At 42.5% G+C, this 72089-nt stretch overlaps 1 protein-coding gene across 10 annotated transcripts; it reads right to left on the bottom strand.

The window, feature by feature from the left end:
• Positions 1-12743: 12743 nt before the first annotated feature.
• Positions 12744-53160, bottom strand: LIN54 (lin-54 DREAM MuvB core complex component). 10 transcript variants are annotated; one of them, XM_075606144.1, is made up of 15 exons: positions 53008-53147; positions 43339-43412; positions 34994-35707; positions 30009-30129; positions 29459-29601; positions 26935-27084; positions 25518-25731; positions 23878-23954; positions 23441-23635; positions 22170-22261; positions 20217-20288; positions 19225-19327; positions 17439-17576; positions 16270-16472; positions 12744-13176 (listed from the first exon to the last, which is right to left on the bottom strand). In XM_075606144.1, exons 3-15 carry the CDS (start codon positions 35678-35680, stop codon positions 12975-12977), a joined length of 2397 nt encoding a protein of 798 aa, XP_075462259.1. In that variant the 5' UTR covers positions 35681-35707; positions 43339-43412; positions 53008-53147; the 3' UTR covers positions 12744-12974. The 10 variants fall into 10 exon arrangements, with proteins under 10 accessions (XP_075462259.1, XP_075462240.1, XP_075462269.1 ...); XM_075606125.1 differs by lacking the exon at positions 53008-53147 and adding an exon at positions 46743-47170; XM_075606154.1 differs by lacking the exon at positions 53008-53147 and adding an exon at positions 46783-47170.
• Positions 53161-72089: the final 18929 nt, after the last annotated feature.

Below are 72089 nucleotides of genomic sequence, written 5' to 3'. Positions count from 1 at the left end.
ATCGGTTAGTCTCTGTATTTGACTCAGTGTATCCTTATCAGGGTGCTGGGTCTGTAATAGGTGGTGATGGAGAGAGGACGGGCACCAGGAACTTTATAGTTATGAACAAGAATTCGTTTATTTACGTGTTAGAATCACAACTTCTCCAGCTGCATAACTGGAGAGGCAGTCTTGGAACATTTGCAGTATTAATCTATGTTAATAAACATGAGTTTTGGATTACGAGCATAGGACGATTTTCCGTACTGCGGTGTAATTTTTACAATTTTTTTTTTACATTTTCTACAGAACAGGAAATTTAGCATTGTTGGGCTGACGGGATTAACTGCGGTTTTCTGATCTTGCAAACTTCCGCCCTGCAGAAAGAAGAGTGTAACAACCCAACCTCCTAACGGTTAGCTGGAAGTCTACAAAGTGAACAGGTAATCTTATTGCTTACATACTACCTTAGTATGTAACATTAATCTCCCTGAACTATGATGAGCATGCCTTCTGAAGCATAGCACGTGTAGAAACTTCGAGGCTGTTTCTGAGTCGCCAATACACTTTTTGTGTTTGTTTGTTTTTTGTTTGCTCCTAGCTCTACATCGAAAGGTATTACCATAATGTCTCTACCGACTGCAGCTTGTATGCACTCTGAGCCGCACTGTGTAAGCCAACGAGGAGGGGACGAGTGATGAGGCTTCTGCCCTCTTAGTCAGGCTAAATCTCACGGCCTTGTACTCACAAGCTCCTGTACATAAAAATATATAGTGACAGAGCAATTGCCACTGCCTGCAACAATACAGTATTAGAGCGTGCACTTAATAGTACACCACAATTGTACTAATGGCTATTAGGGATACTAGGTATTGATATCTCTTTAAAACAAGTGAAGATCGGTATACCTCTTATGCTTTATTGATACCTGGATATATCTAGATTAATTAATACTACTTGACATAAGGACCCAGTATTTTATATTTAATAAAATTTCAACTTTTTGACTCAATTTTGCTACATTTCACCAGTACAATCTAAATGTCATCTATCTGTAATTTTTAGAAGTTTCTGGAGAACCTCTGGATTTTATTCTATATACAAAATGAAAAAACATTGAAGTTTTCTTCTATTTAGAACATTGTACTCTTAAGAGGGCACTTTATCCCTCCTAGATGTTTACTTTCTCAAAAGAATTACTTTTCTGACTCCGAACTCTAAATATCAACTTTAGGTACATGCACTGAGTGAAGTTGCAATAGCACAAGATTCTTAAAAGCAGCATTTTATAGTTGTAGATGTTTGTAATGCCTGACAGCAGATGTTTGTAATGCCTGACAAAATTGTATACCGTGTTACTGTTTTAGGTATAATCCTATATTGAATGTCAGATTTGATTGTAGAATTTATGGTTGCAGTTAACATGTCTTAAGATTCTCTGCTAACCTATTTGTGCTGGAACACGGTTTAAATGTAACAATGAAAGATTGAGTGGAAAGTCAGAAATCCTTTAGTGTGATAACAATCTGGTTTGTATGAACTGATTCCAAATATAATTTTTATTTCTGTACTATCCTGAAATTGCTGTGGACAGTTAGACTGAATAGTTATCCCCTATTTCAAAACATAATAATAAAAAAAAAATATTACGCATATATGGTCTAACACCATGCTTCCCCCCTCCCCCCCGTTTGATGCCTTGTAAGATACCGGTCATCTAAAAAAAGTTGGTATGTTAACGAAACTGTATGCATGAAAATAGACTTCATTAGAAACCAGCAAGTGTAGTAATCCTCCAGAAGAAAAGCTCAGCATTTCGGGAACTTCTAAAAAGATTGGGATTATTAAAAGCATACGGTAAGTATGCCTGGTTTGTTCAAGAAATATACATGCTTAAATGTAAGTCTTTATTTTATTTAGCGCCACGTCTTGCATTGTTGACGTTTCCTAGGTTCTATTAACTTGTTTTATGGAAGGTGAGTGACAAGTTTTCATGAAGACTTTCCATTAATGACCTTGTTAAAATGAAGAAAAAAATTTGGTGTGGCTTTCAACTAAGCCTTTGCCTTTTTTGTTTTGCAGATACTGTGAAGACCTGGAAAGATCTTTGGGAGATTGCCCTTTTATATGCATTCTCTGTTAATCACGCAGTAGGGTTATCCCTCTTCTTCTATTTTTTTTTTTTTTTTTTAAAGTTCCAGATCGTTCATCAAATTTAACAGTGATTGTCTAGGACATTTAGCCGCAACCAAATTGCCACCGGCACTCTGCTGCCATAACGACTAAGCGCAGTCCAACTGGCCATCACCGACTTCTGCATATCCTCTGCACCATGTCCTTAGCTCCTCTCTTGGCTGTCCAAGACGCTTTTTATACATTTCCTGTGCTGCTGGCGCGCTGGCTGTCCTTCCTCTCCGAGCAGCAGAGGTGCCTTGAGGCAGTGACGACGAGGTGACCAACTTGCCCTGCACTCAGCTATGACAGCGTAGCACTGGCGGTTTTGGTCGCAGCCAAAAGTCCCATTCAGTTGACTGAAGTCTTGATTTCCAAGAATGTGACACATTGCAACCTGTCCAGTTACTTGGGAATTCTTAATCATGTTAAGTTATTAAAATTTTGCCTCTATTATTTGAAGCCATTTGCGTATAATCAATATTAAGATATGTAGGATACAGAAGAGAAATATGTGAAAGTATTCAGAGTGAATTCATATGGGCCAATAGCAGCAGTTACAACTTTGCTCGGATTAGTTAAACAGTACGGTGGAGGGTTTTATTTTTTGGTCACTTACCAACCGTAATTTTCTTAGTCTCTGTTTACTTGGACTTTCCAATGCTTGGAGGGGATGAGGTGATGTACAATTAAAAGGGAAATTATTGTGAAGGGGAAAGTCTGCAGCTTTGTGAGTGAATGATGGTAATAGTACAAAAATTAAATTGTAAGGAAGCTTTATATGGATGTCTGGACTTGCCCCAACAAAATAAGCTTTAACTTTAGAATCCATTCTATTAATTCATGCTAACTTTGTAAACTACTGCCAAGAGGAAATGTTAATTCAATTAACGTAGATATTGTAAATTGTCTTACACATTGCGTCTATTGAGCAGATTGTAGCAACAATATACCATTTTGTAAATCTGTTGACGTAGAATTGAAAAACATGGGTTACCGGTTAAAGCAACTTCTTTAGCGCTAGGTTCTGTCCCATATAAAAGGAACATGTTTGTACAATCTGAGTGTACAGTAAATCTTAACTACAATATTTAGTGCAAGTGGTATAAAATAGATGTTTTTAATTGTGTATATATTTAGTTGATTCTCCTGTCAGTAGGTTCCTTTTACCCAGTCTTAAATATTTACTTACGTGAATGTGGGATGGTCAGGATGGCAAACGCACAGAGCCCCGTGCTACATCCAATGGCAAAAATACAGAGCTAGATAGAGGTCTCTTGAATAAAAGGGTAATTTAGTTTAACACTTTGGCCAAAGCATTGTAAGCCTGTGAGCCCCTCCAAAGCATGACCATAATTCACAGGTCCTAACACTGATGGTCAGGATGGCAGATGTTTTTGTAAATGGAAGCCGTTGCTTTAGACTTATTCGGTTTGTTAAAATGAACTTTCCCAAGTGCTTTAGTTGGTGTTGCTAGAACTTAATCTTAGTGTTGCTACCAACACACACCTCACATTACTGTATGTTTAATGGGAAATAGTCTGAAGCAAACAGATTATTTCCAGATAAAATAAATCTGTTTTATTTTGGGAGGAAATCTACAATACTGAAGTTCGATATTGTAGGAACACTACTAGAGAAATTAGGTCCAAATGTAATTTAAAACTAAAATATGACAAGCATAAATATGGGGTGTTAATGCTTGTAGAGTTATACTGTATGGCACGTAAATAGTACTAAAGTCTAATTCAAACACAATGTACAAAACAAATTTGGGCAGGTGCCTGGTCATGCTATCCCTAATTTGTGATAACCTCAAATATGTATTTGGTCATTAATGCATGAGGGTACAAGAAACCTGTCATCATTCATACAGAGTGCGAAGTGAACCAATGCAGTGACTTATTGCATAGCGGCTCAACTAACTTTCCTTAAAATCAGGCAAAACTACCATATTTTAGAAATATTAAAGCTTAGACCCCCCCACAGCTGCAGTGTTGGTGACAATTGTTGAAGCTGAACCAATGAATGTAATGTTTTTGTTCATTACATTTTACATTTGCATCTTCCTTTTGCATTAGGTCTGTTTTCAAATTAATTAAAAATCTGCAAGTACCCTTTCAGGCATTGTAACATATTGTGCCCATATATATCTTTATGTACATAGAGCCTCACCGCGGTAATACACTGCTGTTTCACCGCCGTCCCATCTCTACCCTTTCGGAGATCTGCCTATTCCAGGGTGGGTAATGCTATTTACCTGCTGGTTCACAGGATGCTGAGCTGTCTACCGGTGGTATGGTGAAAGACAGGACAGGCTTTTGGGGTGATTATTTAGTCTCTCTGTGGTTCAGTGCCTCCCATCTCCCGCAGGCTCCAGGGATGCTGGAGACAATCCCCAGAGGATAACTCTCTGATACTCCCCCTAATAGATTGTACTCAGGTGCAGGAGTATATTTTATAAACTGGAACAACTTTATTCTTTAACTTGCAGCATAGACACATACACTTGGCCTCCAGATGGTCCCTGAACTCAAATCCCCCAGAAGGGCCCCAATGGCCGGTCCTTGCTCTTCACGGGAGGTATAGTCACTCCCACTCCCCTAATGGAGCAGATGGAAGGTGGCCAGAGCCCTGCGCACTCTTCTGTGGGACAGTCAACTGACTAAATTTAAATATGCAGCCCCTTAAGTACCCTGGGGAGAGTCCAAGGTCTGAGCCCAGGATTGGGCAGAACACAGGCCTTACCCCCCCACCCCCTATCACTCAAGGGGGAAACCTGGATTGGGTCTAAGGCTGGTTCTATAGTGCGGGGGCGTGCTACGCCGTGAGGTCAGCCAGCCCTTCTATACAAGGGCCGCGCGTACGGCGAGTAGCCAAAAGATGGTGGGAAGGATGATTTTGCGCCGATACCGGCGCTCAAATGTGTGTGCGCACAAATTAAATAAAAAATATTTATTAAACTTTTTTTCTTTAATAAAAATATCTTATTTACGACTTTCTTCACTCACACAACCCACACACACACAGTACCTGTAGCTCCCGGCTCTAACAGGAAAAAGCATGCGGCACGCGCATTCGCACAGCCGCATGCAGTATAGAACGGGCCTAACACTGTCTGCACTGATATCAGGATTTACATGCTGGGCAGGGCAGATTAGTAGCCAAAACCAGACATGGCTTCACACGTGACAATATAACACAATGGGAATAAATGCTTCTGACATGATAGTAACAATAGGAAAGGTGGTCCCTGACCCAAAAGGTTTACAATCTAAGGCCACGATTATAGTGCCGGCGTGGAACTGTGACCTCAGTTGCATGCTGCACAGGAGGCGTGGTGTCATGTGAACAGCTGTTGCGCTGCAAGGACGATTCCAAATTTATTTTCTAAATTCGCGGTCAGGTGCACTATAAGCGCCTTCATTGGTCTCCATTAGTTTGTTCCAGCATCGCCATTATGATCGCAGTCTAAATAGTAATTAGGGAGAACTTAGACTGTAAGTGTGTTCTAGTAAATGCATCTGCAGGGGGTCAAGGTCAGTGCCTCCACAATGTATTTTAGAGAGTGGCACTACCCCCTGTGCTTTGTTAAATTCAAGGTTACCCTTCTACCCCTTCTTGTGAGAGCCCATGAACAAAGCCTCATTGTGAACTGCAAAGCTCTTCAAGGCTTAAGCAAGTGGAGATTCCTTTATGCTTTAAAGGAAAAATACACGGGCTGAGTGATTTATTTTAAGTAACCTGTACAGACAGGTGGACAGCATTATAGAACTTTAATTGACACCAAAGTGCTTATTCACAACTTTCTGGACCGACTAGCCCATTAGCGGACAAACTCCCATGGTCTTCAGTGGACTGTTTCATTCAATCAAGGCCAGACAGGCCACTTCAGCATATGTTAAAGAATCCCCCATGTGGTTTCAGTTTTTCCGCCTATAAACATCTGCAAAAAAAAAATGACAACACAAAGGTAAAGTCATCCAGGAAAAAAAAAAGGAATTTGGCACCCAGGGTTATCCCTTCCACTTTATATGAAAGAAATTATGCACCTTTTCTTAGATCTATAAAAAATATATATATATTTTTTACAAGCAGGTATCTCTGGATGGTCATAGCAGAAGAGGAAAATAAAAAGGTTTTAAGTCTACAGTTTAAATGGACAATTCCTTGTTGACCCACACTAAAGACCAGCACTCTACAAAGTCTTTAAGACTTTCAGGGAAGATTATTTGGTTTTGCTAATTCTCTAAAGAAATAGTATAAGATGTAGCAGGGAACAGAACTGGAGAGGGGCTGCACTCCAGTTCACATCGCTGTGGGGCTGGACATGACCATGTGATGACTAACACTAGTCGGATGTGGGCAGTATTCAGAAAGACTGAAGTCTCCATTTTACACTCAATTGCAATTCTCACATTGGCTTTTCCCCCCTAGTAGGCACACTTGAGGCTCCATTAAAAGCAGCAGTTCAAGCTGCTGTTTGTGGAGGGGGGGGGGGGGGTGGGGGAAACCTATTAAATATGGGCATCAATACAATCTGCACACTGACAAGTGATTAGCCAAGTTGCCGATCGACCGGTGAAGATTCGACTCGGGGGCTCACTAAATCAGTGCTACAGAAGAGGACCAAAGATGCAAAGTTGTGTGTGGAAGATCATGTGACCAGGCTGGCACTAGCTACAATTGGTGCACTGCTAGAAAGAGGGCAAAAGGTGTGCCAGAGCCTGTCTCAGAAGAGGAAGGGGATGTAACTTTGTATATGGTTGCTATAGAAATAATGCTTGTTACATTAAAAAAATTTTTTTAAATGCTACAAGTATTTTCTTAGTATAGAACTGATTTATATATTAAAAAAAAAAAAAAACTGCAGCTTTGTGAACCGGGGCTGGTCCTAAGAGGTACTGCATGTTATTTCCAGCTCAAAGTAAACCCAATGACTGTGGCATTAATAATGTTTAAGAGAGGTCACTGTTAAAGTGAAAAGTATTTAAAATACTTGTCTGACAATGTTTCCCTGGTAAATAAATAACTTTTTTTTTTTTAATATAAAAACAATCAACCTATGAGAAAACAGTTTGTTAAAACCTCACATTTGAGATCTTTCTTTCTAAAGTGTTTCTAAAGTGACCATAATCCGAGAAAGCAGAAGCAACTAGTAAACATAAATTCAGCTGACTGGGGGAAAAAGAAAAGCCCCTTACGTTTAATAAATTGTTAGTTTAACGCTTTGTGTACCACCGCCCCAATGCAGCCGTGATCGCGTCTCAGGAGCTATCGTAACATCTGATGCCAACAAAAGGAGAATCTTCCATCCTCATCGTGGTCAGCTTCCCCGGAGATCAAAATGTCCACAACATAGTAACATCATAAAGGGCCCTGGGTTACCAGGCACCATGATGTGGTAGCTACATTAAGGGTCACACTAAAAGGTCAAGGGTGGTGGAGCATATCGTAGGCCGAGCTCATAGTGTCGGAGTTGCTGTGCGCACATCAAGCACACTTCAGTAATTGGCTATAGCAGTTAGCCAAGTGCCTGCACGTGAAGAGGTGCATTGACGCAGCATTTTGAGGAGACAATACACTGTCTTCTCAGGTGACAGCCGCGTGATCGTGACACGTCCGCCACCCCAATCTCCTGCAGCCAAGTTCACAGATCGCTGGGGCTGCAGGAGTGCGCGCTCAGTCGTGCAGGTGGTATAAGCTCTGCCTAAGGAATACTATTCCATGGACATGTATAACATTCTTCATTCTTTTGGCCCGTGGTATGGGTCTACCCTGTAAAAACAGCGGAAGGGGCCCCATCACAAGTAAACGCATTTCTGATAAGACTTCCAATTTGGAGCTCCAATAGCATTGCTAGCCGTGGCATTAAAAGGATTAACAATTCCAGTTTTCTATACTGAGGTTTGCCACAGACCCAGATACTACCCATGAGTCAATATATTTGCTGGTTTGCTAAAGCTGGGAAAGATTTCCCTCTAATCCTTTGGGGATTGGTTAACACATAAAGACTAAAAGCTATTGGCTCTTTGTACCACAAGATCAGGGCCTCACAGGTCTTTTTTTTTTTTATTGGTGCCAAAACATTTAATAACCTCAAGTATGTGGTCCTCACTTTTTGGTTCACTTCTACAGCCCTCTAACCCCCACAACCAGTGAACCAATTTCTAAATACAGTACATTCTTAAAAGTACCTCAAAGGTCCCAACAAAATACACAAACACAAAATTACAGAATAGTATAAATGTTTAATTTTTTTTCTGTGATTTATCTGACACTGTACAATATAGAAAGTATTATCTTTGAATAGTCCTAGTAAATATAAATTCTGTCTGTTATTCTACTTTCAGATGTACACAGAACTAGAAAAAGACACCTTTATCACCCAAGTATCTTAAAAATGAAAATTAAGATTAATGCATACAGCCATACATCTTGTGCTGCAGTTTGATGCAACTGGCTAGGAAAAAAGATGGTGTATACTGCAGGAAAAAAAAGCAAGCTTAATACTTGAAGATTTTGTTTTAACCTTAGGGACGCTTTTGATTGCACCTTTAATTTTTACAAGCAAAAAAAAAAAAAAAAAAAAGTCTTAAAATGTCATCATACATAATCTACAACTGTAATCCAAAATTCACATTTTCCTGCACAATGTATAAATACACATCACAAAAAAGGTGCAATAAGGGTAAAGCACAGACTATGTACAACACTAACAGCTTCTGTTCTACAAACACACAAGTTTTTTGGGGAAAATAATAAATTGCGATTAGGCATATTATCTACTCAGACTAATTTACATTTATACAATGTTACCAGACAGACAGTCACCGAGTCAACGCTATGTACAAGTAAAGTTACTGCACTGAAAGAACAAAGGGAGGGTGGGGGGGCTGGGAGAGCTTGTGTGCGCGCTTTCAATTTAGTTGCGTGTATATCATTTTAACACAGCATTAAGAATCCGTTACAGAAGGGAGGAAAACAGCATTGAAATTTCTCACTATTCAGCAAGGAGGGGAGATTTTCTGTAATTAAAATGCTCACGAGGTTTTAATCAACTATGCTCGAGGAAAACCTGCAGTGTCTTTGTGCAGACACAACGTCCAAATAAGTTTGCATCTTTTTACTGCAGCCAATATATATTTTCCTGTTGGGTTAATAAAATTTAAACAATCTGAGAAGGCAAAGTTCGTGTTTGAGGAGGGAGAGAGAGAGAGGGAGGGGAGAGGTAGAGGGGAGGGGGGGGCAGAGGGAGAGACGGTGGGGGGGGGGGGGGGGGGGAGAGGGAGTGAGGGAGAGAAAGTGTGTGAAAAATCAGTTCTTTAGGTATACACCATTTTCTAATAAAATGTTAATTCAAACATGTCTATGAACTTATGAATTATAAACATTGAGCATATGCTTATAACCAGTCATGTGCCTGAATGACCAGCGACACCATGCAAAGGATAAGGGCGTGATTGAAGCATATGGAAGAGAAAAAGAAAAAAAAAACCCCACCAAAATAGGCAATCATTAAAAAAAAAATATGTACAAATGGTGAAGAATAAGGAGAGAGCACTGCACAAAAATAGGCTGGGCTGGAGGCAGGTAAAAAAATTATGAGGCATAAGAGCCAAACTACTCACAAAGAGAATCCTCTGATGCGTTTCCCGCCTCTACGACGCTTTATCAAAAGCTATAAACAAATTGCAGAATTGTCATATTTGCTACTTAAATGAAATAGATAATAGGTGTCCTCCTGAGAACGGTGTACTCCTCATGGTGTCACCGCCAGAGAAATGCATACAGTAGGCACACTCCCGTATTAACTTTCATTTTAGTATCAACGTTTCAGTTCCAGTAAGGACCTTTAGTCTCCAAGCACTGCCTGAAACTTGGATACTGGAATAAATGAAAGGCAATACACCAATATACCAGACAGCAACACAAGACCATTTTAAATCACAATACATGTAGCAATTGCTTGTGTGCACACCCCCCACTTAATTTTATACAAACTCCTCTAAAATTATCAGTAGCAAGTGCACTTATTCAGACGTAGGCGGTTATTCATTAAACTGTGACCGTGCCAAACCGGGCACTATTGCACGGAAATATACTCTTGCAGGCAGGAGTTTCCATGCGATCGCGTCCTGATCGCCGGTCGCAGTTTAATAACTCCCATAGTCCAGCTTCGTCCTATTCCTTTTAACATTCATGTTAACAGCTGAACTTACAGAAGCTTATTCATTAAAAAAAGGAGAGTAGACTTCCTATCTGATGTGGAAAAGTTTGTTTGCCGAGAAATTATTCCGCTTGAAGGTTTTTACTTTTAAAACCTTCTTTTTGTGATCGCGAATGGTGATTTTATTCTGATCCCTCAGTAATAGGGCTGGACTAATACAATACGGTAATTAAAAATTACATTTTGCCAAGCATCATTTGCTTACATCAATCACTGCCTTTATTGAAAGGGTTACAACGCTAAAATGTATTTCAGACCATTTGTGTGTGCTTTCTTCCTTTATTTTTTTCTTTTATTCTGGCGCTTTGCAGGCAATAATAAAAAATGAATCCTCTCATTTTCAGTTTTAAAAAGAAAACATCACAAATAGGCAAACGTTCCCATGACAAAAAACATCCCAAATATACATATGTTGAAGTTTGGTTTCAAGAAGCAAACTCCCAGGAAAAAAAAGTTGTCCCAGTAGAAAGAGTTTCAGACTTTACATATGAATGCTATTTGGTTAGTTTGTCTGTGGACCATTTTAGACAACGCAAAGACTCATGGCCAGACTCCATAATCAGCACAAGTGAACTACTTGCTTAGATAATCAAATCTGCACTGGGGTGTAATTCACGACAAAGCATTCCCTGTCTCTCTAAAGAGATCTCTCAAAATGGGATTAATGAAAACAGTATATAGTTTTTGTGGACATTAGAGAACTCAATGCACTACAAAGTTCCCCATGATCTATTCTAGCGCATAGTAGATTATACTTGCTCACGCTCTGTTTGCAAAGTAACAAAGCACAACATGCTACATCCACCTTGGGCCTTGACAAAGTCTCAGTGCGTACCATGGTTTAGCATTCTACTCACTGCACGCAGTGCGTAAAATGGAGAGCAACCAATCAGTAAAGCACATAACACAACTCAAACATGTGGCTAGTGTCACGTTTTCTAGAATGCGTTCTGATAAACAGTCTCACTGATTTTGTACATTCATCCGAAAAGCCAAGTGTAATCAATCAACTACAGACACCGACCCATACAGTCCCAATCTAGATCGCCCGGTTATGTTAAACTGGCCTAAAAAATATTTTTAAAGGCAAGCTTTGCAGTACAGATGGGGCTTCATGTACCAAAGTGGTTAAGGCTATAAAAGACAAGAGCACTACCTAAATGAGCAAAAATAAGACTGCCATGGATGCACCTGCTCAAATATGTTGGATACAGTATTTAACAATGGTAACTAAACTCAGGTACCAACTACCCTTTAAGCCAACATTTATGTTCCTTACGTTTTGCCCTGTACCAACACGCATTTTAGTCCTTTCAAAGGCCCCTTCATGTCTACTTAATAAGGTCTTGGAGAGGGCTGATAAATCAATTTCTTTGATAGACGTATGAGTAGATCTAGTGAACACAGGAACAATATGCTCTATGGACACTTTCAAAAGCACTGGACATGTCCTCACTCTGTCCCTTCACTTCAGGACGGGAGGTGCACAGCAGCACAACTTTTGTTTAGCTAGAAGAACCTATGCAGTATTATCCAGCACACAAGGCCAGCCTTCAAGAGAAATGTAACCAAATGTTGGCTAGATATACCACCTTTACTGATCAGCTTATCCTGTACAGTACATTGTAACAATTTCCACAAGGGCTGTAGTTCAAAGACTTTAAGAATGATATTGTCGTCCAGAAAAACGTGCAACTCTACCCACAACCCACGTTTGTCAATGTAGGTGGCATCTGAACCTATTAGCTTCCATTTTCTCTGCAAATTAATTTTTGTTTTCTACTCAAGTTATCTACACTGAAATAAGTATTTCTTTGGAAAATTTGCTTTCTGAAGATCAAAAATTGACATACGGAACACATCCAGCAGTTTCTTAGAAAGTGTTTCAGGACAGGACATCTCATGAGAGCAACGTTTCGATCGTTCAGATTTTTTTTTTTTTTTTTAAATGTAAGGTCATTTGACATTATACGGGCAATTTTTTAATTCCGATTCAGCTCCTGATGTATTTTTTCCTAATTCTCCTAAAAATGTTATACCAATCTCTAAAAACCACTCCAGTTTCTTACTAGAATAAACGCATCTTTCTACATCACTTCTTTTGCTGTGTTTACAGGAGCAGAGCAAAATGCACACGGCATGTGTTACAAATGTTGCCTTTACCTAGACACAAAGTGAGAGAGAAGAGAGAGAAAAAAAAAAGGCAAGTGCATCCAATTCCTGACCAAGCTACATTTTTTTTTGTAAAAATGCACACACATACTGCACATGACAAACAAAAAAATTAAAAAAATTCACCCTCGAGGTATCATCATCTGTACGGGATTTGGGAGGGAGATATGAGTATAAGTTAACTGCCGGATTTAAAAGTACAATTTTTTTTTTTTTAATCATAAAATCTAATTTTGCCTCCGTGTACAACGTAGAAAGTCACTTTAAAACCAGCACCACTGTGTAATTCTGTGACCACCCCGGATGCAGAGCAAAAGGCTGGAGTCCTCCATTAAAAATCGCTGGCACTGTTTCTCTGTGCATTATATCTACCTCCCCCATTCGCCAAGGAAGTTCTTTCGTGCTGATGGTTTTGCCACAGTTAGCAACTCATAGGACAAGGGTCACTTTTTGCCTTCCCTGCAGAGTTAATCACCCTCATTAAACAACGGCCAAACTCCTCCAGGATCATCCGCTCGGTGGCTGCCTTGTACTTCGACAGCTTCTCCGCCTGCTCCGCCTGGGCCAGGAGGCAGTCGCACGTGGCCTCTGCGACTTCCTTCGTGACGAACGTGAACGGGAGCCTGAAATGGACAAAAAGGATCATGAACAAGAGCAATCTCCCTCAAAAAATAAATAACCTTCGTGGTACGGTCAGAAAAAAATAAATAAATGAATTAAAAAACGACAACTAGACTGGATACACATTGGGAGTAAACGGGAATTACACATGCACCAAATGCAAAATTTGTAAACCGATGATTACATCAAAATCAATATGCGCTCTATTAGACAAGATTACCTACAACTAGTTTCAGAAACTGCCGGACCACATTGGTAGCCAATGCAATGCAGCTTACAATGTATAGGGAAAAGCAAACGCAGGTTAAAAGTACGTGTGTTAGAACATCTGAGAAATATTACAAATATCCCCAACGTGATTGAACACAACAAACCTAACTCACGTACTCACACCCATCAGTGCGATCCAGACCGTATCAGATTTATGGGTCTAGAAGCAATCCCACTGGTTATTAGAGCGAGTGACAGAGATAAACATCGCCTTAGACGAGAACAATATTGGATATATACACTCTGAAATCCATATTTCCTGACAATCTTAATGACTCCAGAGAGCTCACACCATTTCTCAGATACAATTTTGCAATGCTATACTGTTTCTCTTATTGGTTGATTATGGTATAATATCTTTCTGCATTGTGGTTTTTATTATGTCTGGAACTTTACATAATCTCCATTTAAGGGAATAATAAGCCACTCTATTGGTCATATACCAGTTCGCCATTCATAATAAACCGGTCTCCTTGCACTAGATCTTGTGCTAAATACATTTATCAATTGTATAGTCATTAACTATTTGAGTGGATTAATTTTCTATTCCACCAGGTACATAGAAGTTCTCACTTATAATTAGAAATGATCACTATTTGTATCAGTTACATACCAATCCCTCATCTACAGTGGTGTGAAAAAGAAAGTACCCCCTCTTTGAATTCCATGGTTTTACATATCAATCATCTGTTTCTTAGCAGGTCATAAAATTTGAGTGAGTGTAAGTGTGTGAGTGTGTGTAAGTGTGTGTAAGTGTGTGAGTGTGTGTGTGCAAGTGTGTGTGTGCAAGTGTGTGTGTGCAAGTGTGTGTGTGCAAGTGTGTGTGTGCAAGTGTGTGTGTAAGTGTGTGTGTGTGTAAGTGTGTGTGTGTGTGTGTAAGTGTGTGTGTAAGTGTGTGTGTGTAAGTGTGTGTAAGTGTGTGTGTTTGTGTGTAAGTGTGTTTGTGTGTGTGTGTGTGTAAGTGAGTGTGTGTGTGTAAGTGAGTGTGTGTGTGTGTATAAGTGTGTGTGTGTGTAAGTGAGTGTGTGTGTGTGTGCAAGTGAGTGTGTGTGTGTGTGCAAGTGAGTGTGTGTGTGTGTGCAAGTGAGTGTGTGTGCGAGTGTGTGTGTGAGTGTGTGTGTGCAAGTGAGTGTGTGTGTGCAAGTGAGTGTGTGTGTGCAAGTGAGTGTGTGTGTGCAAGTGAGTGTGTGTGTGCAAGTGAGTGTGTGTGTGCAAGTGAGTGTGTGTGTGCAAGTGAGTGTGTGTGTGCAAGTGAGTGTGTGTGTGCAAGTGAGTGTGTGTGTGCAAGTGAGTGTGTGTGTGCAAGTGAGTGTGTGTGTGCAAGTGAGTGTGTGTGTGCAAGTGAGTGTGTGTGTGCAAGTGTGTGTGTGTGCAAGTGTGTTTGTGCAAGTGAGTGTGTGTGTGTGTGTGTGTGCAAGTGAGTGTGCGTGTGCACGTGAGTGTGCGCGAGAGAGTGAGTGCATGTATGTATGTATGTATGTATGTATATAAAATCAAACATTCCCAATAAATTTCCTTCCCCCATCTCCCATTTTTATCCTACTCCCTTTTTTGATTGCTTTATTTTAAACCATTAAAAAATCCCTTTTGTATTATCTTTTTCTATATGTGGTAGCAGTGCCTCACCGCACTTTGCGGGTTGTATATACTGCCAAGAATAAAAATGTTTTTATCGATTACTTCTAAGCCCTGCTGTGATTGGCCCAAAGGTATTTAAGAGTTGCATGGCGGTGTGTGTCACTTCCTGAAGAAGCATAATTGTCCAAAACGCTTGGCAGTCATATTACACACCCTCTAAATCACATCCAGTCGGCTGCACAGCTAGGACCTGGTGTTTGTATGCTTCATGCTGAGACGCATGAAACCAGGAAGTGCAGACATCCTGATGCACAGTAAGGGACTGCAGTAGACACTTACCTGAATCCAGGACCTCATGGAGATTGTCCATTCTTGTTACCCAAATTGTAAGTGTGGATATACCTTGCTTTTTTACTCTAATATATCTTTGAATACTGATCTCAGGTGCACTCTGTTTTCTTTCCAATGTAAACATTAATACAGTGCTGTGTCGTCTTCTGGATCTCCGAGTTTGGGTCAAGTGTTCTTTTTGCTATTTTTGTGATGTGTGTACTGGTCAATCTATGTCAATAACTAATTAAGGTGTGTGAAGATATATCTCTAAATAGATATATGTACAGAGTATAATTGTATACTTGTATATGTTGTATATGTTAATATAATTGTATATGTTGCTGCTGTTTTGGTGTTATCGCCTCGGGAAAGGGCCCATAAGGGGTTGATATGCGACACGTTTCATTGCATATACTGTACACCCTAGTGCAAAAGCTCTTCCTACAAGTCTCAACCACAACCACAATCGCTTGAGCAGTGATTACGTGGGTGCAAAGTTACTGTAGTAACGCGCATAAAAGGGGGCTGTTCTCAGATCAAGTTCACTTCTCCTTTGGAGAGAATTAGCATAAGTGGGATTATGTTCATTTGCCATCTGGCCCTTGTGACATCCAGTGAACGTCATAAGGACACAAGGTGTTAAAAAAAAATATATAAATAAAAGTCCCTAATCTCCCCTAATCTTTTTTTTTACTGGTACTAGATGGGTGGATTTTTCAGGCCCTGTATATTCTAGGTTTCAAATGATCTCTTCTAACAAATACTTTGACGGGTACGATTCCTTCTACCTTCAGTATAGGAAGGATGTCTTCTTACCTTGAATACAGATTGCTAAGCTATGCAGAATGTATACTGAAAATGTAAAGCTAGCATTATTTACCCTCCACTGGAACTAGCAAGTGTTCTAAACTTACTTTCCACCTCCACTACTCAACAATGGTGCTGGTCTTGTGAGAAGGTCCGATATCTGTGAGGACAGCTTAGTCTTGGCTGCAGTCTGCTGCTGCACCCGCACTTCCGCTGCATCTGCCAAGTGCATCAACGTCTTGCGCTCCGGGCTCTCTTCAAAGTTTTTGCAACCAATGCATTTACATATTGAAGAGCACATGATTTTAGCCTGTGAGAAGGGTATGGAGAGTTAGACCTGAAAAAGCAAACCCGTACGACGGCAAGACTTACTAACCAAAAAAGCTAAACTTTCAACTCTCCGGATAAAACGGAGTTTGCAGGGGAGCAATGAATGACGTGTTCTCAAAGTTTGCAGAAAAGGGAAAAAGTGTTATCAATAGTGATAAATGTGCCATTTTTTTTTTTTTTTTTCAAACTTGAACTGACTTATCTTAAAGGCGCGTTTTGGAAACTTGGAAAAGTATATCAAATTGTATTATTCTTTATTTATAAGCTGCCATGTTTTGCAATTTTTGTACATAAGGCGAGATAAAATAATGCAATATTAGTATGCTAACATTAACCACTAAACTGGCACAATATGCGAGGAAGCCACTGCTTCCAAGAACTTAATATCCAATAGGAAGAAAGTGAGACGAGAGGTTTCAGAAGAATTGGTGTATTCATTATGAGTCAAGCATCTTACATATAATTATCTGGGCATTGGATGCGGATAAGGTTGGTAATGCGGGGAAGAGGGGGGGGGGGTAGATTTATGTGGAGGTTACTGGTACATGGCTGGAGCCAGGATTTATATCATCACAGAGTTGAAGTAGGGATAAGAAAAGTGGTGAGTGATGGAATTTGAAGAGGTCTGAGACACACAAAAGCAGAAAGTGTTAGGAGAACATGGTGGCAGAGCGACAGCTGGCAGAGCAGGATATTTATGAAAGTACTGTGAGGCACGGGGAAAGCAGAAATAAAGTAGGGCAGAGTACGGCCAATTCCAGAACATGCCCAACGTAATTATTGGGTTTGTGTGAATGGAAAACAAGAGAACACCCCAAGATCAATAATCTTGAAATATGAAACTGCTTCTTCCCAACACCACAACCATCCTGCAGCATATCAGGTACCGATCATGCATTGGATCACTCTGTGGATTTCGTGGTGGTTAATATCCTCTCAGCCTTACCTCGTAGCATTCACAATAGTTTTTAAGACATCCCGATCGTTTACAGTTGCAGCCTTTGCTGTGTCGTCTGTCAGATTCCCCTTCCTTTCCCTTCCCTATTTTTGGTTTGAAGGCTTCTGGATTGCGGTCCAGGCACGCCTACGGAAACATTGGAACCAACACAAGAGACGCCGCAGTTAGTAACTACATGAGAACTATAATACCTTTTCAGATGTGGAAAAACAAACACATTAAAGCAGCAGCCTGTGTGAATTTACACTTTTTGCATTTCTTTGTACTTTCTTCAAGAGATCTTGACATCTCTCACACAGTTTATTTTTCAGATCTGATGCCGTGTTCAGGAGATACAAACGTTTGATATATTAAGTGTCCGGAAAGTTAAAATGACACTAGTCCCAGGGTCCAGTTCAGTCTAAAGGCTAGGTAACAAGCTACAGATGAATAGGTATACGAGTTAAGCTCAAACAGGCTTCTAGGGGAGGGAGGGAGGGGGGGGGGGGGAAGAGAAGAGGAGTGTTGCGGCTTTAAAATGACAACGTGTAATATGGTTCTAGTAGGATTGATAAACAATAGCTCACCAAAAGAAAATATGTAGTTCACAGAATATTAACACTGGCACATCCTCTAGGGCTAAGAGTTGCAAACCCACAAGTGACAGGACATATTTTAGGAGCACCAACTCCTGTGTTGCAACATCACAGAGAAACACGAAGGAAGGTGCTACGCGCTCTGCATTTCCCCCATTTCCAATACTGTTGTGCCTGAAAGGTTATGCAGCCCAAAAAAGAAGCAATGCTAGTTTATTTTCCATAATGAAACACACATTTTAAATGGAAGAACACAGCGGTCATGTTGTGATCTCAGGTATTAATTTTATGTAATGTAAGTAACTGGTAGGGAAGTGGGAAAAAATACAGGGATCAGGCTTGTTAAAATACTTCTGTTCAACAGCTCTTCTACTCTGGTTACTAAGCCAGAGAAAGGCTGGGGAATAATAAAGAACGCAGTGTACGCAGGTACAGCATCTTCATTAACAGCTGTACTAATAAGCAGGGTTGGGATGTTCCACATGACATTTACACAGTTCCAAAGTGCTGGGAAACAGCCTCAGGCAAGGAGAATCCGGCTTGTGAAGCCAACACAACATAGACAAACCATTTCTTCAAAGTACAGGTCTCCTCTAAGACAGATACAAAGTAGAGCTCTACTCACAAGTTCTCCATTTAATGTGACAGCCAAGAACAGCGGAAAGACAACGTTTCAGGTAGAGAGTACTTTGTATCTCTGTTTTAGCGGAGACCTGTACTTTCAAGAAATTGTTTGTCCACGTGACATTTACACCTTAACTGTTTAACAAGTGGAAGCTCCTTTAACTTTTCCCCTACCACAAAAGTGAAGCCCTTCACCGTGTCAGAGGTTAAGCCGGGAGGTCACCACATACCTGCTTCCAAAGGAAGCATAAGGTGCTTACGAGTGGAAGCATGGGCTGGTTTCGTCACCTCCCACACAGGCAAGCTCCATACTATCTTCTTGATGCGCTGAATTTAACCTCATTACTCTTCATGGGGCAGGAAAGAAGAGAATTATACCAAGGAAGAGATAGGAAGGAGAAGAGCCTGACCTCCTGAGCTTTAATTTACACTATCTAAAAAAAACATTGTTCAGATTAATATGAGCACACATGTAAGGTAAGTATGTAGATCATAAAATAATTAGGAAGCGATTTAAGAGGCAAAGCTGGTGCACTAATACTTCAGCTTTACTATGGATCTAGGGAGCACCTCACCTTAATGGCTTTCTGTCTTTCGTTCTCATGCTCCAGGTTGTTGTAGCAGTTTGTGCAGTTGCAGTTGTTACAGAACTCCCCATTGGCAAAGCAGTCACAGTACCTGAAACAGAGGAAATGAACTGAACTGCTGGGCTGTGAAATGGTTGGTAATTAGTGGCACTATTGTAAAAATTGTAAACGTTACAGTGATATAGATCTGAAATGTGCTTCAGTGGTGTATGGTGTCGGTAAATCTTATTAGAAAAATAAGAAGTCCAAATAAAGATTAGGGGTAATAAATGACTCCCGATGCCTTGTTACAGCTTCTTGTTGGAGGAAACCTGTCATCTCACTAAATGTCCCTCGCCCTCCGGCACCGGTGATGAGCCTTGCTTTAGACACTAGGTCCAGAGAGCATCCCCTTTATTATACATTATTTCATGGTGCGTTATGTTTTTGCACTTTTGTGTCCAGAGAGACAGACACTGAGCGACATTCTTTTGTCATTCTGATAAAAGGCTTCAAAATAATTAAAGAAGAATGTGACCACAACCCCACATCTGTACAGGACGACCCAAAAATGCTTAGAATATTTCACTTTTTCAGCAGATCCTTAATGTACTTGGTAGCACATGGTGAGAAGTTCCTTCGTCTGAAGGCAAACACGGTTAAAAGATTTGTATAAAATGTTTTTGCATAGACTGCATTTTAGGGGGGTTAGGGGAAAAAGACTGCTTTTTGAAAATTATTATTATTTAACACCAAGCGTTTGTTTTTAATGGCACAAGCCTCACTTCTGTTCATTTAACAGGAAACAGCAGCCATTTAAAAAGTGGTAAAAAGCCTCAATATATACACTGTACAAGCAGAAATCCCTGGCCTTACACTACATCCTTTGTCCCTGCCACCTGAAACATGGGGTAGTACTTGCACATTTGTTCACACAAGTGCATATCAACATTAGAGTCACAAGAAGTAGTATGAATGAGGACAGAGAAAAAGTTACTTACAGTTTCAAACATAAAGACTTTGTACAGTTACACGGTTTCCTTGGACGATTTGCTGATTCTGAAGAAATAATGCTGAAAACAAAAACAGAATGTGGATTTTTATTGCGACTAGTTTCTTTTCATTTATTGTATTCAGCATTCCCTTGGTAAGTTTGCATGTAAATATTTAAAAAAGGTTTTAATATAAATGAAAAATGTATTTTTATTCTAAAGATTCCATTGTGATATGGAAAGTAAATGGTGCCTCTTTTCTCTGGACTCTCCACTCTCCAAAATTGTCCCTGCCGAAGCTCCGTAATAGGAGGGAAACGCGCGTTGGGCGCGTGATCATGTTATCAGCCCCCGTTATGGGGCTGTTTTAACACAGTGTTTCTCCAGCAGCTCTCTAGCATAGCAATATATCTAAAAATAGTGTAGCAGCTAGGGCAGCGGTGCGCAAACTGTGGGGCGCGACCCCCAGGGGGGGCGCGACACTGCCGACGGGGGGCGCGGGGTTTACAGAGGCCCCGCGTGCTTCCCGAAGGCACTTAAATTAAGTGCCGGGGGAGCTGCAGGGCCTCTGTAAACTTAACTTACCGTGGCTCCGGCGGCTTCCTCCCTGTGTCGCCATGGCAACGCGGCGTCAAAATGACGCTGCGAGGTCATGTGACGTCACGTTGCTATGGCAACGTGACGTCATTACGCCGGAGCGCGGGTAAGTTGGGGTTGGGAGGGGGGCGCGGGAGTGAGGGGACAGCCGGCAGGGGGGCGCAGGGAAAAAAGTTTGCGCCCCCCTGAGCTAGGGAATGGTCTCACTGATACAGTGTTACTAATATGATTCATGGGCATGTAGTGTTCAATCCCTGCTGCTGACTTTGGCAACTTATTCATTGTGCTAGTGATTGCAAGTGTTGAGCTTTCAGGCTCACCTTGGCTGGTTGCACCTTGTTTAGCCTCTAGGATTCCAGTTGCAATCATACACTGGAGTATTTATATTTATGAGAGCTTTATCTTGGTGCACATGTTTATATTATTTAATTCATTTTTAATGTTTATTACACCATTCTTTTCGGCAATATATGTTTTAAGTATTTAGCATTAAAGGTTATATTTTACATTATAGTACAGGCATACCCCGCATTAACATACGCAATGGGACCGGAGCATGTATGTAAAGCGAAAATGTACTTAAAGTGAAGCACTGCCTTTTCCCCACTTATTGATGCTTGTACTGTACTGCAATCGTCCTATACGTGCATAACTGATGTAAATAATGCATGTGTAACAGGCTCTATAGTCTCCCCGCTTGTGCACAGCTTCGGTACAGGTAGGGAGCCGGTATTGCTGTTCAGGACGTGCTGACAGGCGCATGCGTGAGCTGCCGTTTGCCTATTGGGCGATATGTACTTACTCGCGAGTGTACTTAAAGTGAGTGTACTTAAAGCGGGGTATGCCTGTAGTGTGCATATAAGTGAATTCTCTCCTGGAGTACAAACATTTTGTACCCCTTATCTTTCTCTGATTCACTTCAATTCACAGTTGCACCTACCTTTATTGATAATTATCGATTGGAAGTTATTATTTTTCTATATTACAATTAGTATGATTTAGTTGATCACTCCCTACTCCCTCTCTTCTGCTCTCCATGGGAGGTTTAATGGTGGACCACACTTACAAGGTGATGCTCATAACAACTCCCTCCAACCAACCAGCAGCAGAAATACCTGCCCAAATTTGTGACCGGTTCATGGATAATCAAATGCGAAAAGTACTACGTAATCTGCCAAATAACCTGGCGTACGCCATATTTTTCTAGGATTTAGACATGCATCACAAAATACGCAAGCTGTAATTGTTCATAGTACATACCACAACATTGAACTCGGTACATGCTATTCAATATACGGTGCAAGTCAGTGTCACATACTGTATGAAGTGAACGGCTTAAACCGGTGGGACTGTACTTTCACTCACCCATTCAGTGGTACCCTGGTCTGGGCCTGTGTGGTTGGTGTTCCGGATATCCCTGCATTGCTGGCTATGGAAACGAAGGACGACTGCTGCAACTGCCGATGGGAAATGGAAAGGCGATGGCTTGGTGAGTGGGGGAAGCGGGTTACTTAATCCCATTCATAATGGGGATTCTTGGCAGCCTGAAACAACTTTGTTGGAGAAGCAAGAGAGTTCTGCATAGGCGTCACTGCACAAGTGCTTTCGAGATCATGGAATTATTTCACTGGAGGCAGCTTAATCAGAAATAAAAATACCCATTAAAATGTAATGCTTTTCCCATTTATACTTCTGTCTGGTGCGATAATCCTTTTACTGTGCCGCCACTAATTAATTTGACCTGTACGGTCATTATAAGTGGACAAAGTTTGATGTGATCTCTACCCCCAGCTACAATAAATGTTTTTATGTCACAAATCTGTACTATATTTGTAAAATATAAAATGTAAATAAGTGTATTGAATAAGCCTCTTCCCTTTGTTCTCGTTAGTCTTGCAAATCTTCGGAGGCTTTTGAGAATCAGAACTGGAATCTCTCAAATCTATATTCTGTCAAACAGCTCTAATTCTACCTCTTCAACACCACATGGTTTCCGGTAATGCCATACTGTAGGGAAAAGTGCATGTTGAAGTGACATCTCGGATTACAAGGCGTCAATTTGCAAAAACTAAAACCTAGTCTCTTGTTGGCGCTAAATAGACAGCAATTTAATCTTCTGTCATTTGGCATTAGGAAGAAAATACTAATCAATACAGATCTAGCATAGAACTATCCAAATCAGCATCTATTATTTAACGGGGCACAAAAATAAAACACCACAATTTGAGAGAGAAGCAAATTGAAGGTTGTTCCAGTCAAGCCATAATTGTCGTATAAAGAACAAAAAATAAAATCTATGCTGCAACGCTCATTTTGGGCCATTTTAGAAGTGGTCTTTAACTGAATGGGCCATATGGTGCCTTACGCCTTAATACATATAGCGCAAATATTTTGACAGGACCAGAACATGGAACTTAATAGTGAATATCCTATGATTGATTTTGACACTGAAGTGCAAAAGCCTCTGTTCCTGATCTCCACAGTTATACAACGAGGGCATGGGCACTATGGACCTCATCTCATTTTCTTTACAGAACATTCACATGTAAGGGTCTCCTGCTGTGCTTTAACTCTTTCCCTCCCAAAAGGGACAGTAATGCATTGCGTTGAATTGACTGGCTGCTTCATCCACTCACCTGAGTGACATACTGAGCAGGCAGAACAGCATAACCCACGTTTCCTGTGCCTGGTGCCGGAGCCAGAACAGTGCCCGGGGGAAGGTTGGTGAGGTTGGGCTGTATCTGTGCCAGCGGGGTGGCTGGCATAAGAAGCCGCTGCTGAGGTTGGCTGGTTGTGACCATCTGTGAAGCATTCAACGGCTTGGGGGCCACCTAAATGGATAAAGAAGTTCATGAAAAATATAGTGTGTACACACACACGAACGAGAAAGGTTCCTTTGGGGGAACAAAGCACCTAGCTACTACGTGATGTATGATGATAAAATCACTTTTTTTTAATATGGTTAATATATCTCAGAGGGTGTGTAGGTGTGTTCACATATGTGCTTCTGTATATATTATATACATGTATATATTTTATTAACACAGTAATAGTCAAGGTTGTTTAGGCTCACTTGTTTGACAGTCTGCGCTGGGACAAAAGGAACGGACATCCGTACAGGCGTTGCATTAACCACCATTGTTTTAGCTGCTTAAAGGAAAGAGGACAGAAAAGAATTTACAAGGCTGAGTATTTCAGACACGTTTACATGGTAACCCTTAATACACCAACACCGTCTCTACCAGTTGAATCTAAAAGCACCATTTTTCAAAAAGTTGACTTACGAGGAATAACAAAAAGATAAAAAGCAAAGACTTTAATGACATCAGGAATAACCTATGGTTGATCATGAGAGCACAATATTAACAGACTTCATTTACTTCAGTAACAATGCAGTAACTGAAAGACCCATGATATTGGACAAATTAAGTGTGTGTGTGTGTGTGTGTGTGTGTGTGTGTGTGTGTGTGTGTGTGTGTGTGTGTGTGTGTGTGTGTGTCGATACAAGGAATGAGAAAGTTGCTTACTGGTAATTAAAGTGAACTCCTATAAAGTACGTTCTCCAGAGCCGCGGGGGGGGGGGGGGTGGGGGGGGGGGAATATTACCGTACAGGCGGCTCGCAGGCGCGGCCCGTTCCTGTACAGGCGGCTCGCAGGCGCGGCCCGTTCCTGTACAGGCGGCTCGCAGGCGCGGCCCGTTCCTGTACAGGCGGCTCGCAGGCGCGGCCCGTTCCTGTACAGGCGGCCCGTTACTGTACAGGCGGCTCGCAGGCGCGGCCCGTTACAGTACAGGCGGCTCGCAGGCGCGGCCCGTTACTGTACAGGCGGCTCGCAGGCGCGGCCCGTTACTGTACAGGCGGCTCGCAGGCGCGGCCCGTTACTGTACAGGCGGCTCGCAGGCGCGGCCCGTTACTGTACAGGCGGCTCGCAGGCGCGGCCCGTTCCTGTACAGGCGGCTCGCAGGCGCGGCCCGTTACAGTACAGGCGGCTCGCAGGCGCGGCCCGTTACTGTACAGGCGGCTCGCAGGCGCGGCCCGTTCCTGTACAGGCGGCTCATTACAGTACAGGCGGCTCGCAGGCGCGGCCCGTTACTGTACAGGCGGCTCGCAGGCGCGGCCCGTTACTGTACAGGCGGCTCGCAGGCGCGGCCCGTTACTGTACAGGCGGCTCGCAGGCGCGGCCCGTTACTGTACAGGCGGCTCGCAGGCGCGGCCCGTTACTGTACAGGCGGCTCGCAGGCGCGGCCCGTTACTGTACAGGCGGCTCGCAGGCGCGGCACGTTCCTGTACAGGCGGCACGTTCCTGTACAGGCGGCACGTTCCTGTACAGGCGGCACGTTCCTGTACAGGCGGCACGTTCCTGTACAGGCGGCACGTTCCTGTACAGGCGGCACGTTCCTGTACAGGCGGCTCAGCTGCTTTCCCAACAGCAAGGTATTCCCCCCCGTCTGTTTCCCCTAGCAATCCGGTGAAAGAAAGTCAGGCATCTGTACATATTTATTCCCCCCCCCCCCTCCCCCTCCCCTCTGAAAACTAATTTGTGCATAAAACACGTTCCAGGTAGTTCTACGTTGTGTGATGCAGAGTGGAAAAACAGAAATGAAAACTGCCTCTAAACAGAGGAAAGCTTGACAAATACTGGGGGAGGGAACATACAAAGCGGCCCACGGGTCTGCACTTCCCCCCCAATATCAGGACGTAGAGCAGCGCGCACCTTGCTGGAGAGGCTGTGTGCTGGTGCTAAGGTTGTGACTGGAAGGTGCGGAGCTGCTGGCCGTGGAGGTCGTGACAAGCCGGACGTAGTGAAACTTGCTGCCGGGCACCTGGATCTGCTGAACATTTGGGGCTGCTGCAAGGGGGATGATGGTTTTAAACTGAGGGGTGTTGACGCCACCGATAGCTATCGTCTGGACGGCCGGCTTTACAGCCTGAAGAACAAATACAGCTGTAGTTAAATTAGGCGGGCTGTAAACGTTTCTTCTCCTATCGTGATTGTAAATGACTTGTTGGTAAACGAATGCTCCACTTTATTCAGAGGCGTAGTAATGCGCAGTTTACATCGTACTTTGTAACCATTTTTAGGCCTTTGGCATAAACCACGTGTTTTTATGAACGGTTTGGCTGTAGTTACCTCAACCACATCTGTTTCAACCCAAATAAATTACGGAAAGATATACCCTGAAGAAACAGGCCCATTCTGCTCCTCCCGCCCCCCAATTTAAGTCATAACATTATAATTCATGTTGTGCTGATGCATTTCTGACTTGGCAAAAAATAAAACGATTATTTTATGCAGTGTATTTACCTAGCACCATCTGTTACTAGAGATGAACGTGTTCAGATTATTGAAATCCGACACCCTGAACCTCAGCGAACAAATTACATTTTGCACAATGCTACTTTGCTACATCAGGGTGCCCAAACTTTTTTTTTTGTCTGCGCCGCCCTACCCGTTCTCCCCCATTCCTTTTCTCCTGCGTTTTCTGACATCACGACGCCATGTGATGTTGAGTTGCCATGGAGACGCTAGAGAAGCCGCCGGAGCCAAGGTAAGGGACTTGGAGGCCTTGTGCGCTCCTCACCATTTCATTTAAATGTTGTGAGGAAGAGCACGAGACCTCCAAGTGCCACCGCCCCCCAGAAAATTTCCTCCAGTTTGCGCACCCATGGGCTATATGATGCTCGGATTGCCATGTTTCAGGGGGTATCAGATTCCAAAAATCCAAACTCGCTCATCTCAAGCCGTTACCATGGAAACATCTGTTTTAAGGGTAAAATACAGCCATCTTATCCTCGCTGGGGGAAAAAATAAAAAAAAATTAACAGATCTCCAGAATTTTACTAGAGTTTAAAAGGGTGGGATGCTAAAAACAGCAGCACAGGAACTTCACACAGTGGGTTAGTAGAGCCGATTGATGCTTTAAGCCCTTTAAAAAAAATATTAAAAGTATCGATTGGGTCAGTTGGCCCTAGATCTTACCCAAAAGCTACAAACTGTACAGAAGAACGAGTGAAGGTTAGTTCTGGTATCCTCTAACAGCATCTACTGCTATTAAAAGCAAGGCCCCCAAGATGAGTCCTTTGCATGAACTGCACGGCCAGCATTAGGCAAAGTGAATAGGATGCTATACCTGTGCATTATTAGTGAGGGCCTTTGCAGGGGAGGAGGGAGTTGCCGGCTGTACAGTCAAGAGCTGCTGCCCGAGGGCCACACTTATGGGAACACCCAGTGTCTTCTGAGGCGAGTTGGGGAGCTGTGAGGCAACGGACACCACTGTCAGCTGGGGAGTCAAATTAAATGGTCAATTGAAAACCCACTGCCATTCACCACACAGATTTGAATAACACAGGATACATAATGGCAAAGCTATATTTGAAGTAGAAATGTCCAAACGTGCTACATGCAACGTCCAAAAGGGATTTAAAACTGACCCAACGCCGAATAAGATTTCTGAAAAAGGGAAATCACTGGAGGGGGGAGAGAAATGAACGAAGATGGAGGGTAGAATCAGACCAAAGTTGACCAAGAGGGGGGGAAAACAAACAAAAACAAAACGATATTTTATGCGCTGCCATTTTCTTAATTCCCGAGAACACATACGTCCCACGCATGATGGGGTGTGCGCTGGTAAACTGGTCAGGGGTAAAATCTCTTTTAATCAGAAGAGGTAGTTCGTGCCATTTTTGGCGCACACATATACACAAAAAAATTCAAAATAAAAATACATTCAAAAGTCTATGGGAACGTGACAAAACCTTCCTCATTGTTAATGTGGACTATATAGAATTTACCCCCTTAGTACAGGCATACCCCGGTTTAAGGACACTCACTTTAAGTAAGGACATATCGCCCAATAGGCAAACGGCAGCTCGCGCCTGTGCCTGCCAGCACGTCCTGAACAGCAATACAGCCTCCCTCCCTACGAAGCTGTGCGCAAGCAGGGAGACTATGGAGCCTGTTACAAATGTGTTATTTACATCAGTTATGCACGTATATGACGATTGCAGTACAGTACATGCATTAATAACTGGAAAAAAGGTACTGCTTCACTTTAAGTACTTTTTCACTTTACATACATGCTCTGGACTCATTGCGTACATTAATGCGGGGTATGCCTATACTTCGTTTGAAATAAAAAAAAAACTTTTGCTTTTCCCTCTGAGTGTTTGGGCCAAGGGGTTCACCTAGTGCCCAAAGTAATAACCATTCATGGACGTGTGTGTCATGGAGCTCCGTGTAGTTTCTCTCTCAGAAAAGGTATTATAAGAATAAAATCACATTGTCTTTCTCCGTTTCCATTGGTCAACACAAAGGAGCATCTATCGATTAGATTGGAGCCTTTTATCACATGCCAAGCGCAGATCCATTTTATTTATATGTATAGCAGGTCTTTAAAAGGTTTATTATTAGAAGGTGTATACAGCAAGATAAACACATTAAAAGGCAATGTGTTTGTAGAACCCCAATAGCATGCACTCTAACCTATGGGGTCATGATATGTGAGTTTAGATGGAAAGCCAGAAGAGATCAACACTCGGTAGTCATTAGTGGATGGGACCAGTGTAAGATAGGTTAGAGTGCATGCTATTGGTATTCTGCAAACACCTTGCCTTTAAGGTGTTTCTCTCTGTATACGCTTTCTTAACCCCTATAGCACATAACTATTGTCTTTTTCCTGGGTTTCGAGTGTACCTAGTGTTGTGCTCTTAGATATGTATCACTATTTCAGAAAAATGTCTCTGCACCAACACCCACCATGTAAAAAAACTTTGGTGTTACAACTGTAGTTGATTTGACAAAATCCATAAGCAATAATTCTTATCATCATCTCTCAAGGTTTCTATTCGAGTCTTTATTCGGGGTCTATGCAAGCCACATGGTCAAACACTTCATGTAATGATCTACATATAAATCTAGTGCACCCGTCGTTTTGGGGTTTCTTCTTTATTTTGGTGATCGAATACCTTAACTTAAATGTTCTTCGGCAATCTAAACTGAATGCTAGTCTGCATTTAAAGTGCTCACGTGCATATACTCCCACCTCTCTAACTTCTACAGATACACGCTTGTACGTTTTCAGAGGCACAATTACATCAACTCCCATATAATTAGATGCTTCAACTGAGGCAATAATACACTGTTCACTGTACACTAGTATGATCTCGTGAATTGACAGTATCTCAGCTTTAATACCGATTTAAAGAGTAAGTGCTTTGGGACAGGGATTCCCACTTCGTATTCTTCACTCTTGCTGTATTTGTAATATTCTTGATCCTACGGGTTTGCATATTTCTATTTTGAAGTGATGCCGATATCGGTCTAGGACATTGGGTCGCAGCCGTTTCGCCGTGACCCAATAACCGCCGGTGCTTTCTATGCCGCAAGCTGCCCGCTAAGGTAAGTAAACCTCCGAAGCTAAAACCTCATCCTAAAACCGCCTACCCTAACCGCAAAAAAAAACCACATCGAAGCGGCCAGCGGCGAGAGTCTGTGTCTGCGGCAGAGTTTTGATTGTGGCGAAACAGCCGCGGCCAAATGTCCCATAGCGGCAGATATCATAAAATATCACTTTATCATAAAATAAGAATTTAACAGCAAGATATTATTCCACCAATCTGCAATGTCAATGGCTACTGAAAACACAAATAATTCACCTTGCTGGGAGATTTCAGTGGCGATATAGCAATTTTATTTGAGGTTTGAGTCATGGAACCTAAAGACGTCCCAATAATTCCGCTCTCGGTGATGGTTATTGTTTTGGGGGGAGTGCCAGGAATAGTGTGAGAGAGCAACTTGCCTGCAAGGAGAGAGAAAAAAAAAAAGAAGAGACACGTCCAGTGGTGAGAATGGATTCCTAGCTATTATTGACAAACACACCCATGGAGCACTTTGGTCCCAAGTCCCAGGAACTTATATTCAGCCAACAGAATTATTTTATACTGTAAGCTGCAGAGACAACAAAGATGCTTATATACCAAACTCACTCTTCCATATTACAGACAACTTCAGGGAAAATAATGGTTCTTCTTGACCATATATTTCCATATACATACATCATTTTAAAAAAAAAATTGACATGTATCTATTAAGCATCCTTTACCGATGATAGAAAATGCAGAGCTGGCTGTAATGAAAAAGAAAAAAAAAAAAAAAAAAACACAGACACTTTCCCCCGCATCCATGAACCCAAAAGGAAAAACCCACCTGCAAAAATTGATGACACCTGTGTGGTTTGCGCTGACGTGAGCGGTTTGCTATTCAGCGGCTTAGCGATGATCAACTTTGTGATGATGGCACCAGACGATACTGGAGCTTTCTTGGCAATCTGGAAAACAAAAATAGAAGTCAGCGTGTGTGAGACTTGAGGGGAACGAATCAATAAAATCCTGTTAATTGTAACTTGCTCCACCCCTGTAGTCTTCTACAGAGACTTTCACACAGACTCATCAGGAAAGCAGTGTTTCCAGCATGCTTCTGCTTCTGACCAGGGAGAGGCCCAGCAGCTAAGCTCAATTTTGGACACATGTTCCAGGAGTAAAATAACGATCTAAACTCAGCAAGGCGTGTAAAAAGCTAGCGAGGTGGAAGCAGACACTGTTGGACGGTATGGTGAAGAAAACTGAATAACAAATGTGCAGGGGGCACACTGCCTGTGTATGAGAGAATCTGACATGTCCAAGAATAACCCTCTATAAGACTTAATGCTTTTAGAGTCCACAGTGCTCCTTGTTACTGGAGGTTTGGCAATTCATTGATAAAAACGAGGCAACAAGGAGATGGAGGACACAGATTGTAAATACTTATTCCCCAATGCTACCTAAACAAATTCCTTTTTTTTTTTTTTTTAACCTTTTATTTTTAAAATAAATTAATAGTCATTGATTTTCAACTTCTGAAAGGAATGTGACAGAAATAAAATGGTATGCATGCCGGGGGTAAGAAGTGCATGTAGCAAGATGAAAACAACATCCCCAGTGATAATAGAAATCATTTCCCCTCACCAAAATGGTAACCCAACTTACTCAGACTCCACCTATTCACCCAACACAGAAACACTGGCGGGGTGACTGGGGTCATTTCAGTACAGGCTGAAGCCGTGCTGAAAAGCTCCGTCAGGATGTAGCCAGGAAAACACCGCACAGAAACGATGCAGCAGGTTTCCACAAACTGGCTAATATAGCCTGGAAATGCAGTCACAAGTCTCTGATCCACTGCTCTGCCTTTTTGGGGTTGAAACAGGGGGCTAACTCAGGATGGACTAATTTACCCTCTTGTACACACACTATAAACCAATTTACATTTCCTCCTACTGTTAGTTTCCCAATAATTAATATATTGTGTTAAATGTGTACCACCAAATGGCTTTTGATGGTGGCATTTATCGAAAGGGTTGCTGCCATAGGGGCTAAGCAATGCATTGATAAATGAACATTTTTTCACTGGACTATGTGCCAGTAAGGTTGTGTCTTAAAATGGAAGCCTTTAAAGCAACAATCCAAGCTAGAGATTGATTTATTTAAACAGAGGATTGAAGCAGGGCGTCGCCGGAGCTGAACCCTGTTAATTTCAGCTCCGGGCACCCCCTGTTTCCAGAGATCCTTACCTCCATAGTGGGTGCATATAGCCACTCTGCTCGGCTGGCAGGGATCACATATTGGCTCATGTGACTCGGCAGCTTTAAAAAGCAGAGGGATGCCGGCACCACCTTTGCAGATAAGTATATCTTGAAGCACGGTGTCCTGAAGCCGTAATTAACGGGCTTCAGCTCCGGAGATGCCCTGCTACAATCCTCTAAGAAATACATCGCCAGCTTGAATTGTTGCTTTAAAGGCTTCCATTTTAGACAATCTTACAGGCAGTCAATTAGAAAAAAAAAATAATTTATCAAATCATTGCTAAATCACTGGCGTGGATTGCTCCTTCAATGCTATAAAACAATATTTGCTATGTTTAATGATTTAACACAACATGCAACAACTTGTTAAACTGACTAAGGCTGGGGCCATGGTGCCGCAGACCGTGCGGAGGCATCCGCACGCTGAGAGATCCGACTGCCTTAAGGCAGTGATCGCGTCCATGCGGCCGGAAGTGGGAGGGGGCGTGCTTTGCGCAAGAAATCAGTTGAAACTGACAGGATGGTCACGTGAGTGGTTCGCCCAATGAGGGCGAACAAGCTCCGTGACGCCGCTAGGCACGCCTCCTCATGGCCAGGGAAAGCACCCCGCTTCACGCGGGTCACTTCACAGCCTCCGCGCGGGTGAAGGAACCATGGCCCCAGCCTAACATTCAATGCTTTGTTTCAAGATAATCAATTCAGTTAACATAGATATGGTGTGATGGTAGGATCCTTTTGAAAACTTGAAACAGTTTTGGAGCCGTAGTTGAATTTGATGCTCTAATCTTTTTGTCAATACGGTACATAAATAGAACGGTCATGACAACCAATTACTCCATTTTAAAAAAGGTTCTGAAAAAAACAAAAAACAAAACCTCGATCTATATAGATAAATAAATGGTGAATGCGTCTGTTATTTTTCTAAGAGATGTTTGCCACCTAACCAGCACCTTGCCAAATACACTGGAAATCTTGGGGTAATTCTCAAATACTTGACATTGAGCTTCAATGCCTTGCCAACTGAACTAGAGCTGTGAGAAGGAATCACTGAATATTTACCCATCACCGTCATAATGCCTGTTCAGTGGAAGACATTACAGAGAAAGTGGATCAGAGAGTAAAAGGACGATCTGTGGTCTGAAATAGTTCATCTCTGTAGAACAGGGGTGAGCAAACTTTTTATGCCGAGCCCCCCTTTTCATCCATAAAATTTCTCGGGGCCCCCCCCTGCCTGATGTAATCAAAATCACATGAAAAAAAAAAAAAAAACCCTTTATTAAACGGTATACAATATAAATCCAAATATGTTTAAATACTTACATATTTCAACAGCTCGCGCTTGCAAAATTAGGCTGCGTCCACGCTGCCGCTGAGAGCGGTGACATCACCAACTCTCCAAGCATGAGCACAGGGTGTCCTGCATAATTTTGCAAGCGTGGATCGGGGCTATGTTTGTGTGTGTTTGTGTGTGTCTGTGTGTATTGACTGCTGCTGAGCGCACATCAAAGTCAATTTTGTTTGTCTCCCCAAGCGCCAAGCTTGGGAAAGCGTACGTGCACAAAGGCAATCCTTTGGGGGGGCATTCATCCACCTCTTTGCTACCTCCCTTCCCTCTCTCCCCCCCCCCCTTTTTTTCTTCCTTCCCCTCCATGCTTTTTGGCTTGCTGTCCCCATTGTCATCCAAACTCCTACCTACAGTATTATTTATTTTTTCCCGTTTTCAATGTTGTGTTTTCACAGTTTTTTTACATTATTTCTGTACATTCATAGTATGATTGATATAGGTGCAGCCTACCCTTTCAATTGCAGAGGATCGCAGCGAAGCAGGTTCCCAGCGGAAGAGAGCAGGAACACAGCGCTATTGCAGGGCAGACACCGAAGGAGGGGCGTTTGACTTCACCGTGCTCGGGCGTTCTCCTCCCCGTACCTCCGAAGCCCCTGCGCGTGCGCTCACACACCATCACGTTGCTGCCACCTGCACTATCCTGTTCAGCCACCTGCACACATCTTCAGCTGCCCGCCCGAGCACATCTTCTTGGCCGCCCCTCGCGCACAGCGTCTGTCGGCCTCATTGCCCCCCAGTTTGCGCACCACTGCATTACAACACACACACTCTCAATTAATCACCACATACACACACTCACCACATACACTCAATCAATCAATCAATCAATCAATCACCACACACACACACACACACACACACACACACACACACACACACACACACACACACACACACAATCCCTCCCCCCCCACACACACCCAATCCCCCCCCCCCACACACACACACACACAATCCCCCCCCCCACACACACACACACACACACAATCCCCCCCCCCCACACACACACACACACACAATCCCCCCCCCCACACACACACACACACAATCCCCCCCCCACACACAATCCCCCACACACACACACACACACACACACACACACAATCCCCCCCACGCAATCCCCCCCCACACACACACGCAATCCCCCCCCACACACACACGCAATCCCCCCCCACACACACGCAATCCCCCCCCACACACACACGCAATCCCCCCCCACACACACACGCAATCCCCCCCCACACACACACGCAATCCCCCCCCACACACACACGCAATCCCCCCCCACACACACACGCAATCCCCCCCCACACACACACGCAATCCCCCCCCACACGCAATCCCCCCCCACACGCAATCCCCCCACACACGCAATCCCCCCACACACGCAATCCCCCCCCCACGCGCAATCCCCCCCCCCACACACACGCAATCCCCCCACACACACACACACACACGCAATCCCCCCCCCCCACACACACACGCAATCCCCCCCCACACACACGCAATCCCCCCCCCACACACACGCAATCCCCACACACAATCCCCCCACACACAATCCCCCCCCACACACACACACAATCCCCCCACACACACACACAATCCCCCCTCCACACACGCAATCCCCCCCCACACACACACAATCCCCCCCCACACACACACACACACTCAATCCCACCCCCCACACACACACACTCAATCCCACCCCCACACACAAACACACACACACACACACTTTCTCCTGGGGGGGCGACATGCTCCGATCCCCCAACCCCCCATGCTGCTGAAAACTGGTGCGGGAAGCAGACAGAAGAGGAGGGGCTGTCTGTGTGCAGAGAGAAGCCCCGCCCCCTCTGCAAGACACAGACACATAGAAGCAGCAGCACTGAGCTTCTGGACGCCCGTGCACAGCTCTGCCCGCTCCCAGGTTTCCCTGCAAGCAGCCCGCACCCCCCCTACATAATCTTGCGCCCCCCCCAAGGGGGCGAGCCCCACAGTTTGCGCACCGCTGCTCTAGAACAAGGGACAAAATAGTGTAGAAGTTCTAGCGTTAACATCAAGCAGGACCACGCTACACATCTCAGAAGAGATTACCCTTATTGGTGCATGAATGGTCTACAAGTTAGGTTAAGTAAACTAGTATCAAGTCACAATTAAATAGAGGGGAAAAAAATAAATGTAATTTAGAGTAGTATCCCCTCTCTTCACCCATATGAGGTCTGATGTTACCTGCACTGTCTTGATCTGCTGGGCCTGAAGCACCGAGGACTTGGTAGCAGGACTGATTAGCTGAGCAGGTGTATATGAGGATACACTCATAACAGGCTTCATCTCGGGCCTACCTCCGATGGTGACCACCCTGAACTGCTGTGTTGTCCCCTTGGCATCTGCTGGCTGGATGTGGGCGCCAGCTTTCTGCACGTTCGACAGCTGATTCTGTGGCAGCGCCAGGACAATGGGGTGATTGGACTTCCCCAGGGCAGTCACGATCAGCTTTTGTCCTTCCTGCTTCACGATGTGGCTGCCAGGCAGGAAGTCAGAAACCTGCGATACCGTATTAAGGATGACTTGTCCAGACACAGGTGTGCCCAGCTTGTGCAGGCCACTCTGAAAGACTGTTTTCATGGCAGCTGCAGAGGGTCCAGAGTCGGGTTTTGACACCACACTCAGCACGGTCAGATGGCCTGTGTGGTTGCTGGTTGACGTAATTGCATCGTTTGCCAAGGAGGCTGTCACACATTCATCATTGCTGTTCACTTCCACGATTTCGTCCAACTCGGTTTCCATGGGGACAGCTTCCATCATGGGAGAGGTGACCATGACGGCTTCGATGCTGTCATCGTCAGCCAGAGACATCCCTGTTTCCATGATCTCGTCAGGGAGCACATTGTTCACCTCTGCAGAAACCACATCCATGCTGGGCCTTCTGCCGACAAGCGGGGGCTACAACAAAAGAGGGCAGTGAGAGTCAACACAGCATTATCACATCTTGTTTGTCAGAGCAGACAAGAGAATACAAATCACTACAGGAGCTAAATAGGTGAATATTTTTTTTCCCTTTTATTTAAAAAGACCAAGAAACCCAACTATATATCGGACAAATCTGCAATTACATAGTTGCATAGTAAATGAGGATTGAAAAAAAGACGTACGTCCATCAAATTCAACCTATGCTAAATTTAAACAACAGATACTTTATCCTATATCTCTACTTCCCTATTGATCCAGAAGAATGCAAACAAAAAACCCCATCAAACAAAAAGCTGCAATGATAACGTTTTCCTATGGAAAATATGCTCGATATGAAAGGAAGCTTTATATTTAGGACAGAGATGGCAGACATTGAAACAAAAACTTAACTACCACCCTATTGACAAAACCCAAACGACAACTCTAAATCACCCCATCTAAAGAGATCGCAGAGCATGCAACATAGATCGTCATGATAAAGTCATGCAAGGGTTAAATTGTGTGAGCAGTACAGCAACCAAGGGGTTAACCTTTGTTTTAAAAGAACAATGCTCTGTTTCTGAGGGTTACCAGAGAATGGTCATGGGGGGCATGACCATTGGTCAATAAAACAATTAGGAAGAGCCATGCTTACATTGAGTTGTCATGCGACAGTTGGCAGAAATGCTCTTCTCTGCCATTGTAAGCGCCAAAGGAACATCGTGAATTCCCATCATCATCTCTGGCAAACATGCCCATTTTATTTATCATCATTAAAGAGTCACATTGCATGAGGATTCATATTTCATGCAACACAAAACGGCCAATCCGTAAAGGGAGACGTACTCCTATAAAACCATCTTAAATGTGAGAAGGTACCTGTTGCAAATCACCAATTTTATTTACGTCACTAAATTAAGTGGGACCATCAAAAAGGGGTGTCTGTGCATGCGCCAAAAATCAGCTGAACGCAAGGATGTGGGTATCGTTAATCTAGTAGCTACTGGCAGAGAGTTGTGGTGTATTTTGTACTCTTTCATTGAAGTAAATGAAATAATTCTCTCTTCCAGTAAAGTCATCTAGAACGGTCACATAGGAAGAGTGATGAGTGGGAGATATAAAACAAAATGCCCACAAATGGTTGGCTCATGTTTTTTGTGGAAGGGAAAATTGTGTCTTTAAAAAGGTAGAGGTTGGAAGATCCCTAAAGGAGCATTAAATCAGACGCGCGCCCGTGCTTCTGTGTGTCTGTTAAGCACTCTTGAATTGTCATATTTCCTTGAGGAACCTCTTGGGTGGTATTTAGGTGGTTTTAGCGCTTTTTATTTTGTAAAAATAAGTCTGCCATTATATAATCTCTTCTGTAAAAAACACTGTACACTTTTTTGCAACAATAAATCTAAAATGTAATAAGTATCGTCTTCGTGCTCTAATTGAACCTAGTAATAACTATTTCATATAGCCCTTCACTCCCAAATGGACTCAAAGCCCTTCACAATTAAAATACAGGCAGTCCTCGGTTATCCAACGGAATCCCTTCTGGAAGTAGCGTTGGATAGTGAAACCGTTGTAAAGTGCGTCCCATGTTAATCAGTGGCGGTGAGCGTCGGACAACGCATTCAGGCGTCGGATAATGCATTCAGGCGTTGAAAAACGGCCCTTAGGGTTGCATTGTAAAGCGTTGGATATGCCATTTGTTGTAAAGTGCAACGTTGGATAACGAGGGCTACCTGTATAGTGCACGGTACATAGGAATTTTTACACAGTCCCTGCCCTGTGGCGCTTACAATCCATGTGTATTTTGGTGACTGAGGCACAGAGATAAATTGACCTGCCCAAGGTCACAAGCAGCCGACACCAAGAATTGAACCAGGTTCCGCAGATTCAAACTGTGTAATTATTTACATTGTCAGCATCTTTACTCACTGAGCCACTCCTTTAATACCTTTTTGAAGAGTGACTGCATTTTTGGACATGTTTTGCTAAATTGGGTCTTGTTTTAATTACATCTTTTGTTAGCATAAGGAAGAACGAGGACTTCTGAGGTGTAGCCTTACATTAATCCGGGTGGTGGCAGAGTAATTGGGGTGTAGTGTGACGATTTTTGGGGCATTCGTGCTCATGTTTAGTACATTGAAGGGAGGAGGAGTCAGCTGGATAACTGGTTGACCTTAGCCATTTTCACAAACACGGGTAGCGCGAACAACCACTAAACCTAGCGACAGGATTTGGAGTTCCTACAATAGAGCACAGATATTGAAGAGCCAGATAAGTAGCACCTCATACTGCTATCATGTCCACATCCCTACGTGCTCTAATACCGAAGTCCCTATATATGCTTTCTGGTGATATTCTCTGCTTCGTAATGATCTGTGGGTCTTATCCCGATTAAAGATCTGAAATAAAAATTAAGAACATGCTCTTTCCATCCAAGATTTTACAGAGTAATTATGCTACCTGAGACATTTGTGTTTTCGAAGAAAGTATTATTATCATTATAATTGAATAAATTATATAGCGTTTGAAGCAAAAATCCATAATTGGGAATTATATAGTAGATGAGGTAGGAAAAAAAATTAAAACACACGTCCATCAAGTTCAACCTCCAGCATGTTAATTAAGCGGTTCTGATTAAATGGGGGACGTGCTTGGGGTGTACTCTCTTTCACATGGCATTTTCACAAGGCAGGTAAAATAATGGGCATCTTTGTATAATCAGCTAGAAAATGTCAATCACCCCTATATTTCCACTTACTTGTATCCTGTGAAAAAATGAATGGTTTGCCTTTTCTGCGGGGCAGCTGAATTCAGGCATATCAGCTACCTCTGTTCATCCATTTGACCAATGATGACTTCATCATTACTACACAATGGACAAAAACAATCCACTGGGGACTGAATCACTTATCACCAACAAATCATTAATTAAGGACTGGTGAAGGCAAGGAAAACCTTTTTCCAGCCCTGGTGATGGAGTACAGTTATGTGGCCTATTTTGATATTTTCTACATGTGACCATGTATTTAAAAAAAAAATACATATGATTTATGGCAGCTATTCTTTTTTAATTTGTAAATGTACCAAACGGAGCACCATTAACATTTTATGGACAAAGTAGTATTCTATGTTAATCCCAGTAAGGTTAAAATGTCATACACGATTTTAATGCTGTTGGGAATATGGAGGTGGAGAGAGGGGGCAAGTTTAATTGCCACAGCAGAATTGCTCGGATTTTCAACCAGGATTTTTTATTTGTAGTAGGACATATGTTCACATGGAGTATTTTGCCTTATTGTTACAATGTGTAGTCCCATAAATTTCTTTGTAATGCGATTCGATTTCACATCTTCATTTGTACTGTACAAACAGATACGTCTGTTTGAAAATGAAGAACATGCACAGAAATGATGCCCGAGACCAACACTACATCGCAAGACACTCTGGGTGGTTCAGCGGAAGCGCGGATTCCCAGAGGACACAAGTGGTGACACGTGTACAGCTGTCACCTTTGGAAACTAAACCAAGAGTTGGCCATGACAGCCAATGAATAAGGGGGAAAAAAAATGTAGTAAGGAATACATTTAAATAGGGAACTGCTCTTAACTGGACTCATTTGGAAACATTTGCTGTTCAGTTTATTCAGCACTGTTTATCACAGCTTTTGGTTTGTTTTAACACCACAGTAGATAAGAGAACACCAGAATAGCAACAACAGCTGGACTTTGAATGCTGCAGGAAGAGTGCAATGAAACAACAAGTATTGGAAGAATTCACTTGCGTTTAGCAGTCTTTATATAAATCAGATACACATGGAGCATTTATTTTTAAAGGAGGCCCAATCTCTGCAGCTGAGCATTCACATGGCAACTCAGTGTATATTCTCACTTTCTCCGCTCCCCCAGGCAGCACAGAGGAGTTTTCCCATGCAGACTACAATTCATTCTTAGCAGAAAAAAAGTAATCTTAATCGTCTCCGATCAGGTTCTTTGAGGTTTTCCAATGACGGAGGTACTTGGCAGCCACAATAATTTATATTTTGGCTAATTTTGTGTGAATAATAATAATAATAAAATAAATAATAAAAAAAAAACATCCAACTACAGAAGTGTGAAGAAATGTAAAATATAAATATGCAGGGAAAACGGCCTTTAAATACTGAGTGCATGAGGCGCTGTAGCACCAGAATGCCACAACCCTTCCAGCTCTGTTATGTGACCGCGGCAGCCCTTAACCCGGAAAACGGAAGTGTCTTCATCTACCGCTTCCCTTCATGAGCTCCATGGGAACACAGAACGCGATCTAAGCTGATAAAAAGGCTTTCCTTGGGCATGAGGTAGCCACTAAGTCACAGGGCCTCGGGAGTACCCAACCCCATGGTGGTAGAGACTGTGTTTTGGAACACCCAAAGGGTTAAACTGGTACTCGGCTCTTGTTAAAATGTCTTTTATATTCCAATATAATGGACCAAAAGGCAAATAAATCACAACAATGAAATATAGGTTATTGCAATCTATAAAATGATGGGCCAAGCCAATTAAAAGTCAGTACTGGCCAAATACTTCAAATACATACTTGAAGTACAGTACAGGACTGTCTCTTGTTCTGCCGTTTGTGATGCATATTCATTTTCTTGTTTAGCCCCTGTCCCGTCTCACCTATGTAGTAGCAGCCCCCTGGGCTTTTCATGCACATGATGAGGTACACGACATTGCTGGAAGAACAGGTGAACCTCTCTCTGATTTTGTACTCCAGGTTCCTGTGTGGTATTTGTATACATATATACACATACTGTTGACAGAAAACTGTTCGGTTGAACATGTAACGAAACCAATTTTTTTTTTCTTTGAAGTCATACATATACATACATACGAAAGGGCGCAATAATCCTCGACTCACGAAATTCTTATAAATCTATGGAACAGCCTAACTAACGTGCTGAAAAATACTAGCAAGCGGTATTTAACATAAGAGCATGTATACGTTTTGAAACATTAAAGTTTTTTTTACATCATTGATTAAATAATTGCAAAGATTATTAAAATGACAGATTAATTTTAGCCCATGTTAACTTGGAACCGAACAATTTCACTAAACACAGGCTTACAGCTACTGTATCCATTCCATTTTTATAATGAAACAAGCACAAATATGTAAAAAAATAATAATTGTGCACCTGTTTAACAAGATTACATTCTGCTGAAATGATGTACAATGCCCACTTAGGACCAAATTAACTTAATTGCAGAAATGATCAGTAGATTAAAAATGGGGATCCATTCAAGTACAGCTCAACCCCTTTATAACTCTGTGCTTGGGGTCCAAAGAATCACATAGCGTTATAAGCGGATCGCGTTAGAAATAATGTACAATTGTATGCATTGTACAATAAAGTATTTAAGATACCAATAATCCTGTTGTAAAGTATTCATAAGTATGAAAATTGGGAGCCACGCTCGGATCGCGTTATTAGCGGATTTGCGTTATAACGGGGTTGAGCTGTATTAAGATTTTCTAGGTCAATACATTGTAGGTCTCAAGAGAAAAAGGAAAAATGCCGGATTAATGCACACAAATAAATGAACACAACTGTGACACAAAAAGCACCTGTAAAATATTAAACTTGCTCGCCCTGTCCAAACACAAACAGCAGCCATTTCCCCCCCCCAGAATCATATGATTTTAAAATCCTATAATAGTATTACAATTATTATAATAGTATTACTCCACTCCTTAAAAAAAAAAAAGTTAGTTTTTAGAAGCGTGATTTTCTTAAACTCTAGTTTGAGGTAACCATGGTAACCTTTATACTGCAATGGGTTCCAGAGGGATTCATTTTAACATTCCAGACTCAAAAGCAGCCATCCCGGTTGCCTCCGCCCCTCCTTTAAAAAGAGAAATCCTTTACAGGGAAAGGTGGTGCCGGTTCTTCCTGGTATTAAAATCTCCCAGATTCCCCTGGCCAATAGGAATCTGTGACGGATGACGATGCGGCTTCCTCTTGGCCATCTCTTTGGATTTAAAACGCCATTTGGTTTCCCCTGGAGTGGATGCTACTGCCGGGCACCTTCCACAGTAAGGATCCTGAAAACTAGGGCGTTCCCAGAGCCGAAACCAAACTCGGGTTCAGCTCAGGAAGCCCAAGGCAGAACTGCTCCTTTCATATCTTAAAAGCGTATATCTCTTGAATGAAGCACCCGATTGTAAAAATCAAAAACAGCTTTGGAAAAGTTACGGTGCAAGAGGCATCTTCAACATTTGACACTTTCCAGCTCTGCCCGTGCTGGATGACAGTACTTTTAAGAGCAGTTTCTATAGACATGTCCTAAATCTTTCGATTGCCAGAGTTACTATATTTAGCTATATGTGTACCACAGACACAAAAAAACAAAAAAAGTTTGTAATGGGTGACACATTGTTCTCCCAAATAACACAACATCCCATTATAACTCAGGGTATTACAGATCTGTGACAATGGCAAAAATAGGTAGAAAAAGTTACAACTGCTCATCAGATACAGCAGGGGTGTGCAACTTTCAGTCAGTGTCCCCCTCCCTGCTCTCACCTCCCTCCTTAGCTAGTCTTCGGCAGCAAATGATGCTGCGGGGTCACGTTGCCATGGCGTGACCCTGCAGCGTCATTTGACGCCGCTTTGCCAAAGACAAGGTAAGGGATGTTGCAGTGGCCTTGCGTGGTCCCCGGCATGTAATTTAAAAATCTTGGGGAACAGTGTGGAGTCTCTGCAACTGCAGCACCACCCTAGAAAATCTTGCGCCCCCGAGATACAGGACCCATACAAACTGCTAGAAACAGTAGGTGCAGTTGAGGCCCATGCACTAGATATGTCCACTGTCTGCTTTAAAGAATGCTGACATTTTTTATGCGTCAGGATCATGCTGTGGAGTTAACCACTCCCTTCATATCCCTGCAGCTTCTCAGGATGGCAGATTTGCAGGGTAAAACTGCACTGCTAGATGGGAGTGAAGAGCCGGAATGTGTGGGAGAGACACTATTTCATATTTTAGGAACAGCTAGGTGAGGAGGTACAATTAACGTGAAGGTCAAATATATCCAAGGGATTCGTTTTTGGACAGGAAAAAAAAAAAAAGGTAATTGTAAAGGAACCCCTTCTTCCTTACATTTCTGTTTAACAATTAATTTTGTACATTTTCTAATATTAACATCTAAAAAGCAATGTTAAAAAAACACGTAATGTCTTAATTTTGTTAAAGTTCCTCTGCTAAATAAATAGCGCAGAACCCTGTTTATTAATGGTTCAGTGTTATGTAGAACCTCTGAGCCAATAACAGTAAACATTGGTCATCCAATGTGGCAGATTTAAAAAAAAAAATAAACAAAAAAAAAAAAACAGTATTTGCTTCCTGAATTACTTTCTGGGGTGATGGATTCAAATCGTACTGATTTGCATCTTGTGAAAAATGTGGGTGTTGCTTTTCTACTGAACCAATGGATTCAAGGGGGGGGGGGGGGGAATTCTAACAAAAAGGTGGTAGGAAATCCCATTTTTATGGTTTGAATTTTGAATTTATGTTTTTATTGTTTCACTTAATAGGGGTTTATTTACATTTAGTTCATATAAGACTGCAATTTTGTCATTAGACAGATACCTGGGATGACAAGTGTCATAAGTGTATGGAGCCTCCAGCCCAATCAGGATTTAGTTCTGCAGATCGGATGAGATCTGTAATAGAGCGAAACATTTAGTGAGCATAAAATTGGGGGCTACCAGTTCTCCCACCACTTTTGTTGGGATTTTTCATTCTTTGATTTATTTCCCCTAGCCCACCTACCCATCATCAGAGGTTTAGCAGATATCACTTGTCGTGTTTGCATCAGTGGATTAAAGTAGAACAGCTAATCTTGTATATCTGACTATTGTTGGCTTCAAAATTACTATGCAAACAAAGAATAGAATTTACCAGTGGTTTTCAAGACTTAAAAAAGTTTTTAATTATTAGCTGGCAATCGCTCCACCTCCAATTATCTTTCACATTTCTAACTAAAAAAATAAAAATAAAAGAAAGGGAGGGCAGGCTCCAATGTTGACAAACATTACAATGACAAACTTTAAAATGTTATTTGAAAATATGTTTATCTGATTATTTTTACCATATCAACTACCTTAGACACGGTTTACCCCATTACACACGGCCCCAGATGTAGTAGCTGTGGGAATCCCACAGACTGAAGTGGGTGAAAGTGGTTCCAATGCCAGTCTTCTTTCCTTGTACCCATAGGCAAATCCCCTTTATCTCCCAAACTCCACAGGCCAGGGACTTATTGTGGCTGCAAAAAGTATGGCACAGTCAATGCTATAAAAGATATACCACGTTGGTCCCATGTGGACAACAGAATTTGTGGTGACTTGTAACTTTTGTTTCTCCAAATCCAAGACTCACCTGCAGCCGGGCAATATTTTACATATGCCAGGATCTCAAATTGCATGAAACTCTGGTGAGGAGCTCTTGAAGAAGAAAGGATGGAAAATATGATTGGACAAAATGAACGTGCGTCTCCCAGACAGAAGGGCTAGATGGAATGTTGGCTTCATGACAGAGCTCAATGACCTTTCCAACCTGCATATTTATAGTGATAATATATTATAAGGCAAACGTTAAAAAAACAATAGGGGGGATTCACCAAGTAACCAATTAGGCAATTGTGTCACCAATAAGGCATTAGTTGCCATTTAAGTGACTTGCTGTTGATGTTTGGTTGGGGTGCGATAGCCCACATTGGTGTTTAGAGAACCCCAGCCAAGGTCTGTGCATGTGCACAACTTTCCTATTCAACAGAAGCATTAATGTGAAACCTCTATGTTTAAAACCAAAAAAGTATGCAAAAATGATCCAGGGGGCTCACTTATAAAAATAAAAACAATTTATTGGATCATGGGAGCAACCCTATCAGAGGCAGCAACAAACAATGCGTTTCGCGCTAGTAGCGCTTCATCATGGTGTTCCACGTTCCTACTATATGTTTAAATCAGACTGTTCTAATATATCCCCACTCTTCCTCCACCGCAACACCTGTCACAAGATGCCATCAGGAGAGGTTTCAAGTTGATAAACTCAGTAAGCAGCCACAACCACAAACCCCCACTCCCCCTCTACATACCACCATTGCCACTCCTGTAACATTGCTAGCTCATTAAGGCAAGGATTCCATTTGTAATAGGGGAAGTATACTGTACATCCATAAATGAGGGATTCAGTCTTATTTGACTGGCAGCAGATGAAAAAAAAAAAAAAAAAAAAAAAAAACCTTTGTTCAGTGTAACCCAAACATGCCAGACAAACATTTGCCCTGAAAATTCTTGCCAAACCTTTGCACTAGCCAGAACCCAAATATGCCTTATATAATCTGGTAGAAAAGCATTGCTAGATAAATAAGGGAGGTAGTTATAAATCCGGCTGCTTGGTAAATAGACACTTTAATATACACACACACACACGTTAAGATTTTGCACATAACCACATACTTAAGGACCCAATTTGTACTTATTTTTTTTGTCCCCACCGGATTAGCAGGGCCTCATATCTAATTTAAAGTAAACCCCATCAGAGAGCATCTGTGTTACTTGAGTGAACGCAGATGAAATGTCGAGTGTTATTAGATACCCATCCCCTATTCAATATACAAAGAAGGGTAACAGTGACAAGAATGTAAGTAGATGCACAATTAGCCTTTTTCGCACAAAACTGCATAAGGGCCTCAGTTCTGATTGCTAACCAGCACTACTGTTAGAAACGGTTAGAACTTAGTCATACAAAAGATACAAATCTCCATTGAAAGACATGATATGAAAGGGGTGACATTGGAAGTAGTGTACATCACATTTAGGTGAGACAGCTATTATTTTAACATCAGTTTATTCCATTGCTGTCAGTGCATTCCGTTTCACAATCACAGTTGGTAGCAAGCCTTCTGCTGACAACACATCGCAAAATACTGTGTGACTGGATGCCTCTGAAGGTGTGTGCGCGCACACACACACACACACACACACACACACACACACACACACACACACACACACACAATAAAGAATATCACTTGTGAGCACATCCACATGTCTTAGCAGGTCTGCAACCCTGCCTTTCAACCATCACCTAGCATACTGTGCTCCCACTGCAGCAAGGGATTCTGGAAAATGACATGCAAATGAGCACACAATGTGTCACCTTTTACCTGAAATCCATTTACATGGAACCCATATAAGCAAATGCTCGGCTGCTCAGACAGCTTTTAAGCACAGCATTAGATTAGATGCAAAGCCAGTCAAACCACTCACAGACATGTTTCAACCTTAATGGGTCTCATCAGTGTGATGTTAGTTGTACAGGCTTTGCAATTTTGAAGGCCGGGTAGGTTCACCATACACATTTTAAGTTATGGTGGGTGAAAAAGGCAAGATAGATTCTCTCTCTTTCTGAGAGAATCTGAGAGACACATACATACATATTTATAACTACAAAAATCTGGTTACAAGATTGTAAGGGAGAGAAGAAAAAAAAAAAAAGGAATTGGCCTATAAATAACTCATTCACAGCAACACACAATAGCCAGAGGGGTGAAAAAGGCCATTTGTGGAGTTTTAACTGGTTAATATGTCACTACTCTGTCACATTACGCAGGAAAAAAATTGTTAATCAAATAAAAAGCACAGACTTACTTTCATTAACCATTTCAGTGCTGAGGGGACAAGCACGAAAAGGGTTAAAGTATGGTAACCATTAAGAGCCATTGTCAGCAGCGAGTGGACTGTGACGTGGATTCACGTAGTGTGTCGTCGCCCTCCCCCCCCCCCCTTCAAAGTTTTGGAACTCGAACCTGATTGGTGGGCCACAACGTTCCAAATTCGAGTCTTAACACAGACACACAAAAAAGCAGCAGAGTGCGCGAGGCCCGGGGCGCGCAGCAGCACCCCCCAGTGCTGTGTCAGGCGCAGCAACACACAAGCCCCAGCACCACAATAATAACTTCCCTGCCATCACTGCCCATCCGTTACCTCATCCGCCTCCGTCACCGCCGCCTGCCCGCGTCCTCACCTGCTCGCCTCCAACCCGGGCTTATATTCCAGCTCCGCTGCTTGTGTGAATGTGTCGCACGTCCTTAGTAGTGTGCATATTGTGTGGTGTGTGTGTGTGTGTGTGTTTGTGTCTCCTGTACCGGGTGTGGGGAATCAGTCACCGCTCCCAGCTGATTTATTATCCCGGTGTTGTCCCTCCTGCGCAGCGGGGAGGTGGCGGTACGAGGGGTCGGGGTGGTGTTGTAGTGCGGGAGGGGCGCGGGTGTGCTGTGTGTGCAGACTCTCCGGGAATGTCAGGGGCCGGGATTGTATTTCGAAAGATCCGCCATTTTCACCTCGTCATCCTCATCCACCTCCCTCCTTCCCATCAGCTGCCCTCCCTCCCCCATGGGAGAGTATGTGCAGCCAGAGAGACACAAACACATAGGAGGGTGGGAGGAGACTGGTCGCACAAATGCACAACACATACCGGAAAGAGGAGGCAGCAGGAAAGTAATCCACAAGGGAGGAGGCAGCGCACAAGAACTGGCAACAAATCCTCAACAAGTACACACAAGTGATAGAAAACTCAATACACGAACCAGCAACAAAACACTGGGTTAGATGGAGGTATATAGTGTAAAATAAATTATTCTTTATTAGGTGATATCCTTTTTTTTTTTTAATGTGGACTGAATTTATATTTTTGGACACTGCCTCGGACACAAAAAAAAAATAAAAATCACACACCTTGCGCTATCGCAACTGGACTAACAGCTACTATTTAATTCGTGGATGAAAGACACACAAATGTACACTAAACAACACACACATTTAAGTTTTGTGCATTATGAATCACAGCTATTCTTTTTCACATTTCCACGCCCCCTTGTCTACCAGAAGCTGCTGCCTATAAATAGTCTCAAGGGCACCAGCATATATTGGGCCCTTTTCATTATTCTTCTTTTGCAAAAGCATTCTGATATTTGCAGCCCTGCGTTTTTTCTTCATAAAACCGGATTGAAAAGAGGACTGAAAACAGGACTGGGTCGGTTTTACCCAAAGAAAAATATCTAAGGGCAGCAACAAATATAAAGACATCACATTTATTGTACAAATATACAAAGTAACAATGAAATAAAAAAAACATTCCCCAGAGTCCTAAACACCCAGCAGGTTTAATTATGAAATACACGAGGTGGGATTGACATTAAACTCCAGATCCACTTACACCACTAAGGCCTAAACGTTTATAACACTTACCATTATAACTGTCATCTTATACAGTTAAAAAAACAAAAAACAAAAAACACATTACAAATGGTAGCCAAGGTGTCATACAGATCCCTTTCAGTTTATTGATAAAATTATGATGACAAGCAGTATGGGAGATAGAGATATATATATATATATATATATAAAATTAAAAAAAATTATTGGCCTATACCTTTCTGTAGCAAACTAAATGCTTTTATTTATGCGAGCTCTCGAGATACACTGATCTCTTCTTCCGGCCGTGTTACAATGGATAAAAGCAAGAAAGGTTTTTACTTAAAAAACAGTGCATCTTGGAATGTAAAGTGATATTGTGCGCAACTAGATAACCATCAAATATTATTCTTGGAATGAATAATACCCACTGTGAAAGTAGACACCACTTTAGTGATAAAATACAAAACCTTAGGTATATAATAGGAGCATGTGCCGTCTGCTGCTGCTGCTGCTATTAGGGTGGCTCAACACCTCTAAACTACAGAAAAATACAAGAAAAACTGCGCAATACGCAATAGTGAAGCATGTAAAGATAATAAAATTATATTTATAGGGTAATAATCCTGCGTACATCAAGGATTAAAAAACAAGCATTCCGTGTACCAAGACACGGGTTACCAAACACTGGAACGGGGCTGATGGAATCACTCTCTCTCCACCCTCGTTATAGCAATCGTCAGCTTTTGGAACTGTGGGATGCACCTCAGGTAGATGGGTGAGAGGTCATATCATATGAGAGGTCACCCACCTACCTTAGGTGCATCCCACAGTTCCAAAAGCTGACGATTGCCATAACGAGGGTGGAGAGAGAGTGATTCCATCAGCCCCGTTCCAGTGTTTGGTAACCCGTGTCTTGGTACACGGAATGCTTGTTTTTTAATCCTTGATGTACTCAGGATTATTACCATATAAATATAATTTTATTATCTTTACATGCTTCACTATTGCGTATTGCGCAGTTTTTCTTGTATTTTTTTTATTGCATCTTGGAATGTATCTGAGATTGGAGCCTATCCCTCCCCCTGTGCAGTATGCGATTTATGACTTAAGGTGTTAAATGGTCCCTGAATATTAGTGATGTAAGAGTGTGTGTGTAAATATAAATTTAAAAGCACCCACAGTGTATACAGAGCTTTACAAAAGGTGTGTCTGGGAGTGTATACCAATGGTGTGGGAGGGTGTTGCATTACTGTGTGTAGATACTATCTGGTCCCTATTGATATATAGGGATAGAATTACATTGTACATTAGTAAGTGTAAGAGACAGCTGTGTGTGCATTCATATATTGCAGTATGTATAGACATGGGCTTTAACACTCATGTGAAGGGAGTTCTCGTGTCATGGTAGTGACTCATGAAGCTGCCGTCTCTGTTTAGGCCACCGCTAAGTGTCCCGAACAGGTGCGTAGGTGAGTGGGTGCGTGCGTGTACACACACACACACACACACACACACACACACACACACACACACACACACACACACACACACACTAAAAATGTATCACTCCAATTGCCTCTTGCAAAGTTTATATGTATTGTTTCCAGTATTTAACTGGATCCTGTGTCGTTTTAATTTTGGCATGGTATTTGTTGTACCGATTCTGTGTCGTTTTAATTTTGGCATGGTATTTGTTGTACCTTCACTGTTTCCGATTGGCTAAATGATAGCAGCATCATTACTTTTCCCTTGAGAACAATTACAAGAACTGAATTTCTATCTGGAGTCTAAAGTTTACAAACCGTCTGCCAACAGCACAGACCAGACATGGATCATAAAAATCCCAAGAACCGTCTGGTTCCTATAGAAACAGCTCATGTTGAAAAACGAACAAAAATACTTACAACTCTCTTCTCCATTAAAAGGCACCAAGCATCTACACTTAATTAACCCTTTAGCTGCAGAGAGCCCCTTCTGGCAGTGAGAGGGTTTAACACTACTGACACCCAATCACATGGGAATACTAGGAGGAACTGTGTGGCAGCCCCTTCTGGGATGCAAGTGAAATAGGGACAGTGGCATAGGTTACATGTAAATCATTGATACGTTTTGAAAATCAAAACCGACAAGGATACATATTATAAAACTCTTCCATAATAAACAAATGCTTTGGTGTGAGGGGCGTTACAATCTTTATCTAAATGTCTTTTGGTGATAAGAATGGTCAGTCGTCAAACAGAGGAGAGATCTTGTCTGTACATAGTAATTCTTAAGTCATCATTGGTCAAAGAGAAACAAGTAGCTGAGCCATGCTTGCATTTAGCAGACCCAGTGAAAAGGAAAGCATATTTGACAGGATGCAAACATTTGTTTACAAAAGGGTGTTTTGACTGGCTAGGTGGGGCTGCCCCTTTAAATGTGAAAGCCAAAGGGAAAATTCTCATACTGTGTGCCGGCTGACATGTAGCTTTCCTAACAGGACTCGGCTCACATTTCACAGACTAACATTTTTTTTGCATTCAAAATACATATGCAAGTTAAGCCACCTATGCCAGACAGATCAGTCTGAATACATTTTAATAGTCAGATGAGTTCATATGTGGAAGACTTGGAGGACAACAATGCAGGAGGAGGAGTATAACAAAGATGTTAGCTTACATGTTGGAAAGATGGAGGAAAGGATTTAACAGTGCATCAATGACAGCTCAGAGGGTGACAGTCTGTGCATTGCTATGCTTTACCCTACAAGCAGCCCAAGTTATCCAACAGCAATGCAAGTTTAGTCACATACACATATATTATTTATATATTTATATTTGAAGAGTTGAATTCATCTATTACAGAAACATATGTACGTTTACTTATGCAAATAAAAGTCTCGGAACTTGGAGATACAGCACATGCATTTAATAGGAAATTCATCTTAGTTTTTCCCATCACAAGATACACACAGCACCATCTTCCTTTCAATGCAAGCAAGGCCCAAAATGAAAGCCTGGCTCTTTCCTGCCTTTTGCTGGTATGAGCTTGAAATTATGCTGGGTTGACTATACAACACATTTTCTCCAAATATTACCTGTGCAACAATACAGTTATGTTTTCCCCCAGAAGATACTGCATGTTTAGCACATACTCTGCATAAACAAACAGCACTGCAGCTACTGGAATTAATAATCCCCATCTCCCTACAAATATACTCAAAATATTTAAGATGTGGTGCAATAAGACTGCAGTCGCCACAACTCCCATGTGTTTAAAGCTTGTTTTTTTCCTACTATTCCACTAGTAAAAGTAAAAAATACAGGCCTTTTATGTAAAGCTGCTAAGTTGTAACAATTGTAGATTGAGCATTGTGAGGCTATAAATAAAATAACCAATGGTGCATACTACTAAATTAGGCAAGACAATGTATCTATCTCACTGGCACTAAAAACAAAAATAGAAGTACACTTTTTATATCAGGGGTGTTCCTGTTAACTTCTATAAACAGCATATCACAATAAATAATAGATTACCGCAGGCACGTAACTGTTTAGATATATTTCCCAAAACACAGTAAATTGTAAGCACCCTGGGGAAATACTCCCATTTGATGTTGTTCCCATTCTAGTCACTCTTGCTCCCTTATTAAACTATGCTAAACCAATGATATGCATCAGTTTGTAAAACAAGGTGTTAATTATGCAAGAATAGAAAATAATACTGGTATTTATTAGTGGCCAATCTACTCTTAATTCTTTAGCAATATCTACTACCGACATAAAAGCCATTTTGTGAAAAATTAGTTGTACACAAAGGCATTTCCATAAGCAAATGTATTTGGGTTTCATAGTACATTAGGTATAAAAACAGCATTTTGTAATAAGTCTTACTACCTATTAGCCCATAAACAAACAGATCTGACTTTTCAAACCATTTGTTTTTGTATTAAGGGATCTGTGACATCTTATAAACAACAACATGCCCAAGAGGAGGTGGCAATGCTGTCTCATTTAACCCTTTGAGTGCACTCAGGACATTAGCCATGTAAAAAAATAAAACGGTGTCTCCTTTTGCTAGGGTAGATTACGTCCTGCGCTGACGCAATCTACACTGATGAGAAACGGAAGGGAGATGAGACTTTCTCTTCAGTGACTTTGGAGAAGTAGTCACGTAACCGAAGTGCCAGGGGGGTCGTGGCATTTTACAATTATACAAGGCTAGTCTCCAGGCACAACAATCTCTAACACAGCAAGACTCCTATCACAATATGAAGGCTCTGCGATGGCATGGGCTTCAGCCAGCAATGTATGTACTGCAGGGAGACCCAGACACATTCACTTGGATGGAACAGCTCTTTTATAGGCCTCACCGCCAGTTATCAATGCTGTGCAACGCAATGCATCAATGAATGTTTTTTTTTCTTACACAGCACTGACAGCATACACATCTACATAGTCCAAATCGTGTTCACTGGCTTCAAAGTCTGTGATATCACCACTAAGCTACTACTTCAGCCCAACTCACTCCTATTCCCCCTTTAGATTGTAAGCTCTGGAGGGCAGGAATTTCTACCAGTGCTTAGTGCTTCTATGGTGTCCTTCCCTGCATTCAATTACATTGTACATTGATATGTTGGTGCAACATAAATAAAAATATACGTGCCATTCCTACACAACACCACTTTCCCCACAACCTCTGGTGTGTGTGTGTGCCCACATGCCCTTATTGCAAGCTTTGAACTAATAGATGTCAATAATCCCCAAGACTAGTAAAGCGCTGTGTAGCTGTTTGACATGACATGCAATGACATAACAGTATTGATAAAGGTTGTTCTGCTACCGCAAGAGTGGTGGAAGAGTCAATGAGGCGCACAGCTGGAGAATATATATAGTATGTGCACACATTTTCATAGGTATATGCAAAAAAAACACACACACACACACACACACACACACACACACACACACACACACACACACACACACACACACACACACACACACACACACACACACACACACACACACACACACACACTGCGCGCGACCACGCCAACAGCACGCGCACTGACCTCGCGCCCGCTCCCTGTCCCCTCGCGCTAGTAGGGTCGGTGCTGGCAGGTTCAGAACCGTGGTGTTTGTTCAAAATCACGCGCCGAGCGCCATTTCCACCTCCACATCCCATAATACTGCGCGGTGCCTCCCCCTGGCGGCAGCGGTGACGTCAGCGCGCAAGCCACACCCGGAAGTCTTGATTATTATTATAATTGTTTTGTATCAGCTGAACCGAGGCGAAAAGGAGTGGGAGATGGAGGCGATACAGTACACTGTCACGTGATGGGAAGCACACAGAAGAGGCGGCCATGTTTGCTATTGGCAGCTGCCCGCAGTACTTACTCATCATTTACTTGCTTCACTGACATGAAACAGGCTTTGGTCTCATTATCAAATGTAATGCAGTCAATTATTATTTTTTGCTTCTAAATTTAACCAGTTTTGCACCAACTACATACTTTTAGGGGACGCTGGTGGCCATTACATTGGTACCCATTTAGGTCCCTTGCACCGTGACAACTTCTTTGCTCTCCCCAACTGCAAAGGAGATCACGTGACCTTCATCATCATTACACACATTAGGGCCCTTACATTAGTTATCCCAAGGGGTGAAGGTTGCCGTCTGGGAGGAATTTTTAAATAACTAAAAATGTCCGAGAACGCCAACCGTACATCCGGGAATGAAATCTGACCGTGCATGCGATAGCGATAAGCGGTCCGTGCTCGTGAGTGCACAGTCGCGCCCTAGCTTAATGCAATGCAATTTTGGATACAGTACATCTTAATATATTTCAACATTTTTTGCAAGTATTTATAACATCTGTACCATATACATTTACATTACCACCACTTAAACTAACTAAAGCAAACGCTATGAAATTGGCAGAAGAGTCCAAGTGCCAGATCAAGGACCTTCACAGGCCAGCACTTGAAGGTCCCTGTTATACATCTGTAATCCTTGATACCTGGCTCCATCATGCAATATTTGTCTACTCCGCATGGGTTACCTTCATTCAGGGTGCTGGCTTCAGGTGGGCAGGCAGACGATGAGGTAGCAAGGATGCATAATAATGGACACCAGGTACTTTTGTAATACAGCAATCTTTTATTCTGGTAGGGGGCCGTTCACATTCACAGTGGTCGACAAATCACCCAAAAATCTACTCGCCGAACCAAAAAAATCTACTCGCCACCAAGACCCACCCCTAGCCCCACCCCTCTTTTTCCAAAAGAAATTGAATAAATTCCTAGTAAGAACTAACAACAACATTTGTTTTTGACATAACAGTTTATTGTATTACATTTATACTTTACTACAATTAGTCCTTGTTACATAGTTGCGCGTGTGTGTGAAAATATCGGATGACCTCACTAATCTAGAAATAAAAGCCAGATATGAATGACTAGTTTCCTGAACCCTTAACTAGTGTCTGGATGCCCCCGCTGCACAATTTTTTTTCTGGATTAATAGAGATTTTTTTTCTCCAACTCTGCAGGACAGCAATGGGGCCCAGGTTCGCTCCCAGCTATGCCATTCTCTTTATGAGTGTTTGGAAAATGACTATATATGGTCATGTGTAGGCTGGGATGCGAACCTGGTAACCTGGAGAAGATACAAAGATGATATCATCTTCATATGGAAGGGGTCCCGTGAGAGTTTAGATGATTTTCTTGGATATCTGGATTGTAATTCTATAAACCTCAAATTTACATCAACAGTAAGTAGCTCTACTGTCAACTTTTTGGATTTAACTATCTATATAGAAGGTGGTAAGATTAAAACTTGCAACTACTTAAAGGAAGTGGGCTGCAATAACCTCATCTAACAATCTAGTTGTCATCTAAAAAGTTGGATAAATAATATCCCATTTGGCCAGTACAGAAGGCTAAAGCGTAACTGTACGGATAATGAGAGGTTTATGGAACAATCCAATATCCTGACAGACAAATTTGTAGAAAGAAATTATAAAAGAGATAATATAGATAAAGCCTTAGACAAAACCATCTCTTTATTTAGAGATCAAATGTTGATGCCAAAAGACAAACCGATTAAAAAGACATTAGAAATCCTTTTCATCACCCAATATAATAGAGAGGCAGAGAATATAAAATGAATCCTAAATAAACACTGGCATATACTCAAGAATGACCCTGTATTAGGAAATCATATCCCTGATAAAGCTCAAGTGCTTTTCAGAAGGGCACCAAATATTAAAGGAATGATAGCCCAAGTGCCCTAAAAAGTAAAAAGAGCAATAACACATCAGGTTGGCTAAATCTTCTCAAAGGTTTCCTCAGTTGTAAAAACTGTCTATCGTGTATATCAGGCCTGCCCAACTCGTAAAGTGAGAAGGGCCGAACTGCTCCAAGGAAAAAAAATTTGGGCCGTACGGGTTAAATCATCATCATCATCATCATCATCTCTCCTCCAGCACCTCTCATCATCATCATCGTCATCATCATCATCATCCTCATATCTCCCCAGAACCCCTCACTATCAACCTTTATGATACTCCCCATCTATGTCTCATACCCCCATCTCTCCCCCTCACCCACACAATACCCCCTCCACATCAAACACACAATACCCCTCCACATCAAACAAGCAATACCCCCCTCCACATCAAACATACAATACCCCCCTGCACATCCCCCCAGCCCATTCCATGTCAGCAGCCCCCCCCAAGTCAGCACCCCCCCCACAAGTCAGCATCCCCCCCATGTCTCTCTTCCCTCAATATGACACTCTCTCCCCCTCCCCTTAATGACACTCTCTCCCCTTCCTCTCAATATGACACTCTCCCCCTCCCCTCAATATGACACACTCTCCCCCTCCCCTCAATAGGACACACTCTCCCCCTCCCCTCAATATGACACACTCTCTCTCCCCCTCCTTCAATATGACACACTCTCTTCCTCCCCTCAATTTGACACACTCTCCCGCTCCCCCCAATATGACACTCTCTCTCCCTCCCCTCAATATGACACTCTCTCCCCCTCCCTCAATATGACACACTCTCTCCCTCCCCTCAATATAACACACTCTTCCCCTCCCCTCAATATGACACTCTCTCTCCCTCCCCTCAATATGACACTCTCTCTCCCTCGCCTCAATATGACACTCTCTCCCTCCCCTCAATATGACACTCTCCCTCCCCTCAATATGACATTCTCTCCCTCACCTCAATACGACACTCTCCCCCTCCCCTCAATATGACACACTCTCTCTCCCCCTCCCTCAATATGAAACACTCTCTTTCCCTCCCCTCAATATGACACACTCTCTCCCTCCCCTCAATATGACACACTCTTCCCCACACCTCCATATGACACACTCTCCCCCTCCCCTCAATATGACACTCTCCCCCTCCTCTCAATATGACACTCTTTCCCCCTCCCCTCAATATGACACTCTCTCCCCCCCTGCAACTCACATCACACCCTCCCCCTGCAACTCACATCACTCTCTCCCCCCCTGCTCCTCACATCACTTCCCCCCTGCCCCTTACATGTCAGCAGCCCACCCCCCCCTCACATGTCAGCAGCCCCCCTCACATGTCAGCAGCCCCCCTCACATGTCAGCAGCCCCCCTCACATGTCAGCAGCCCCCCCTCAAATGTCAGTAGCCCCCCTCACATGTCAGCAGCCCCCCCTCACATGTTAGCAGCCCCCCCTCACATGTCAGCAGCCCACCCCCCCACCAGCCCGTTTTTCACACCCACCCCCGCACCAGCCCGTTTTACACACCCACCCCCCACCAGCCCGTTTTACACACACACACACACACACACCCCTACCAGCCCGTTTTACACACACACACACACCCCACCAGCCTGTTTTATACACACACACACACACACACCTTAGATCAGCACATCCTCTCTCCCCGGTATTAAGCCCCGCCCCCGGCATGCTCTGACCTCCCCGGCATCCTGCTATTGAAAAAACAAAACACACGGCTGCCGCATCCTCCTCATGCTGCTGCTGCCCCCGTGCAACGCAAAACCCGAGGGTTGAGAGGGAGGAGGGGAGGGAGGGGGAGGGAGGAGGGGGGGATGAATCGCCGCCATTTTTTGAAACTTTTTTTAAACTTTTTTTTTTAATATATATTTATTTAATTAACTGGCGCCCGGCCGGAGTAATCGTGGGCCGCACAGAGAGGCCAGACGGGCCGCATGCGGCCCGCGGGCCGTATGTTGTGCAGGCCTGGTGTATATCATATGCCATTCAAGGGGATACGCTCACTTCTCATTCCACGGGCAAAAGTTATAAGGTGAATAGACACATAAATTGCAGATCCAAATTTGTAGTCTATCTCCTGACCTATCCCTGTGGACTTCAGTATTTTGGGAAAACCATTAGACCCCTACGTATCAGTGTCACGATGACACCAACTTTTATCAACACATTTGTATTTCTGGGTACTTGATTGAACAGAACAGAACAAGTTGCAAAATAAATTGTGATTTATTTCCTTAATAGACAAACACACGACATCTGCAGAATACACTTGAAAACAACACTTACTGGAATAAGGGGATGAAATAAATTTTCCTTTGAAACAAAAGAAATTGTCCTCTGCTTGCAAGCGCAAGAAATGCAGCCTTGGTTTTAAAAGTCCTATGGTTATGTGGTTATTAACCCCTTCACTCCTGGACTGGTTGCTGCTGTGCTGGAGCAAAGTCTTGCATCTTTACATCATGGATTAAAATTCAGGAATCACACTGTGGATACTTGGGGAGCCACAATTATAGACTGCCCAAAACTATCTTTAACATGTGGATCCAGTCCCCTGTTACATACCTCCCCTGTTTGTGGGAAGCTCGGGCTTACCACGGCCAAAGCCCATCCTTCCACTCTCATTCGAGATCTTTCTGTGACTTGAATGAGAGTGGATGGAGGAAGAGAACCCTCTGTCCCGCTGGGATTGTAGCCCTTTCTCCAGTTTATTTTTGTCTCATCCCGAAGGGGCTTGAGATCAGCACTCCTCAGCACTCCTCAGCACTCCTCAGTCGCTCGAGGAGGACTTTTTCCACGTAAAGTCTTTTTATCGCGTGCGCGGTCATGAGATTTCTGTTGCGTCGGCACTCCTCTTTTTGTAGACAAAGTGTATGGCAACAGTTGTAGAGCAGTTAGGACTAGCCCTTCGAGTTTTCCGCTCCTGAAGCGGTCTTTCTGCACCTCCCCCACACACCGGAGTCTCCAGTTCAGCTTCTTTGGGACTGAGTTGCACCTCCACCTCCCTTTCCACAGAACGTCCTATCTTTTAAGCTTCCTCAGCTAAGGATTCTTCTGGCTTTGATTCTGCACTCCTACCTCTGTTTGTTGCCTGTTGGGCAGCTGTAGGTTTGGCTAGTGCTTTCTTAGGTGGCTTCGTAATTTTGTTTTGAAGTTGCGTGGAGTCCCCAACTCTCACTGTACCCTTGTCCTCACGGGCATTAGTTACTGTGGGATACTGGTGCTTGGGCAGAGCCAATACCTTTTTCCGTATTGCAGGAATCTGTAAGTTACTGGCCTGCAGAGTCTCAACCTGTTTGAGTGCGTCTTGCAAGTCTCTTCTCAGGGAATCTATCTGCGCACTTTGCTTTCTCTGAGTCTGTATCAGAGTCTCCTTCATATTCTGGAGCTCTGTAATTTTTGTCGTCAAGGTTGCCGCTGCGTCTGTTTTCTCCTTGGTGTACTGACTCAAGGGAATGGAACAGTCTCTCTGTCTCTCCAGCTCTTGCTCCAGTTTCTGAGCCTTCTCACGCTCCCTCTCATACAGAGTCACCTGGTATCGAAGCTCCGCTTCCAATGATGCTCTGAAGACATGCAGCGTGGCCTTTAGCTCCTCATACTGCTCTGTGGGGACGTACTGGGTATTTAGACGTTCCTGCACCGCTTGTACCTCTTTAGCAGCCTGCAGTTTTTCTTCCTGTAGCATTTGCTGCTTCTCCTCAGCATATTGGAGGTGTGTACGCAGACATTGCAGTTGGTTCTGCAGTCGGTGCTCTGCTTCAAACTTTTCCTTGACTTCTTCTGTCAACTGAAAATGTTCTTCTTTCAGTTTTAAGTTTTCTCTTTTTAATCTTGAATTTTCTCTTTTTTCAGTCTCTGTATTCTTCAGGGCTTCTTTGCAGTCCTCCTTCCATTTACGCACATCTGCTTTGAGAATGACACTCTCCTGGCGTGAGACTTCCTTCTCTAGGTTGAGGGTCTGAAGCTCCTTCTGAGAGACTTTGAGATCTGTATCAAGATTACCAATAGTTTCTTTATCAATGTCCAGCTCCTCAGTGAGACTGTGTAGTTCCTTTCTGGAAACTTCCAGGTCTGTGCGGCAGCTGTTGGTCTTATGATGTGAGGCATCCAGTGCTCTGCGGAGTGTCTGAACCTCTTTCTGAGATACGTCCACCTCGATCCACCTCTGTTGACCTCCTGTTGTGAGGCATTCAGCTCTATGCGAAGAGTGTGAACCTCTTGCTGGAAGACTGTCATCTGCTTCAGTGCCTCCTCATACTTCCGCTTTAGCGTAGCCACCATTTTATCAGATTGGCTCTGCTTTTCATCCATGGCGGAAATAGTAGCCTTTGCAGTATCTAGCTCAGTCTTGAGATCCTCCAATTTGGTCTTGGCCGCAGAGTAAATTGCGAGCACAGTCTTCTGTAGCTCAGCATTATTTTTTCTCTCCCTTTCGAATTCTTCACAGAGGAGATCACAGTCATGCCTGGCATTTTTCAGGGCATCTTCAGGGCTGGTCAAGGGATCGTCACTCACTGGTTCCAGCTCCACTTCCCTGGGATGGTTGGTTGAGGGTTCCTCACTGTTGGCACCGGACAGACACTTCTTTGGGGTACACGACTTCTGCCTTGGGCCCTCTGGATATTCGGTTACCCGCGGGACGAATTCTCCATTTTCTCTAGGCTGCAGGGCAACTCGGTCCCCCTTTTTCTCCACAGGATCTGAAGACGTGTCTGTTCCTTCCATGGTAAGTGAAGAACCGCTTTTCTTTTTCTGCTTCTTTGTTTTGGATGACTCCGTCCCATCCGGAATACTGGGGTTTCCTTCTTTATTTGATACTTTAGCAGCTTCATTATATACGCCAGGCTTTTCTTGCAGTTGCTTTAGCTGACAGAAATATTGGGTGATCTGCTGCTCCCGCTCTGTCTCCTGCTGATCATATTCGTCATCAAAGGGAGTGGTCTTTTCTGTTCGTGCCGAGTTCAGGCACCCCCACCATTCTTGGGGAGTTTTGTGGGTGTGACTCGGTTCGGGTTCCCCGTAAGAGAGGTCTTCCTCTTTATTGGACTGGAAGGGCCACTCTTCCGTGGGTAGGGTTCATTACAGGAACGCTGCATCTTGTCCTCCATTTTTAGGCAATCAGGTGTAATTTTCTTCCTGACCTCAGGAGGCGCTATTGCAGCTGTTGCCACTGTATTTGCTAGGACCCCCAATGGTGGTATTCCTACAGGTAGGCATATTTTGCTTGTAGAGGTCGCAGCTCTCACAGACATCTCTGTAGAATTTCTCTTTCTTGGATAAGTTTTACAATATCAGCAGTACTGTGCATGCATTTTCTCTCATCAGGTATACAAGTTGTGCAGTTGCTAGGTAAAAAAAGTCTATTTGCTTTACACCATTTTCTTGCTAGGTGCAATCTCCCCGCTTCAGCAACAGAATTTGGTTTTCTGCCTGAGTTCAGTAATTTTCAGTCTCATCTTTGGGTATTATGGCATTCACACTTCACACTTTGGGTGTCTGTTTTGCTCCCAAGATATATATAGGCAGACTTTTTTACTTGCAGAAAAAAAACATTCTTTGCAGTGGACTATTTCTTTCATTCCCGGCAGGGTGACTCAACATTCAGCAATTGGTTTTGAAAAACCTTTTACACAGTTCAGAAATCACTTTTTCCCCTATAGGGCAATTTTACACTCAGCATTTGTTTGCTAAAAATTGCCCTGCTTCAGCAGTCTTGTATCAATTTTCACACTTTTCTGCATATACTCCATTCACAGCTGGTAGTCCTATGCGGTGTGGCAACCTTTATTTTCAAAATCAGTACCACTCGTGGGTCACCATCTGTATTCACTGCTTCAGCGAAACTTTTGAAAACAACAAACACCTATCCCTTTTAAGGGCTGACTCACTTCTTGAACCCTGACTATGGCTGAAAGGCAAAACCCCTATTTCAATGACCATATTACACTTTGTGATAGGCAAAATAAGGTTTAGCTACTTCAGCAGTCTCTCTCCTCTAGAGATTGGGGCAAAGAGTCCATATGTGGTTTTGTAAGTTTCAGTGCAGTGTGGTTTCAGTGGTGTGTATCCCCTTAACTCTGATCTCTGCTGCATGAGGTTTTTTCCTCAGACTGTTTGTAGGTAAAAAGCATAACAAAAAAATTTTCACATAAAAATCTCTGGTCCTTTTTAACTGCAAATACACCTCTTGTCCCACTTCGGACACCCTATGTAGACGGACGTTCACAGAGGTACACAATTGGAGGCTTTTATAAGGTGAAATTATAATAAGGCTTTATTGTGCCTTTTCCTTTTCATCAGGAAATCATGCAAACACAGGGGGGGGGGGGAGAAACAAAGCTTAATTCACTTGGGAGTATTTCTAGTGAAATCCCATGCAATTCACAACTCCTAGTTAAGCAGGTCTCCCAGCCCCAAACACATAGCATGAGATAAGCAGATATAAGAAGTCTCTTTAGAATGAAAGTCTTATCTGTTAGCTGCTGTAGAGTAAGCTTCTCTGCTCTCCTGGAACCGCACCCGTGCGTGCACAGAAAATCAGCATCCAGGTTTAGAAGTCTTATTTAGTGTCTTGCAATCAGCTCTGCTGTTTCTTCTTGACAGAGCTCAAGACAGGTCAGCTCCAGAGATCTGTGTTCTCCAAAGTTCAGCCCACAAGTGAGCTAAGGAGTCACTTCCTGTCTCAAAGGCAAGCTTTTTCTACCACCTCTAATCAGGCAGGTGGTGTTAGTTAATTTGCTACCAGCAGTTTAACCACCACACTGCTGGATTAGAGGCACATTTGTGAACCTGTTACACTCATGTACACATATATTTGGTCTATATTGATTTAGATTTAGTTTTAGATTATTTGTATTTGTTTTATTAATATTTTATTATTATTTTATTTTTGGTATTCTTTGCATGTTGGGCATTGAATATTTTAAATTTCTGTGTAATCTTGTTATCGATTTTAAGACAGGGAATTTATTCCTTACATTTGAGCAAAGCCGAAAAAGGCCCCTTCCTATTGGATAGTAGGAGATCCAATGAGACACTGAGATAAAGTATTTGAATGCTGTAACTTTATTGAGAGACACTCCTGATGAAAACCTCGTGGTGAAACGCGTAGAGTGTCAGTATATTGTGGTGAGCAGAGGGATACACTGGAGGATTGCAGCCCGCCTCTGTTCCCGCTTCCATAATTGCCTCGGAGCTAGTGCAGATGAGCGATGGGAGACGCGAGACGCAAGTGTCCCGAGTGATGTGAGGGGAGGACGCACAGAGAGCTATCAGCTGACTGACGGCGTTCCTTCCAACTATTCAGGGAGATCCAATCGCTGCCGCTCCAAGACGGGTGTCGGACGCCATTTGAATTTGCGGAAGCAGACACACAGTTGGCGGGAATAACATTATCCCAATTTGCTTGATTAGATATGCAAAATGTGAGTGCTTTTTTACATTGGTTTTAACATATAAAGTCTGCACAGTCTGCGCTATGTCCAGTGTTTTTATCTCACCCTACTAAGGTCCCACCATACACATTTATGTGTGACTTGGACGTTAACTACCAGCTAACAAAGAAACCTTTACATACACGTGTCCTTTGAGAAATTTGTAGGTACAAATCTCATTGGGACATATTGATCTAAATTACCTACCACTGGAACCGACATATTTGCACTATATGCTTGTGTTTGTTCTTTTCTATATACATCTGCGCTCCCCAGTATCCGGTTACCTGACCAGTCTACAGAGACCATGCTGTTCAGAGAAAGGAGGAGGAGAGAGAGAAAATAAAGGGTGTTGATTCATCAGACTTCTGTCTGGGTGTCGGTTACTGGGCAGAAGGGAAACATTGTGCAGTGATGGGAACTGACACCCCATGTTCTGGGATCCTGTCACAGCTGGACGCTATACCATGAGTGAGTAGTGTGACAGGGTCATTGACTCTGTATATGTTAGTAGGAGATGGCAGAATGCATGCTTTCCAGTAGACGAGGGGTTAACCCAGCTTGTTAAGCAGTCCACAGGTGATGCAAATTAAGCTAGGTCACCTGCTTTAAAACAGGAAGAGGAAATGCCTCTGGGGCGGCAGTCTCTCTCAGGCACAGAGAGAAGACAGAGGTGTTGACAGACAGACACAGGCTGCTCAGATTGATCCTGTCCCAAGGGGGAATAAAGCTCCCAGGTAAGGAGCCAACTGCTATTGTTGAACATTGTTGGGCTGGACTAGGCTAGCTAGCCAGCCAGCCAAGTAGTTAGCCTGCACTTTTGTTTAGTCAGTGCCCCGACCGGGGTTAGGTTTTTGTTTACGTTTAATTTAAAGGGACAGTGTACCCATTGTTTTAGTTACCCTTTTTGGACAAATAAATCCACCAGCACTATTTCACCAGAAAAGTCGTGTTGTCTCCTCACTTACCACGGCCATCCGGCCACACGTGGTGTTAGAAGTGGGATGTCGAACACCCTGTAAAAGGGGCGGAGCTACAGATTACGACTGGTGGGACCTGTCCACGCGGTAACTCTCAGTATGGAGGACGTTGTAAAGTCCTTAGTGCACAGCACCGCTTTTCAGCAGGAAGCTAACAAACAGGGACAGGAAAGCGCGGCTGCACAACGCGAGACAAACCGGATACTTGCAGCCCAACTTGACGTTATCGCAGAAACCCAGAGGCAGCAGATTGAGCAGCTGGCCCAGATTAAAAAGGACTCGACTATGACGGCCCAGGCGCGGCCCGTCCAGGCGAACATGTACCTGCAGAAAATGACGCCACACGATGACGTCGAGGGATACCTCAGGTCCTTTGAGCGAATCGCTTCCCGGGAAAGTTGGGCCCGCTCCAAATGGGCTGGGATTATCGCACCCTTTTTACTGGGGGAAGCCCAAAAAGCATATTGTGACCTCGACGAAGAAGCCGCAGCAGACTATGGGCTCTATGCAGTAAGCGTTGATAAGGGTTTTTTCGCCATTTTACTGCCAAAATTGGGTTTGAGATTCAGTAAGCGCCGATAAGTGCTTGATTTCGGCAGGTTTCGTAGCCGATAATTTTGTTATGGCCAGTCTGCTGCCGATAAGCCTGTTTTCGGCACTTATCGCCACTTTTTTAATTCGGCTGGATTCAAGTAGCAAAATCAGCTTATCGGGGCTGATCGGCACTAAGAAATTGAGACTTTATGGCCATTTTCTCCCGCCAACTAAAGTTGGCAAGTTGGAGGGGAGAACGATCGCTAAGGCTGCCGGAACGGCACTTAGAAAAAAAGAATAATCTGTACATCAATGAAGTCAATGGAGCGGGGACGTATAACATTATAGTACTGTTTACGTTCCATTGCTCACAATAGAAATGTGATTAGCATTACAGTGTGGGGGGCATTCACTGCATTGTGTCACACCTGACGTGTATTATTTGATTTACATTGTACTTTTATATGTTTTCATCATTTGCGTGTCACATTACTCATCATGTGATGATGTGTCAAGGGAAAATCCTATACTCAACTCTTAAAGGAGAACCTCACATCATATGACACATTTTACTGAACTGAGCGACAATTGTTTATATGATGTTACACATGTCACACATCTAACACATCCACCGTATATTCATGTTGCTTTACATTACACAATGCTTGTAATGTGTAACGCATCTTTAAACGTTCATGTACATCTTTCTTCTCATGTTTACATGTACTTTGGGTCCTCCCTTTTTTCATGACGTCAGTTATTGGACAGTCAATCACATTGCATGTTTACATTGTAAACGTTGCATTACAAGCACTTCAACCTAACTTATACACACATGTACAGTAGTTAATCATTGTTACACCTTTCAAACTGATTCAATAGCAACTATCCTCATTACATAAATGTATGCATATGCACACGAGAATTCATTGTTGTGAACATGTGACAATAACATGGCTAATTAGACATGTTACAGCAAACTTTTTCGACGTCAATCTCAGGCTTTTTGTCTAATTACATGACTGACTGTTGCGTTCAGAAGTTTTACATGCATTGCACATTACACTAATAATTTTCAATCAATGCTTGTACAAAGCTTCAAGTTACATCATTGTCAAATATCATGATTCCCTGCTGAATACACAGAACAAATACTTCTTAGATCAAATGGAGACAGCTTGGGAGCCAAGTACTTTAATATGTTAATGTAATACCTTGCATTTTACTATGTCATCTGACATCATCACATACCTATTTAAAGGACGTCCATTACCTGCTCATTCACAGCTATTCATTTCAAAATGTTGCGATTGTTTAGGAGATGTCGGAACATTCTTTTGCATGAGTGGCTTGCAGATGAAGAGAATTACATAGGGCAAGGGAGGGACAGAGCCAGGGACAGTGACAGGGACAGGCACGCGGATACGACAGGGACAGGGAGAGGGACAGGGCGAGGGACAGGTAGAGGGATAGGAGATCAGAGGAGAAGACAGAGGAGACAAGTTGTGCCTCGTCCGCGTGTGTACAGGGAGAGAACCCTGTTAGATGGGATGAGTGAGGAGGAGATAGTAAGTCGCTATCGTTTGAGTTCTGCAGCAATCTTATCTCTTTATGAAGAGATAAGGGGAGATTTAGATTTTTTGACAGCCAGAGGTCGTGCAGTCCCTGGGCTTGTTAAAATGCTGTGCTCATTACATTATCTTGCTTCCGCGTCATTCAAGACAACAGTGGGCATAGTGGGCGGGGTCTCGCAATCTACATTCTCGCAGGCCTTTACCCAGTTTCTCTATGCACTCAATAGACGCGCTAGGAATTATATTCATTTTCCTACAGAGGCGACAGAGTGGCTGGAAGTCAGGAATGGCTTTTATCACATAGCAGGGATACCATGTGTGGGATTGCACCCATGTTGCTTTGATTGCACCTAGTCAGAGTGAGCATGTTTACCGCAACCGTAAGCACTACCATTCACTGAATGTCCAGGTGGTATGTGATGCCACGATGAGGATAATGCATGTGGTACCCAAATTCCCTGGTTCCAGTCACGACTCCTCTATCCTGAGGAACTCTTCAGTCTTCCATGCTTTCGAAGAAGGACATTTTGGACATGGTTGGCTGCTGGGTGAGTACATATTTGGATGTTGTAACACCAAACACATTTTTGTTTAGGAATCATTTCATTGTAGAATCTTATTACTAATGTAAGCTTATGTGTGCTCCATTGATTATAGGTAACTCAGGATACGGAATTAGGCCGTGGCTCTTGACTCCGGTGCTAAACCCTCAAACTGAAGCAGAGGAGAGGTACAATGCAGCCCATATATCTACGCGATCTGTTATAGAGAGGACATTTAGCCTACTCAAGACCAGATTTAGGTGTCTCGACAGAACTGGTGGGGCTCTTCTATACAAGCCACAAAAAGTGTCTGATATTATCATTGCCTGTTGCATTTTGCACAATGTGGCACTCACACATAATGTACAATCAGACCTAGCTGAGGCTTTGGTAGAGGAGCATCCCACCCATGTAGCTGCTGAAAATGAACAAACAGCCAGTGGTGGCCAGACACGCCAGAATCTCATAAATTCGTTTTTTTCTTGTAAGTAAAAAAAAATATTTGCATAGTACTACTTTTATATATTAATGATATTATATTAACAGTAATTTGTTTTTACATAACCTTCTGTTAAGACACAGATGAATATGGGTTGCACAACTTTCTCTTCTCTGCTGTGTGCACAAAGGCATGTGGCACCGGTATGTTATTGTTGCACAGGTTATATAATCCTTCTTCGATTGTAAATTAGTTGTGTGTATGTGAATACAACTGGTGTAACAAATGAGTAATTGTTTAGCATTGTGTTGTTGATTATGCTAACACAATACACATACTATGGCCATAGCCATTCATTCTTGCTGTATGCTTACATACAATGTTATTGTTACAGTGTAACATGCGCATCCATATGATGTGTACACCATGCTGCTTTTCATTTGTTATGTGATAAAATATACATGGTGTTTCACATTTAACACCAAATACACACTTTGCTGTGTTGCTTACGTTAGTGAAGATGTCATGTCAATGTTTGAAATTTATATATTGTTCCATTGTATTATAGGTATATCTCTTCTATGACTGATCATGGTATGTATATGAACTGACATCTGTCATAAGATGTGCCTACCTCAATAGACGTTTAATTATACGATGTTAAAACCCAACATATTGCTAAACGTTAATTTTTACATACATGTAGTTTCTGAATCATGTACATGCGTTTAGCTACTATTGAGGTTTCATGAGCATTGTATTAGAAAATGATTAGTGCCATTACATCACATTTAATGTATGTTCCCTTAAAAATTCAATTACTCTAATATAGAGGTGGGTGGAGAGAACGGGATAAATGCTGATAGTTTTATCCTTACGGGAGATGATTAATCACGGATGCAATTGACTGATCATAACAGTCCATGCATGAATGCCTGTAATCACACCAATGCTTTGTACATATTATATGTTGCAATGTATGTTATTAGTAATGCTGTACATTATTAGTAAAGATTACTTTAACATTCTCACATGTGTATGTATAAGTCACACATCTGTGTTGATGTGACCTACATGTAACAAGTGTCAAACTGTTAACACAAACCCAATAGTGTCTCAAATTTAAGTGTAATTTTGCATTATTATTTTCACCCAATGTCAATGTTGTTAATATAGTTGTCATGTCATCGATTTGGTGTTCATATCACAAATATCTTCATTATCAGATGAAGCCATAATGTCTTTATCTTGTTATAATTGGTAAGTATTTTGTATAATGATTGCACTTTGATGCAATTTATGCACACTTATGAAAAAGTAAGTTATATCATAAAAAGTATATATATAATAGTCTATAAATGGAAAAAACTCCCTATCTCATTTGAATCCAAAATTTGAAAAATTGATAGATACATATTCATGAAAAATAAAAGGTAATGAAAAATAAGGGAAAAAGAGCAACAGTCCAGCCAAAAATGTTGTAAAACACATACATAAAGTTGATTGTCTTGGCGGGTGCTCGTGCTACTAGTTGATACACATTGTAAATAGAAGATGTTGAGGTAGGACCCCAAAAGTAACTAGTGCTACAGAGCATATACCCATTAATACACGGAAAATATGTTGTTTAATTCACTGCAAACCGGAACACATGATATCCTTGATGCATGCTTGGAGCTTAGGCATTAACCGCTAGATGAACCACGGTTAAGCAAGGATAAAGAGAGTTGTGTGGGGGATATCCTAGGACCCCCCCAAACCTCTGATGTACACCAAGAACAAATAAACCAATGGTAGTGGGGCAGCTCACTTTAAAGCATGATGGTACTGTAACGGCATTTCTGGCCCGGCCTGACCCACCCAATCTCACATTGGCCCCAGTGGTCTAACCGGTCCCCATTACAGTATGGTAGTGTCGGGTGGTGCACCTGTTGGCAACAGGACTCCTGAGTCTCCCGCATGATGGTGTGTGGGGAGGACCCGTCCAGACAGGCAGCTGAGGTAGTGTGCTGAGTCTCACCTAGTTCCAGTGCAGCGCCTCCACATCATCAGGGTCCCTGCGTCCGCATGGGGATGGTCCTGGTGAGGAACTCCTCGGTGGTGCAACCTCCTGTGTAATCATACTCTCACACACAGGGGTCTTTCTGATCAGCTCCATCTTTATTGTACAATGGGGTGTACTCAGCCAATCATTTTCCAGCCGCTTCCCTTTGGTAGGTATGTCTCATAAAATAGGGATTCACTGCTCTGTGCCAGGTCCCTGGACACAGACTCCTATATCAGCTACTATAACATAATCGTCCACTAGTCTCTGAACTCTGCAAACACCTTGCAAGAACTTGAACTCCTTCCTCAACTAACTGTTAGTCACCGTGCTGTGCCTTATGTAACTTCTGAGGCTGACACACCTCTGACATCACTAACCATGGAGTCAGAGCATGTGACCAGTCCCATCCATACACAGGGCACCCCACCAGGGTGTGAGGGAAAACCTCCATGATTACTGCTGGCATGCCCACACTTACCAGGCCTTGCTGCCAGCAGGAGAGATGACTGTAGGCATTTTACATGACTGCTACAGTACTCACATATGTCCATGTGTATATCCGGGTCTGTGTGCTCCAGCTGAATGGGAACAGAACGAAATCACCTTGTGCCGAGAGGTAAGATGAGTCAGCGGGCACTACGATGCAGGAAAAAATCGATGAGGCTGGACTGTGCTACAAAAGAATCCTTTATTGAGACATGGATAAAAATTGAGAGGAGGGAAGAGAACCCCTGCACCTCTAACGCGTTTCACCCGCAATCGGGCTTTTTCAAAGAGTGACAATACCTGAGCGCCAGACACTGAAATACCGGATATCAACCGGACGTGACGTCACTCAGCCAATGAGATGTCCGTAAACCACGGATGGCATTGTGGGAACAAGACACTCATGACTGAAGTGCGCACGCGCGATGTATACAAGCATCACTGTCATGCGCAATAGAAACTAAAGTTAAAAACAAAAACATGTGAAGTTATGCGAGCCGTTTTAACATACATTGAGTTGCTATTAATTGATCTAAAGGCACTAAGCCAAAGATATCATACATGTATATACAATAGATAATCACTGATTCATTTGCTTAGGTGGCTGTATATCGCTAACATATAATTGCAATAACAAGTTGATAATAACGACTATTAAAAACAAGTAAAGGCAGGGGTTATTCATAACTATTTCCAATACGTAAGAATATATAATGTTGAATTCAATCTATAGTGTGCATATCACAAAAGTGCAATAAAGACATATTTGAATTCTAATTAGGAATTATATTAGTGACAATAGTAATATTCTTCTATGATTCCATATATAACAATGAATTCCAAACTGTTCTAATATGTAATTACAATCTGATTATCCTAAATGGATAAGTATAAAAATACAGAATAATGAGAAATGAGGAGCAATAATGAAAAATGATAAATGAAAAATGATAAATAAGAGAATAAAAAATATATAATAATTGTTGTAAATTGAAAGATAAAAAGTATGTAGAATATAAAGGGAGGGTGGGTATGGGTGGGAAGAGGGAGAGGGGAGGGAAGGAGGGGAAAGGAGGAGGAGGGGGGGTGTGAAAACGGAAAAGTGTATTTATTATAAATAATGTATAATTTGTATATAGAAAAAGTTTTTGTATATATAGCTATGATCATGAAACCGGTACTTATTCGTATAACGTGAATGATGTAATCTGAATTTAGACACCAAGGTACAAGGGTCATTGACTATAATCCCATAACATTATGAATAACATGATTGTGCCTTGAAAGAGAAAAAAGTATATCATAAAGCAAGTGGTAGCTTTGAGTTTATGACCAGTATTATTAACATGCATATGTATATGTATGCGTCCCCTGATCTCAGTCAGGGGTGCACAATGACTAATCAAGACTGTGTCGTGGCAGAGCTACATATCCGAACAGCACGTAAGGGAACACATATGTACGCATATATGCAAATGTGCAAATACAAACGTACAAACACGCAAAGATATTAAGATTCCCAATGGCAAGAAAAAAGGTTTAAAGAAAATGTTTGATCTCCCAGTCAACATTGATACCTTGTGGTGTCATGGTATTGAGTGTGAAGATCCAGAACATTTCCTTCTGATTTAGGATGTTCTGACGATCTCCACGTCTGACTGGGAGTGGAATGTGTTCTATCCCACTAAAAGTGAGAAGATCTAGTTTCCCTTGTGGACATTCCAAAAAATGTCTTGCCACTGGGAACCTCTGGTCCCTGTTCTTTATACTTCTAATGTGCTCCATTATTCTGAGCTTTAATGGACGTATCGTTCGGCCTACGTAGCTCATGCCACAACCACATGTCAAAACATATATTACGTAACTGGTGTTGCATGTAATAAAGCTCCTCAATCTGATTTTGTGTTTATTGATTTTTGAATGTATTGCCTTAATGGACTTGGCATATGTACAAACTTTGCAAAAGCCACATTTGAAGAAACCTGTCGGAGGAACAAAACCCTTACTTTTTTTCTGTGGTTTTTTATACAGACTGGGGGAAATATAGTTTGACAGGGTTTTAGCTTTTTTGAATACAAATTTTGGTAATTCCTCAACATGTGGCTTGAGCTTGGTGTCCAATGTCAGGATGTTCCAGTGTCTGGCTACAATGGAGCGGATGGAGTTGGCATGTCGACTGTGTTGTGTAATGAAATACAATGGTGTTGAAGTTTTATCACAATCTAATGTCTTTTTCTTTTTATTCAGTAAGTTTTTGCGTGGAGTGTGATAAGCATATTCAAAAGCCCCCTGTAAGTCTTTTTTACAGTATCCTCTATTAGAGAATCTTGTAGCAAGTTCTTTAGATTGGTTTACAAATTGATCTGTGGTTGAGCAGATGCGTTTCAACCTTAAAAATTGTGCTTTTGGTATGCCTTTGATTAAGGAGCGGGGATGGCCGCTATCTGCTTTAAGGAAAGTATTCCTTGAATTTGACTTCCTAAATATATCGGATTGGATAGATTGACATGAATCAACATATAGCGATAAGTCTAAATACTCGATTTTCTGATGATGGTAAGAGTAAGTAAAGTGCAGGTTGTAATTGTTTTTGTTTAGCTGGTCCACAAACTCCGTCAGTGATCTTGTGTCACCCTCCCAGATAAGAAACAGGTCGTCAATAAATCTCCGATAGAATTTAATGTTGTTACGGAAAGGGTTAATGTGACTATAAATGTGCATGTGCTCCCAATAGCCCATAAACAGATTTGCATAGGAGGGTGCAAATGAAGTACCCATGGCTGTGCCTCGTGTCTGTAAATAATAAGTGGTATCAAATAGGAAATA

The sequence above is a fragment of the Ascaphus truei genome, chromosome 1 (genome assembly GCF_040206685.1).
Source record: "Ascaphus truei isolate aAscTru1 chromosome 1, aAscTru1.hap1, whole genome shotgun sequence".
In the NCBI taxonomy this organism is placed as follows: Eukaryota; Metazoa; Chordata; class Amphibia; order Anura; family Ascaphidae; genus Ascaphus; species Ascaphus truei.
Note: the sequence above shows the minus strand (reverse complement) of the source record. Positions and strands in the feature narration are given on the sequence as shown.

Excerpts from the sequence above, each read along its gene's own strand:
- LIN54 (XM_075606096.1), bottom strand. Across the intron at positions 29,602-30,008 it reads GGTGTCATCAATTTTTGCAG|GCAAGTTGCTCTCTCACACT; the intron begins GTGGGTTTTTCC and ends CTCTCCTTGCAG. Across the intron at positions 20,289-22,169 it reads ACCAGGGTACCACTGAATGG|CATTATTTCTTCAGAATCAG; the intron begins GTGAGTGAAAGT and ends TTTTGTTTTCAG.